Genomic DNA, 61,809 nt, shown 5'->3' on the forward strand with positions numbered 1-61,809 from the left:
GCGGTGCCGCGGGCCGCAGGTCATACCGAGGCGGGGCTCTGCCTCCCGGCCTGCGGCGTGTGCGGCCGTTACGTAAATGTCCGCGAGCTGTAAAATCTCGCATTTGCTGGAAAGTTGCAGAAAGAGTGGGAAGCCGAAGTGCGTTTTGGGTGTGTTTTCTGCAGCTGTTTGGTTCCACAAGATAATTGGTTTTTAACTGCGAGCGTTTTGCTGGTTTTAATCACCCGGTACAGGCATTAAAATATTCAAAGAAAAAAAAAGCTATGAAGCTCGCTGCCTAAGCACAGAGATGCAGCCTGTTTGTTACTCAGTGTATACATCAGGCTTTCAATCCTGCATTGTTCCCCTGTGCTTTAACAGACCGTACAGCCAGGGAGCTCCCAATTGCGTTCGTTGCTCTCTGCTGCAGTTATCCAGCTGTTGGACCTGAAAATAATGGGGTTTCAAGACAAAGAGGTTACAAGATACCTTTCTTAGACCTATACAGTCACTTGTTGGGGTTTGTACATGCTCCTCAGAAAATGGGTTTTCAAGGAGCTGATACCTTGTGTTCACCAGTACCTCTGTCAAGGAATGTAAAATCCTGTTTCGGGTTTGCTTTCTTGTCAGTGAGAAGAGTTTCTTGCCATTGTTCCTCTAAAGAGCTGGTTAGTTCCCTTAGTGCAAGGGCCGGAGGTGTGGGTGATATCCTGCTCATCGTGATGGAGCCTTCTGGAAAGATGTGGTTGGCACGGTTAGGGGCTGCAGGTGTGCTCCTGCCTGCTGAGCTCCTGGGTGCAGTGCTAGCTTCCCTGTGAACAGAAGAAGGTCAAGGGCAGGTGCTCTCCATCCTGCTGCCTAAAGGGATGCCTAAAGGGATGATGGTGGGAGACATCTTATGGTGGTTGGCCAGGTGAAGGAATAACACAGTGTTTGAACTGGCACTTTGTTTCTGTTGGCTGGTGAAAATTTCTGATACTGAACAGCAGTTCCTCCTGTTGCAGCGCAGCCCTTTCCACAAAGCATGCTGCACACTGGGGCTGTGCTGGGAGGACGGACCTGTGGAGGATCACTAGGTGGCACACTTGTCATTAGCCCACCAGTGTGCAAATGCCCCCTGTGCTTGATCAGGGCACTGTGCTTCTGGAAATGACATCTGATGTGATGTGAAACTCTAAACACATGTCATTAAGGATTTCATGCCTCTCTGACCAATTACAAGGAGCCTGCCTGGTGTCCTTCGCTTGACCAAATCGGGCTCTCTGAGTTGAAGGATGGTATATCTGATTCTTAATGGGCAGCTCGGAGGCAAAGTGGCTTTTGTGTCTTTAGAAATGGCTGCGTTGTGTAGGTGAGTGGGATCTTCTGGCAGCAGGGAAATTCCAGGGGTTGAAAATGACCTTAATGATGATAAGTTGCTGCTGAAATTAAAAGGAAGTGTCTTGGGGCTTGACAGAGCTAGAAGTGTTATTCTAAAATGTTCTATTCTTCATGTAGGCCGACCAGCTGACTGAAGAGCAGATTGCTGGTAAGTGTCTTGATAAATAATTTTCTTGGCTAATTCCTTGTGAATGAAAAATTCTCAAATACAGTGGACAAGTTGTCGTTGTATAGTTTCAAATCTGTGCTAGCACTTCTTAAGAGCACTCTGTTCTAAAAAATTCTGGAAGATTACTGGCAATTCCATCCTGGTGTGCGCTGCTTCATTGGACTAGAGATTTGAGCCAGGCCTACCTATGTTTTTTACAAACAAGTAATTTCTAGAATCTTGATTGCATGCTTGAAGTCAAGGCAGAACTAGGTATCTTTTTCATGTGACTATAAACTTGAAGTCAAATTGCAACAAATAAGCCTTAAACTGATTTTTTGATTTCTAAGAGTGTGTCTAGTACAGACTAATTGGGAGAAGAAGCAGTATTGGGCCTTCTGGAGACCGGTCTCACTCACCTGAGGTCACCAATTCTTACTCTGTTGCTTTAGTGTTGTCATTTTATTCATCATTCTTATTATTCCCATAAGCCATTTGATGCTGAAAGAGTAAACTATAGGGTTCCCTTCTCTTATCCTACACAACTATTTACGGTACAACAGTGGTTCAAGCAACAAGATGTTGAAATACATCAGCATTGTGATGTGATGCTAGTACATTGAAGCCTAGGTCACGTGGCTGTGCAAGCTATAGTTGGTACTGTAACTCTTTCTTAATACTTGAAAATGCAAATTCTGGTAATCCATAGGCAAGCTTGTTTCTTAAAATGTTACCAAGCATTATTACTGGAATGCATTTTTATATGGAGTTTTACCTTATGCTGGCACTGTTAATAAACAATGGGACTGTTTCTGCCTCTAGAATTCAAGGAAGCCTTTTCCCTATTTGACAAAGATGGTGATGGTACTATCACAACAAAAGAACTGGGAACTGTCATGAGGTCGCTGGGTCAAAATCCAACAGAAGCAGAATTGCAGGATATGATCAACGAGGTAGATGCTGATGGTAAGTGTTAGAAAGATGGTTCTCATGCTGGGTGTTCTAAATATGTCTTCCATGCTCAGACTGTGTAAGGAAGTTGCTGTGACACTGTTCTTTTGAAGCCAGATTTCAAAATACTGGCTAAAGTAAACTGAGAGGTGTCTGGTTATTCTTTGTTGTTCTCAGCACAGCGAAGATGCTAGCAGTCTTAAGTGAGGATCTGAATGAGGATAGGCAGAGACAAAGTTATGCTGTTAGTCTTTAATGTTTTATGGGTAGCAGGCTTCCTATTGCTGCCCAACTTACCCTGACCTGCATTTAACCTGTGCTCCCATGCAGCTTTTCTAGACATGTTTCATTGGCTCATGTTGTTCTGTGCTAACGTCTAGTTTTGTCTTAAGCCCAAAGATGTGATTAGAATGGTATAGTGATGGACTCACGAGTTGAAAATGCAACAGGGACTGCATAGTTTAATGAAGTGTTTTGGGCCCCTAATAGGGGGTGGGGCTGGAGGGTATCACTTGCAGAAGTAGGAAAACCTTATGTCAGTTTTGATCAGAATCACTTCATATGGGTGCCAGAAGAGAGAATGATAAGACTTTGTTTCTGAGAACTCAAGCAGACTGGCAGCTAGAAAAAAGGAGGAATGCCTCCTAATGCTCACTGGTGCCAAGGCTTTGATCTCATGTTGGCTGATTGACGCTGCAATATCTTGAAGAGTAGAAAGCGCATAGGCTAGAGCATGAATTACTTGATTGTCAGATTTATGTTAAAGTTGCTTTTAGAAAATGGCAGGTGACTGTAATTGCCAGCTGTCTTTGCAGATACTGAAACTTCCTTATACTTAGGATTTGCAGTGATATGTAGAAGATGTGTATAGTGGCTTATTCAGGTTCCATTTTGCAGTGTTGCACTGGTTGATTAAAATTGAAAAGAGACTCTGGATTTCAGATAAGTATGCCCTGCCCATATGTTTAAACTTGTTTTATGGCAAGATGCTTTGCTAATAGTCTACAGTTCATTGAGAGTTTCTAAAGCTTCTAAAGCGAGACTTGTATTCCAGTTGGTAAATGAAGCTTGCCATTATAAATAGCTGCACATTTCAGTCAGAAATCTGAAGTTCAGAATCCCTGAACAATGAAAGCTTTCTGAAACTGCCTTTACCTGGTTTGTTGTATTTACTGGATGAGTTTGTTTCGTTCAAGAAATGAGTAGATCTTCACTATACAGTGAGCTACTTAATGTTTTCCTTCAGCATGTAGGGTTGAATTGTGACTGCTAACCTGGTTTGTGCTCTTTTGGAGGAACTTTATTAACTGTTTTTCTTGGCTTTGAGCAGTCTCAAATTTGAATCCGTACTTTGAGGAATTTAAATACCAGATTTTCAGTTTTTACAGTGACATGTATCAGAATACTTGTTGAGCTTGTGAGAAATATCAAATAATGGCAGATTTTCTCGTAAGTTTGCATATGCCTCTTGCCCCTTAAAATTGTGCATTACTTTCGTGGTGCACGACATGGGTTAATGAAGTTAGTTTTAAACAAGGAACTTCAGAGTTTAGATGTCGTGGATTTGTATTGCTCTTCTAGAACATTACACAGCATTTGGGAAGAGGCTGAACAAATTAAATGATGAATTATGGGGAATGACATTAGGTGAGTCTACAAATTGGTTAACCTTAGAACATCAGACTGACATTTTGCTTGTGACTTGGGTGGTGAAAAGGTATGGCTTGTCCTGGAGAGGGCAGCTTTAGAACTGAAACACTGAGGTGGAAGTGACTGTTGCATATTGGAAAAAAAGCAGTGGTAACAATTTAGGAAAACATGAGGTGCTTGTAGAAGAATAATGTGGAGAACCTGTTATTCTCGTTCTTGTCCCTGGCTAAATTAAATGCCAGATTTTCTTGCATAAAAATAAGCATGAAAGTTTTAATTTTGGGGAATTTCTTTTTATTAAGGTAATGGCACTATTGACTTTCCTGAATTTTTAACCATGATGGCCAGAAAAATGAAGGACACAGACAGCGAGGAAGAAATCCGTGAGGCATTCCGAGTCTTTGACAAGGTATTCCTAAATCTTTGACTATCTTCAGAAGCAGCAATGGATGCCCATCTTTTCTTCGGTGCTTTCTCACCTGGAAGCAGAAAAGTTCTTCAGTATAAAAGTCCTATAGTATAAGTAGGGGAGTTGACAGCGGCAGTCTCTGCCCTGTTGCAGAGCAAAGAGGTTGTACCTACCTACAGAGCAGGGCTGAACTTAAGGTTCTTCTCGGAAGAAAACTCAATGGCCTTCCCTTAGGAGTAGAGATGAGCAGAACTTGATGCCTGGGGTGTGAAAGGGTGTCTTTTAATCTTCTGTACTTACTGACTTTGGGGAACTGGGGAGATATTTGTGTGAGATTTGTTTTTCATGAAATAATCTGAAGCAACATGTCACTAGTATTTACAGGGACATGAAATACTGCGTTTTCTACATTCAAGGTATGGACTTGGAAGTTGCTTTCAGTGGAACTCAAGCTCAAGTCCTACCTTCATTAAGGATACCTGGGTGTACATGACAAAAATTCTGACAAGCTATTGTTAGAGGAGGGGTTTCCCTCAGTTGTTACAAGAGAATTATTATGCAGTGGCTGATGCAACTGATAAGCTCGTGCCAAAGGTTTCACTACTTTTTATGGAAAAAGTGCAAGTCTGATTTTTCTGCTAGAAAACATGCGGAAAAGTTGGATTCTTCAGTTACCACTCACCAGTCACCTTTGCAAACTAAATTTAGGTGATGGCAGGTATGACCCATCAAAGGCCCTGCTGTAAGCTAGCGCGTTTTTCATGTAGGCAGAAGGGGACAATTCCTGAGATGTCTGGATATATGCTGTAGGCTTGGATGTTACTAATGGGAACACTGACTTAAAATCATCATTCTCTTTTTGCCATTGTGCTTTTCACAACTGCTTGTGAGTAGAATTAAAATGCTTTTTTCAGAGTGTGATTTGTTCTAAATCTTAAACAAGAAGCCTAACCTAGCTGCATGAGGTCTTTTCATAGAAGCAGTGCTACACAAAATAGAAAGCTGATTTTTATTGTTGCTGGTAGGGAAATTGATCTTTTTTTTTTCAACTTAGGCAGCAGAGATGAAATAAACATTCTTTTGAAAGATCTTAAGAAGCATTAAAATGCCTCACCACAGTAGTTAAAAAAAAAAATCCAGCATGTTGTTAAATATTGCAATTTATTCTTTTAAGTACTATAATTAGATAAGGATTTAGTGGGATGTAAGTTTCATGAAGTGATGGGACTGATGCATACTGGGGGGTTATAAAGTATACTGGATGTGTTTCACGTGCTGTAAGGCTAGTTTAAAAGCAGTCTCTAGAAACCTAAGTGTAGTTCCAGTGTTAATCGTTATCAGGGTTGTTGATGATAATCTTGTGAAACTTTCCCCACAGGATGGCAATGGCTATATCAGTGCAGCAGAGCTACGTCATGTTATGACAAACTTAGGAGAAAAGCTAACAGATGAAGAAGTAGATGAAATGATCAGAGAAGCAGACATTGATGGGGATGGGCAAGTCAACTATGAAGGTAATGGATACTTATATTGACGTAAACCACTGGTTGGATTAGTGAATGCATGCTGGATAGGATGTATTTCCTAGTATTTGAAGGCAACTGGTTTATTCAGGCGTCCGCTGATGCAGTGAAGTGTTTTATGCTAACGTTAAAATTTATGTAACATTTGAAGATACTTTAGAGACAATAAATTGGTGACCTTTTATCTTTTCAGAATTCGTACAGATGATGACCGCAAAGTGAAGAGACCTCCTTTACACCTTTTTTCCTCTAGAAGAATCAAATTGAATCTTTTACTTACCTCTTGCAAAAAAAGTTCATTTATTCATTCTGTTTCTGTATAGCAAAACTGAATGTCAAAATACCTTCTGTCCACAAACTGCATGTAATGGTTGGTGGTTCTGTCCCCAAAAGATCAAGTTAAACATCAGTTTTACAATATAATTAATTGTACTACCTTGAAAATAAATAAATTAAAAAAAAAAAAAGGAAGCACTTAGTGAACTCGAAAGTTCCATTTGCTAATGACTATTACACTGTTTGGGCTGGCCAGTTTTTCATGCATGCAGCTTGACAATTGAGCACAGTCAGACATTTGTATTAAAAAGAAGAAAAAAAAAACAAAACAGAACTCAAAGATCCACTTTTTTGTTCAACAGTGGATTCTAGATCAATTTGTAGTATAAATTGTCATAGCTGGTTTACTTTAAAATTGGTTTATACCTCAGGATGGTATACAGCAAAAATGGTTGAAGGATATGAAACTTAGAGAAAATGCCCAAAAGGTTGAATGGTTCTCCTGTACGTAGCAGTGTGCTCCAAAAATATGATGATCTTAACTATGGATGGCATGTCTGTGTTAAAAAAATATTGGTTTAACATTGTCTGCATTGCACTATAGTGAAACGGGTGTCGGGCTGTTACCGTTCACAAAATTTTTAAAAGAAACCTTCACCAAGGGAGCATCTTTGGACTCTCATATTTTTAAAACCTTCTGTACCATGACTTGGAGCTGGCGGAGTAGCCTGTGGACTTCAGCACAACTATCAACATTGCTGTTCAAGATATTACAATTTATGTCCATTCCAAGTTGTAAATGCTAGTCTTTTTTCCAATAAAAGACCATTAACTTAAAGGTGGTGTTAAATGCTTTGTAAAGCTAAAATATATATATATAATTGAGATAACAAACCAAAAAAAGCAGTAGGAGGGAAGCGTTTCTGTGAATGACTTGCTGCTAAATTATAATGCACATGTATGCAATAAGTTATCCCCTATCTCTTCAAGATGGCAAGAACTGACCTCCTGTAACCCAAGACCTTTGCTATAAATAAATGAACTTGTGCTTGCCTTTCATATTACGACAATGTTAATTTAGTTGGTCTTAAAGTCGTGTAATGCTGACTCGTCAACTATCAGCACAGAAGTAACACCTCATTTCACTAAAGTGGAGAGCTCTCAGCATGCATGTCAATACTGGGGGAAATATGGATAGGTTGCTATGGTTTTTTTTTTTGACAGGTTATAGAAACCAGTTGGAGCACTAGAACAGCATGGGCTTCATAGAGATCTATGATTATTAAACATGCCAAAAATGCGTTTCTCTACCCACAGAAAGAAAAGAAATGAACGTTTCTCTTACAATATGCTTAAAACAAATAAGCCTTTTTGGAAACTGGGGCTATTATGTCTTGACTATCTTCTCAAACACTTGCATGAATTTTATGGGGTGGAGAAGAGGACTAGGGTTAATCTTAAAAGTCTTGTTACTTCTGCTTTGCATGCACTAGCAATGCTTAGTCATTCCAGGTCTTTGAGTAAGTGTTCTCTGATCCTTCAGCTTCCCCATGAATGAGCGGCAAAGCAGCTGTGTCCACTCTTCTTTGTTTGAAAGAAGAATTTTTTTTTTAAAGTAGCAGAGCCTCCACGTGGAAGGCTGTTAATGCTTGGGAGGGAGGGACTACAGCTTCATTACTTGATTAAGTTTGTTTCTAAATGTAACTGGAGTTGCAAACCTAAATTGCTTAATTGCCTTTGGTTTTGGAGAGTGCTGATACTATCTCTTGAGAGAGATGTGAGTCTCCATTAGTCCTGTCTAACTGAGGTGCCTGTGTTAAGAACTTGGTTGGTTGGAAATGCAGCCTCGCTCAGTGGGGGTAAAGAGACACCTCCAGGAGGCAATTTAGACTGTCTGCCTTCAGCAATTCTTGTTTTTTTTGGGGAGTTGTTGTTAGGGGGTGGTTCTGGGTGACCAAGTACCTAGATAACTTAACCAAGTGCCTGAAAGTTAGATGGGTTGAATCTAGGCAATAGCGTAGATCTCTAGTTGTAAAGGCTATTGCTATGGCTGCGTATGCTGTCATAACAAACCAGCTGCTGTGATGAAAATGCCCGACTACCATTTGGGAAGTAAAGCCTTGCATGGCAGCTGCAAACTGCTACTTTAGGTAGTGCTTGAGAAGGACTGCGCTGATTCTGCAGACTGGCTTTTAAAGAGAATGGACTCAAGAGGCAGGCAAGGTAGGAGCAACGGTTGCTGCTCTGAGCTAATTACTTCTGCCTGAGTGTGCAGAGAGATCTTGTCTAGTAGGTAAATACTTCTTACCATCTATCTGTCATTCACTCATGGTTGGTAGGGTAGTTCATTTAAGAACAGCTGCTTTTAGCTTATTCAGTGTGCTCTGTGCTTGCTAGCAGAGACCTCATTCCTGCAAGAGGTTCTTGGCTTGATTAGAAATTGTCTGGCAGCGTGCAGTGTTGGTATGCCCTGTAACTGAATCTGCCTGGAGGTATCTAATTAACTGACTTCAGTACCACATCAACCTCGAGTAAATGTATCCTCTGTACAGGACTTTAGCTCTGTTCCTTTCTGCATAGTAAATATCTAGAGAAGTGTCATCAAGGACTTTTTTTGTGTGCGTGTGTGTGTGTGGCTTTGGCTTTTTCCAAATGTGAAAGTGTGGGCTGGATACACTTGGTGCATGGCTTAGAAACATGGGACTGGAAAGAACTTCCTGGGTCATCAGATCCAGTCCCCTGCTATTGCAGGCAACCGTGTCATATAATCCTTTTAATAAACTGATCAAGCTTAACCACCTGCTTGTAAGTGGCTTGTTTTCATGGAAGTTCTGTAACTCATGTTGATCTCAACTGATGCAAATAATATATGAAATATGAAGTTAATCAAAAGGTCCTCCAGCTTAGCTTCAGATCTGTCATTACACTTATTTAACTAACTTTCTCAAAATATGTTTTTCTTTGCACAACACTCAGGAAAGTGTTGAATCTTTACACCCCCTTGTTATGAATAAGAGTTGGTGTGCTTGCTTATTTTTTAATGGAAAAGATGGATGTCTGGCTTGTTGAAACTTGTTAGATGTGTTAATTGTCAAGGCAAGAAACAATTGAGTTGTATTTGATACATAAATTTAAGGCTAGAGTATACATAACCATTTTAAAATACATCAACTTGCAGTGTAGTTTTATATTTAATACTGAAATTGTACTGCTAAAGTTTAAACTGCTGTTAATCATATTCCTCTTCTGATCATAATGAAAAAATAAAGGGTAAGAAAATGCTTAACATAGATTATTCATTATCATGCTTATTTTATTAATCACTCAGGCACGCATATCCTAAAACGTCTCGAGGTATGGGGCATTTGCTTTGTGTTCTGGGATGGGGTGGGATGAAGGGGGAGGAGGGGGCTACCAGTCTCATAGAAAACTCACTGCAACAGTTCATCCCGCTTCTGCGGCTTCAGTAACACTGATGCTGTCGAGAATTGATCAAGATGTTAGCCTACATCTTATTGATTAATTAATTGCCTGTGGGTGCAGGTCTGATCCATGGGTTGTGTGCATGGTGCTGCAGCTGACATCTCTGTGCCCTGCACAGCTTGGCGGGAGGGGAAGGAGGCCGTGTCTTGGTCCCCGTGGTGCAGTTTGTGATAAGAGTGTAGATCCTTCCTCCCAGGTGACACCACGTTAAACTAAAATTCTTGGCGTTTAAGAATAATGAAGTTGAACAGAATGCATTTTCCTACTGTGAAAACCAACTGGAACACCTTCCTTACTAAAATCCAATTAGGGTCTGGGTTATTTATTTATTTTAAATTCAATGATTTAAGTAAAATCTGACTGAAGGTACTGTGACCACGGCGTATATATCTGGCTATTGACCCCTAGCAGTCAAGTGAAGATAGGCGATGAGGGCCAGTGCTATGTTTCCCTGACTGACGTTTAGGAAAGCAAATCTGAATCTACTCCTAAGTAGAACTGATGAACCCTTATAATCAGACAAATGCATATAATATTATTTGGGGGATTTTCACAGAAGAAGATTGCAATTCCAAAATATTAAATCTTGTGGATTTTTTGTTTGTTTGCTTTTAAATCCAAATACAGGATTTTGAAGTAATTAAGTAAATAATGCATATGGATTTGAAATTCTGAAGTATCCTAATTTTATTTGCCATAGCAAATTTGTATGAAGACCCCGACTACTTAAAAGATCAATACTAGATGCTTTTTAAGAACTCATATTCAGCAAGTATCTCAGGGAGGCATTCAGAGGATATTTGTAACAGTTTATAATTGGTTTTAAGCTTGATATTAATAAATTCAGTTCTAGATGAAGTGGCCAAATATCGTGCATAAATGACAGAGCTGTCAATTACATAGAGGCTGAATCACTTACAGTCCCCTGGATGATGAAGCACAGCTGGTATCTAGTAAGAAATGAGTGCCTACTTTGGTACCCTCCCTGCTGATAACAGCAGCCAGGAATTTTGCAGAGCAATGCTCCCCTCCCTGTGGCACCAACCAGAAGCCTCTTCTTGCTTTCCTGAGTACTTATTTGCTCTGCAGAGGCAAGAACACATTTCAGAAGCAAGAATGTACCTTCCTGACTGGAAACATTTGATTCAGAAAAGGAGCCTACTGGAGGAGTGGGTTAAATTTCTCCTAGATTCCTGTGTAGTTGGAGAAGCTGAGCAACACTGTCAGTGTTACAAGAAAAGCACTTAGAAACAAGTCTCCTAGCATCTCCACCAAAGGCTCTATTTAATAAAGAGGTTACAGGTTATTTTGTGCAGCATCACAGGTCCCACAGGTGTGGGACAAATCTGGCTGCCTCTGGCAATGAATACTGCAGCCTCATATACACTAACTTCTTGCTCTGGTCTTTCACACTTAATTGACAGGGAAATCTTGTTCAGATCTCAGACAAGTCACTTTCATATCAGTTCCCTTTGCCCTGGAAATGAATATGTGCAGAAATACTGGAAAAAAGTACTCATAACACAACCTTTTCCTGGCAGCAACATTTCTCAAGATAGCTAGTGATTCAAATACACTGTAAGAACTGGGATAATCACCTAAAAATGAATCATTCTGAAGAGTTTATTTCTACATCTCTAAATAGGAAATGCTTGGAAAAAATGGTTTTTGAACAAAAGCTGCTCTACCAGTCTCAGTGTTTAAAATGAACGCAGTATTTGAATAGGAACCAGTTGAATCAACTGAGCAAGTCATAAAAAGATTAAATTTATCATTCCCCATTTGCTAGTTCTGAATTTGATAGTTCTGAATTAACTGTCAGTGGACTAGCTGTAATTTCGGACTCAAACATTATTTTTTGCTAACTTCTTGCTTAACCAAAGTGCAGTGGAGAAAAGATAGGAGACATACAGAGGGAAGTTATTTGGGAAAAGCAGACTTAAGTACAGTAGAAACTAGAACAAGCAGAAAAGGATGGGGAAATGAAGAGCAGTATCACTCTTTCTGGTAACTTAAGAAACATGTAGATACAATGCTGAGAGATGTGGTTAATGGGCATCTTCGTGATGGGCTGATGGTTGAACTTGATGATGTTAGAGATCCAACCTTAATGTTTGGACTGTAGGATTCTATGATCAGAACAGTAATTATTCTGAAAATGAATATGGTGAAAAAAAGGGATAGGGTGTGAAGGAATGAGGAGCATACCTGAACATAGGTCTGCTTTGGTTTCTTGTCTCATGGAGTATTTGTTGCCCACAAATTTATAAATATTTGATAGCAAGCATTCTGGGCAGTAAGTTTTGCTAGTGGTGGTGCTATCCACTTTCCTTAACACCACTACTCTCTCTCAAAAACAAACAAAAAAAATCCACCAGAAAAAAAAAACCAAAAACCCAGACTACTACACAGTAGGTCTATATATACCTAGAAATATACAACACAGGAAAGTTAACTCTTCAGAACTTGCCAGATGTGCAAGTGTTCTTTGCTTTCTTTTCAAATACATTAAAATGTATATGAAATGTATCCTGGTAGGACATAAAATGTAACCAGGACTTCAAAAAGTTTTTTACTGAATCTCTCAATATTTCATGACAGAATACTTAGCTCCATAGGAATTTGTGTGCAACATCATCAAAATTAGTTTCTCAGGGATTTTGACATTTAATGGATATTTTCAAATGGCCTATTTCTTACTTTAGATATTAAGAATAAAAATTCCTACACACAGATGTTGAATGCCCTGACAATCAGACCCACTGTGAGCATAGAATCACAGAGTCATAGAATCATAGGATCATAGAATCATAGAATGACTTGGGTTGGAAAGGACCTCAAGGATCATCAGGCTCCAACCCCTCTGCCACAGGCAGGGCTGCCAACCTCCATATCTGTTACCAGACCAGGCTGCCCAGGGCCGCATCCAACCTGGCCTTGAACACCTCCAGGGAGGGGGCATCCACAACCTCTCTTGGCGGCCTGTTCCAACACCTCACCACTCTCTCTGTAAAGAACTCCCCCCTGATATCCAACCTAAATCTTCCCTCCTTCAACTTAAAACCATTTCCCCTTGTCCTGCCATTATCTACCCTTGTAAAGATTTGACTCCCCTCCTGTTTTTAGTCTCCTTATAGGTACTGGGAGGCAGCAATGAGGTCACCCCACAGCATTCTCTTCTCCAAGCTGAACAAGCACAGCTCTCTCAGCCTGTCTTCATAGGGGAGGTGCTGCAGCTCTCTGATCATCGTGGAAAGCATGGTGCTGTTGGCCCTACGCAATTGGACTGCAGACAAATTAATTCAATCAGTACATCCAGATAACAAGTAAACTGCCTTTTCACTGCCACTGAATCATAGAACAATATAATGGTTTGTGTTGGAAGGGACCTTAGAGATCATCCAATTCCGACAGGAATTGGACAATGGACAGGGCTGCCACCCACTAGATCAGGCTGGCCAGGAAGATACCATGTTCTACAGCACAGAGACCATAAGCATACTTAAATTGCAAAAAATGCATTTTTTATTTATTTTCTATCAAATTAACTTATAGAAGATGGTCTGCAACTTCTTTTATATATTACTCTTTTCTGTTTTTACACATTTGTACACAGAAAATATTATGACAAGTTAGTGGTCCCGAGAAGGCAAAACTAAGCACTCAAAAATTTAGAAAATACCCAACTAAATTCAACTGTGAAATGCCAATTTGGACTGTTGCAAATGTAATTGCAAAAGGTAATGACACTCTCTTGGCTCATAGAGGCACATATTACGCTGCCCACAGGACTTTTTGCATTGTTTGTTAAACACTTCATTTCAGCTTTCATTTTGAATGCATTATTCCATACTCAAGTTACTATACAGCTCTCATTCTGAAGTCAGAATTACTAATTTTTTCATTTTTCCTGTGGCATTGAGGTATCTGCAAATACTGCTTTGTTTTTTATGACGTACACCACCTCTCTTTCACACAGTGAAGTAAGGACATGTTTTACCCTCCTTTAAGAGAAGAACTGACATACAGTCACTGAAGTCCAGGACAGCATTATCAGAGAGATTGAGACCCTTAGATTTTCCAGATATAATCACGAGCTGTTCATGATACATAGAGATTCCATCAGCACCAGCAAGCTTCTTTCATGGCTGAGAATCCATCAAAGCCTCTGGATGAGGCAGTTGGTGACCAATTTTCGTAGAGGAAGTGCCCATCCGTACAGACCAGAAAACACAGAGAGACCAACTGCATGGCATTTCTGCCATGGCACCAGCACGATTCATGCTTGAAAAGCTCCTCTTTTGCCAGGAAACAGGAAAGAGCTGAAATAAATAGGATTGCATGCTAAAACCACATCATAAAGGGATTGGAAGGGAAGTAGGCAAAGAAAAGTGTTCAAGAAACTCAGTTCTGGCAGTTTCTGAGGCTTAAGTTTGTCCTTTCCCTGCTGTTTTGGTCCTGTGATTTACTACACAATTACAGCAGTGTGAAAGCAGAACTGTGCTCCCAGCACAGGAAGCTCCATTGCAAAGCATCCAAGTGACGCACCCTGAGCCACCATCAGGCCTCTGCCTCCAGGCCCAGTGCAGGCCGCACAAAGCAGCAAAGAGCTGTGACTGCACAACAAGGCACAGAGTCATGTCCCTGAGATTCAGGCTGGGGGTGGTCTGACGTAGCCAGGCTGTTAGTGTATGCAGTCAGCAGGTCTCTAAGGGTGTGCTGTGCTTCCTCACCACACCTGACATGCAGCCTTTGTTGCAATTTCTGCTTTTGGAAACGAAGTGCACTACTTTCTCTCATATATACACACATCTTCATATAATCAAAAGAAGATTAGCTGTCCATTTTTCCTGAGCAAAATCAGACTACATGTACATTTAAGAAGTCACTTCACCAGCCACTGACATCCATCCATTTTGAGCCTAAAGTGTGGTAGATTTGTAAGGGACCATCTTTGCACACAGGTTGTTCCCAGTGGAGGTCAATGCATCAAGTTTCAAAAGTGGGGCCATAACATTATGCAGGAGACAGCAGTCAGGATCAGCATGGAAAGCTAGACCAGCGATAGGTTGTTGCCAAACATTGAGATTCCCCCGGACCCTCTTTTCCCACCTATTTTCTCCTCTTTCTGCCTCCAAGTGTTTCCTTCTACCAACCACACAGCCTCCATCTCTCCTTCTCAGAGTTACAACTTTCCTCTTCTGTGAAGAGCACCTGTCTGAACTTAATCTCTAGATGAGGAGATCAGATACTATTTACAAAACTGCTGCAGGAGTACACCCATGCAAAAAATACAAGTTAGAAAGCTCTCAGCTGTAGAAGTAGGCCTGCAGGAAAATCACATAAAGTCTGATTGCACTGATACTAAATTATTATGGTAGTTTGAAGTTTTATGAAGCAGTAGTTCTAATAATGTCATTCTAGTACTCTGTACTTAGAGTATAGTTACCATCTGGGGAAAAATAACGTTCCTTCATCGATGTGGCAAAAAACTCTTTCATATCAAAGCTATTGCCTTTAGTGAATATGTATAAATGAAAAACTGAAACCTAATAATATATACAGCTAGGTAGATTACATTGCTTACCATGAAATAATGGAATGCGCTTTGGTGCTTCTGGTTTCAACAGAGAAGGGAAGAATTCAAATTCTTATTAATGATTAGTATTCTTCATGTGTAAATGACATCAAACTGCCAATCAAATCATGTTATCACTCTAAGGATGAAGTACTGAACTAAACAGTTTGCAGATTGTTTATTATCTGTCTCACAACTATCCTAAGCTCATATGTAGCTTTAGTTCCTACGATATTCCCCAAAGATTATAGAATCAACTTGAGTGGCAACTTGGGTACTTTTAGTGATTCACAGACTTATAGGACAGTCTAGACCAAATTCCAGACTAAATTAATTTTATCAGTTAAGAATAAGTGGGGCAAACATTAAGATACACAACATATTGGCTGAATTGCTGATAAAATGGAATCTTTTTTAGGGTTATTGCTTGACTGCATACTGTTGACTATTAGTTTTGGAATGTATTTCATCTTCTCAGTTATACTCTATTGTATTGGAAAGGTTTTTTGCTAGAACTAGAAACACAAAAATGTTTGGGTCCCACAGACCCCTAAACTCCTGCTCACCTGCTGAAGACTCCTGCTCACCTTAAAGACTACTGGCAGCTCTGTTTTTTACAGTAAAGTTTTCTATGTTCTTGGACATGCCTGCAAGTTGTCCAAGAAAAATATACAAATTTTCTAATGACTTGAGTACACTTTGTTTTGGGTGAATATGTTGTTGCTAAATATTTTAGTCTGGGATTTGACCTATTTTGTAGATTTGTCATCTTACGGCAAATTTTATCCCATTTTATGTTTCCAAATACAAAAAAATCCATATTGTTTTTTCACTGAGAACCAGCCAAAGCATCGCCTTACAATCATCTTCTGTTCCTGCATGCTCATGAGCTCTGCAATTAGACAGTATTAGCCAAACAGGGCAGAATCAACATTATCTCAGAATTTCTTTGATTCTGGAGATGTAGGTCAGACCAACTTTTATGAAATGAGGTTTAGTGGTTTCATTTAATTTTTCATTGTACTCTCTCCTTCTCTCTCTCTCTCTCTCAAAAAAAAAAAAAAAAAGTTTAAAAGGAAAAAGATGTTGCTGATACAGGCAAAAATAGGAAAGCTGGACTGATGGACTCAGGGAGGAATAAAAGATGAGTGTGTTTGGCAAAGCACTCATGTGGAAGAGCTCTGCTAGGGATGATGAGAGATTTCTGTGGAGCCAGCCCTGGAAGAATGAATCCGTGCAGAGAAGAGAGGCAAGCCAGGGAAGAAGTGTTTGAGGGAAGATCTAAAAAAGATGACATGTACTAATGGCTCTGTGGATGCAACCCACTGCAAACTGCAGTGGCCCTGCCACAGAAACATAAATTGCAGTGGCCCTGCCACAGAAACATTAACTGCCAATACATGTGTTAATCTTCCAGACGCCTTGTAGGGGTTTAGAGGGGAAAAAACTAATGCAGAGAAGCAGCTTCAGGTAGTGCTCAGTAGGGACCTGTTTAATGTGGATATTGGGAAAAAGCTATGAATAACTGACAGAATTGCTACTTGGAAAGATACATAAGCATTGCTCGGTGCAATGTCTATTTCTACTTGTCTGAAAGGTGTGTAGCTCAGGGCCATGCGGTCACTTCCACCAGACCATCGCCATATTCGGAGAATATGCCTTATGCCTTTTCAGTCTCCAAGATTCAGCTGCTTCACTCTGGGATGCAGAAAGGCACCTGCATTGTGGGAGAAATCGGCGCTCTGAGTCTGACTGCAGGCAGGGCCATGACTGTCAAGTGATCTTTTGTGATACAGGGGACAGGGGACAGTTTCTCCCCACCCTCACACAGCTTCCCAGCTTGCACATGGAAGTAAACACCACTTGGAGCGAAGCGAAATGCAAACACTTTCCTCCTTTTAAGTAGTTTAGCAAATGGTCTAGAGAAAGGAGCACAGTACAGAGTCATTCAACATTAGTTTGTTGATTCAGATGCGACCTGCAAGAAGTTGACAGAATTATTGCTGGCAAAAGCCCACTTGGCAGCCTACAGAGAAGCCTTGTTTATATTTCATTCTATGGAAGTGGCCATGGCTGCTGATCTCCATTCCCAGACCCTGCTGATGGTGGGGTTAACAGATGTCCTCACTTGCAGCAGGCTGAGGGCACACTGTTTTGAGGCTCCAGCACCTGCGTCTGCATGCAGAGGCTGAGGCTCAGTGTGTCTTGGTGTCACAGTGCTGACTGCCATGCATCTTCACTACAACCCAAAGGCCCTAGTGGGAACATAATTGGTGTTCATGTCCCTGCTTGGCTGTGAGGCCTTGGGTTGAGGCACACAGGCAGTCGCTGCCTTCTCTGGCAGGTTTGGCAGCCTGTGCTGCATGCTCTGCTGCCCCAGCCAGTGCTGGCTCTTGGTGGACCTGGCTTAAACTGGCTTGGAGAGGCCCACACCATACTTCAGCTGCTGGGGATTGCATCCTCTAAGCCTGTCTTCAGTCACAGCCAGACTGAAGGTAGGGAAAAGGTAGGGAAAAGGGATTTGTAGTTAATGTTGGTATAACTACAGAAGCAAAGAGGCCTGTGTGAGCTCCCATTTTGCTGTTTTTGCTGCCCTGCACAAGGAAGCATATGCTGCCCTGCACAAGGAAGCATATGCAGCCCTGCACAGGGCTGGTTCCTTCACTCCCAGCCCAACATTCCCATGCCTACATGGGCACAGCAGCTCTCAGGCTGGATCCTGCACCACCAGCCTGGAGCTGACCCCAGTACAGCACCTCGGGCTTGTTTTCATGGCCTAGGGAAACATGATGGGACATTTGCAGGCTGGAGAGAGCTGGGCCCTGCTTAGCAGCCCCTCCCACTACTGCTCTGCATACAACACATACCCATATATATGTTCATCTATCTCACGGATGGATGTGGGCCATACCCAGCAATCAGTATTCAGTTCTTAAATCCCAGCTACTTAAACCTCAGTGCTTTGGCAATTTGAAATTTAAACTCTGTAAGAGGTGCATCTCTTTTTAGAAAAGGAAATACCTCCCAGCATAGCATGTTTGATATTCAGATATAAATAGAAATTTCACACCTTCAAACCTTCTGTCCTGCAACTCTTTACAGCATGACATGTATGTTTTTCCCTTTTTTGCCTTTCTGGATCAGTATGAACATCTTAAATACTTATAAGACACTTAAATATAAGACTACACTCTACAAATATCATCTGGAAAAAATACCAGGGAAGAAGTTAAGCCAAAGACAATGCTAGTAAAACCAATGAGTAGGAAGGGGCCCAGAATAAAAGTACATTAGAAATTAAAGTTTTTCTGGTATCAGAGGACTGTAACTGTGGAGCCACTTTTCTGTAAGTAACCATCGGTTAAGTGTTGGCTAATTTTGCTCAGTCCTTATGGAAAGGAATAGATGATGTGATTGCCCAAGTCACACAACCCCAAGCCTATCTGCTGTGTTCATAATGGTGCAGCCAGGATTGTCTAGTATAGTGTTTTTCAGGAGTCTTACAGCAAAATGGATGGCTTCTCCCTGTCCAGTCTGTTTCTGTGACCTGTACAGCTCTTAACTGAAATTCTCCTTCATTTTTTTAATTTGTATTGTGCTGTAGATTTTTATTATTCTTGATCAATTTCAGATGCTGCTCGTTACACCCACAGCAAACTAAACAGAAGAGGAGCCTTCAATCAAAGTTGCTGGATTCTGGATAACTTGTGAAGATTCATTGTTTTTTATCCAGTTAAAAACCTCTGAGTGCTTTGCAGCAATGTTATTACTGGACTGCTTGCTTCCATATGAACATTACCAAATTATTGTCATATGTCCAAATGATTAACTCAGCTTCTGCCTGCCTTCTTTTTATTTTCTTTTAGGTTACTACCAAAATTTCTTAAATATGTACTCAAGTCAGTGAGCTTATGAGCTAATGCTCAAAGAGGGGACTTCTTGGGAAGTAAGGAGGGCTCAGTAAGATCTTTTTAGCCTCTTTTTGATTAGACACAAGCCTGATCTGAAACCATAGTGACAGGTAAGTCATTAAAACACACCAAACATTTAATTTTTTTACTGCAACAAATTTGATAGTGACTGTTGACTTCTTGGAGGGCATGTGGCCTCTTATGAATATTATCTTTGCTGTCAGCCTTGTAGAATGATGTCTTGAAGGACAAGCTGAGAACTAATTGGAAGATGGACACCGAAGGGTTCATGCATAGGGATGACCTCTGGGCTGTGGATATGTGCGGTAAGGAAATCTCATGTTACTACTTCCAAGCTATATCTGTTTCTGGGTAATTAGAAGATTTCAGTCTTCAGGGCTACACAAACTCTGTTATTCACCTATTCTATATGAGTTATATATACTCAATCAAAAATATATGAGAAAGAAATACAGGATGTATACACATAAATCACAGTGAGATCTTGCCAGTACCTGTTATGGTCAAGAATTAGAAACAGTTTCCATTATGATCTCTTTTTCTCATGCATTCCTAACTTGGAAAATAAAATAAAGTAAAATAAAAATAGAAACAACAGCTTTGAAGCAAATATATTTGATTTGGTTGCTCCCCAAGAATAATATTTTGTGGAAGTTTGAGTATCACCTTTTTTCACTCACAAGGTTATTTTTTTTCCTTTGAAATGAAAACAAACAAAGAAATTAAATGCAAGCTGTTCAAGTCAGCAAATGCCAGGATATGCTAAAGGGAAGTTTCTAATGGCCTCATTGTCTGACATTGCATTTTGTATTTCTCTGTTAGGTTTAATAGGCAGACAAATAATGTAATATCTGCAGTTTAACTCCTACCTTGCAGACTGTCTAGGAGGCCAAGTATTCTGAGTTACTATTAACAGTAACTCAGTTGAAGAGAGGACAGGAACTACAAGGATTTTATAGAAATCTGGCCTTTTGCTTAGTTAGTCATGGTTTACCTTGGTGAATAGAGGAGGTATCACTCTCTCAGCAATTTGCCCCTCAAAGTAAAGTTGCTAAGATGGCAATGCTGCTGCATCTCGAGCTTTAAAAATTTCGACAATGAAGCATTTCAAAGGTGTGTATGTTTTCTCAGTGTGATTATGTAATCTGAAGTGCTGTGCTGAAAAAAGGGGTTTGTACACTCAGAATAAAATGATCCATCAGAACAATACATGTACTGATGCAGAATTTCAATGAATATTTACTATTACAAGAATATCACTTTGAGTTATAGCTGACTTATACAAGTGATCCCATTGACTGTAATTGAGGGCAAAATTTCCTTTTTCTCTTTTCGTTAACAAATTGTTCATAAAATGGTTGTGAGTTCTCTGCTGAACCATGTGGCACTTGAAAAGACCAGCGTCTTCATTACTCATTTATGACTTTTGCTGAAAGCCTTTATTAGTGTTGTCATTTTGCCTTACATTACTAGTGAAATTACCCTCTTTTGGGCCACTTTCCACTTTGAAACAACAGTTTCCAAGTCTTGTTTTAATTTTATTTCCATCCCTTCAGGCAAGTTTTCTAATGTGTTTCTCTGTGTGAGGTGCAAGGATTTAGGTATCTGCATGCTGCAGGTGTTGCAGTGCTATTCTGTAAATCCAGTACTTAGACGGAGTAAGAGGATGCAAGGTCATAGACCAAATGAATTTTGCAAACTTATTAGTGTAGTAATCTTCTCATAGTGAAACACATACACCATCTTGTTGCTATTAAGAAATTGGTTGATTAAAATAAGGAAAACAATGAGAATTGGGTACAGGAAATGGGGTCATAACATCAAAGAAAGATCAGGCTCAGGGATTTGGTTCAAGTCCTAAAGCTAATCCACAAAGCTGTGTATGTAGTTTACCAAATTCCTACTCACCGGCAGCATTTGTAGGCAACAAGACAGGGAGCTTTAATGTCTGTATCTATTTTAGGATATGAAAATACTGAAAAGCCTGTGCACATGGCTTGATCATCATGTTGACAGTTGATATCACAATTGGTGATAGTCACATAGATGAGTTCACTGAGTGCAGTGTTTTTGAGCTGGTGAAATAGTAATGGTGTTTGTCACGTTAGACCAACTCTTACAAATACTGTATCCCCTTGACCATAATTTATGTTAACAGGTGTTGTGATCAGTGAGTACTTGGAACTGTGCTGATGAGGTTAGTGTTACCAGATGCTCAGTGAGCCTAGGAGATGCTCAGAGATTTCTAGTGAAGTCAGCGAGAGGCAGAGCGTCAGCCACCTCCTGGCCTGAGTCATTACAGAGCACAAATTAGGACTTGGCTGCTTCTCTATGCTTCCCCAAAAATGCTTGTTTTTTTGTGCTGGCTGGTTGTTGTCCTTTATTACTGCTTGTGACAAAGTGATACATTAATCAAAGACAATATTTTTATAACTATATTGGAGTAGTAATTTAGTGGAACTATATTTTTGGAGGTGGGCTTTAAGAACCTTTAGTCATCTGGAATGGAAACACATTAAATTGTGCAGTCTCGGTACACATTTAAAGGCTGTTAGAACAAATATGACACATAATATATAACAGTTGGACAGTTTATTTATTTGGAATAAACTACAGAATAATTGCTCCAATTAGAGTGATGTTTGTTCATTCTTGAAAAGAAAATACTGTTTTCCTTGCTGTACTTTTATGTTTTTTCTTCCTCTCCTCACATGTTCATGATCCACTCCTTCACTTTCTTTCATGGCTACTGCAAGCCATGCAATTTAGAAACGACCTACAAATTGGCCTGCTGTAAATGAAATAAAGTGACTGAAGATAAACAGAGCCTGCTGACTGCTGATCAGACTGCAAAGAGCTAAGACCTGTCTAGGCTGGGGGTAGGATTGAGAGGTTGCACATCTTTTCCCTCTATTCCTCAGTTACGTAGGGTTTAACACACAGGATTTGCTGGTTCTCACGAAAGTGATGGCAGAGATCAGATGTAATTTTGTTTCCTTCACATACAACTTCCTTAAATTTGAAACTTAGAGATAATTCTGTCTCTTTCTGCCATGCAGAACATAGGGTGAACATAACATAACATGCTTCCTAAAACACCAGATGAAATTCTGAAGTGTTGCAAAGACCCATGAGCTGTGCAAATAATAATTGTAAATCTCCTGAGATGTGGCAATATTTGAACAAATTGTCCTTCTTCACCTGAATAAAGAATAAAGCCTGTCTCACCCTGCGTCTGCACACAGAGCAGTTGTGATTAATCACGCTTTCCATCTTTTTCAGGTGCTGCCTTCAAAGCCATTTGGTCCTCATATGTTCTTTCATGGAACTGAACTGGGACTCCTCCAGAAGTACAGAGTAAAATGTTCACACCATAATCACAAGATGGAAGAAGATGGTATTTTTCAGGCACTTGGGCATATGCATTTGTTCCCTACAACACATTTTCCATACTCAAAAAAGGGTTAATGACTTCTCTTCAGTTGCTAGGTAATTCTGTCTTGTCACTGGGACAACTTACTAGTTAGTGACAGCTTTTCTGATGATGTAATGCTTAAATAGTAATTGTGGAGTGCATTAAATTACATTTTTATTTTTCTTGCTTTCTTTAGAAAGCTGGGAAATGAAACATAAAATTCTGCAGCATTGTGATATTGTGGCTGCATGGATAAATCAGCCAAATGCCAGAAAATACAGAAGCTGAACATTAGTCTAAAGAGACATCTTCAGCTCTGAGAGAGTGAGCTCTCTGGATAATGGACTTTATTACAGCCTTTGGTATGAAGTACTGTTGCTTCATAGTTCTTGGACCAATGTAGTTTGGAATGATTCGTTCAAGTAATGGGCCACTGTAATAATACATATGGAAAATTCAGATGGGCTTTGTAGCAGTTAAAAACTCCTTTGCTCATTCTCATTTTATTTTTCATATTTCAGTTTAATTCAGCAATTGGAGCCACTCTCATAAAACAACAAGCACTGTTTGGATTTAAATTACTTTTGGACTCAGACCAAATTGCTCAAAAACACATGCGGGCTGAGGTGCAGCCAAAACTCATGCATTCAGGTCAGCTCCAGAGGTGCATTCTTTGGAATATCAGATTTGGAATAATTGCTAATTTGTTCCCAGGTAACAGGAAAACACATTAAAGTGAGTAAAACTATTAAACAAACATTTCCTTCTCATTTCTGTTCATTTCATTCAGCCAAATGATCCAACCCAGATCACTCCTTTCCTAGCCTGGGAAGTAAGGAGGAGGGAACTGAGTCTCACTGAGGCTTTGCACCCTTAAAATCCAGAGGGCTGGAGAGATTGTCAGCCTCAGCTGTGGTGCACTCCACCAGTGCCTGATCCCTCACCTTCCTTGGGCCCTCTTTTTCTTTTTTTTTTGTCTTTATGGGATCATCCAGGAAACCTTTAGTGACCATGCAGAGCTATACTCTCACTAAAACTTATGCAAGTGTGCTGATCTCAGCAGATGTGCTTGAATGTTGCTGAGAGTAGCAGTCTCAGCCACCAACAGTGGCAATCCAGCATCTGTGTGTTTCCCATCTGTCAAAGTAAAATGTCCTGTTCTGGGCTCTTGCTACTGCAAACTGTCTCCTCAGTTGAAATGTGCAAGGAGACTATTAGCTCTCTGAGATGAGTGTAGGGTTCACTTCCAGGACAGCACAAGAAGTTGAAGGGCTTTAGCACCCAGCTTTTTTGTGCCACCAAGGAAACTAGCAAGAATACAGCATGCAGGCTGAAAGGATAAGGGAAATCACTGTATGCTTATGGGAGCCTGGTTGCATTTTGGGACATGCAGTCTTAATAACGATGGATGCTGTATTGAAAGTAATACATGAGGTGAGATTATTCTTGTATTCAGGTTCAGGTGAGATTATTCTTGTATTCAGGTTCAGCATAGATATTATTTACCAACACTGCAATGCACAGTAATTACTGGAAAGTTTTCCTACATCAGAGCATTCAAATAATTGTGGTATGCCATCTACTTATATGAAAAAGCAGTAGTAGGAAAATACCTGGTTACAGACTGTGAACCACCTTAGATAGATAGATTTTATTATACTACATTTTCAGCCTGTACATATGTAGTTATACTAGGACAAGGACTGATGGATCACTGTGGATGGTGTTACCAGGTACATTTGATTTCATTTGATGAGATAGGAGGTTTCATCCTATTCAATCACCTACCTCATCTCAAAAGACACAATCCCCTTACAGTGATGTGTAACATACAGAGCATCATCCAGGCCAAGGCAGAGTGCAGTGCTTCAGAGCCATCCCATTTTGCACCAGTGTTTTTCCCAACACAAAGCAGGTGGTAGGAACAAGCCTGTCACATCACTGTGCTGCATCCTGAGGTGTCACATCCATCCCTGAGAGCTACCAGAGATGTGTTCATGTGATGGAGCCTGATCTGTGGCTGTGCTTATTTCTTCACATCCAGATCCATCATTGACAGTGGTGCCTTGTCTGGGCATGCGAAACATTTGAGACAGTAATAGAAGCATTGAATGTAGTAAGGGAAGAAGATTTAGCCCCACAAATTGAGGCTTGCAGTGATCATCCTTGGACCTTTCAACAAATTCCCAACAAAGTCTAATATAGGACAAAAGAGACTGCATGACATTACTGCTGAAAATTAAACTATTACTTTGGTATTCTTTTAAAACACTTTATCTTCTATGGATCAGTGCTCTCCACAAAAATTAGTTACAGCAGCATACACTTATAAGCACGTTGACTGAGTTCCCTGCCTGCAATCCCAGCAATTTTTGTTACCCTTACCTTACAAAGAATGGGCATATCATGAAAACAGCCTGGCTGCCTGCCTGCCCTCATCCAAATATAAGACTTGGCACAAAGTGTGGCCGCAAATTATTAACCCCCTCTGTAATGCACTCTGAAATTAAATGTTAGTTCACATTTAAGCTTATGGTCAAACCATGAGTAAGTGGGTACCACCTACAATGCTTCTGGCAGTGCTTCTCACAGTGCCTTGTGTGCAGCTCCTGCATCTGGGCATCTCCTCTTCCGCTTCCACCATGACATCATGATGCCATGACACCATGAGGAGTGGTGTCCATCTGACATGGAAAACAACAGCAGCCAGGCTCTTCTGGATATTGCTTCACTTGAAATTGCTGGACATAGCCCATTTGCACCCTCCAGGTCTAATTCTAGAATAGGGACAAGTGTTTCTTCCTCCTTTCAGTTCATCAAGCTCCTCATGCAGTAGCTGTGTCTGAAGGCTCAGAACTGGGTTCATGACAGGTTGTTTCTATTCTGTACATGCGCTGGCACATTCTCATCCAGCGGCAGCAAAGGTTTGTTTCTGCATTTTCCCTCCTCAATAACTCTATAATTTGGGAAGCAGATTTCATTTTGCTTATTCTGTCCAACTGTTTATTATGCTGGATTTCTAAGGCACTTATGCTTGGCTCGGTGATTCCTCAGAAAGGGAATGGTGCCTATTATTATAGTTAACCCTGTAAATTGTCTAATGAATAATTAAATACCATGTTGTCTGTAATTCAGCTTTGTTGGTTTGGTCAGTCAATTGCTGGTTACTGCTCCTCTCAGACAAAAACCTTGCTGTGAAGCTTATTTAAAATTCAGCATTTGCTAATTAGCATTGTTCCAAATGTAATTCTAAGTGCCACTTCTTCAGGCAATTCAAGAGAGCAATGTAGAACTTCAGTGTCTCTATGGATACCATCTATAATTTAAAAGATAGAAACAACAATTTAATGCCTTGTAATACTTCAAAAATCACCAGTATCTCTTTCCAAAATACCCCCAAAATACAAATATAGAAGGGACTAAGGACTGTGCCCCATTAGTATATGAAGCCAATTTGTTGAAGATCACTGAATAGTGACAGAGATGATTCACTGAAACTAGTTGAGGGCTGAGTTAAAACACTAGGATTAGTCTCAGGGGTTTAAATTAAATACTGAATAAATATTTAAAATGCAAAAGATCAAATCGTTAGGCACATGTGCCAGCTGTAGGAAGGCAAAAGCATTTTGTTGGATTTATGCACAGCAAGACCAAGAAATGAATTCAACAGCCCTGCTAACCATCTGGCTCCCAGGATTGTAAGCCATGACTGATCATAATTTCCAGAGCAGACAGAAGAGGGTTTGATCACCTGCACTGGGCATTGTGCCTCCAGCAACACCTTGTGATGCTTCAGAGAAAAACACTGGGCATGACAGAAAGGCAAGGTCTCCTGTAAATAAACAACAACCACAAAGGCAAGATCTGATGAGCAATGCGAGATGCGAGATGTACGTATAAAGCTGGACCTCCTTCTGCACGTAAGTATTATGGCTGATCAAAAGCTCATCCAGGAGCTGGTTGGGAAGAGGAACAGAGGATAGAGACATATACAGCTCTTGCGTCTCTCAGGGCTTGAAGACATTAGGATGCCTCCCATAGATAGGGTAGACAAAAGGGCTGAGTTCAATGCAAGAAAAACATGCAGGAAGCAAAAGTCATGCAAAGCTTGGTATGTGTGCTGCAGGTCGTGGTGGCACCAACCCTGGGCATGGAGGATGGCTTCGCCCTGGGCCAGGTGAGATGGCAGGTAGCAGAGTGTTAAGTTTGACAAGAACACCAAAGAGTCAATTAAATCAGCTGGGAGAGAAAGGTAATGTGGGGAAGGAGGAAGAGATGGATGAGAGGCAGTGGCCATACGTTGCACCAGGGGAGGTTCAGGTTGGATGTGAGGAAAAATTTACTCTCAGAAAGAGTGGTGAGGTATTGGAATAGGCTGCCCAGGGCACCGTCCCTGGAGGTGTTCAAGAAGCATATAGATGTGGCACTGATGGACGTGGTTTAGTGGGCATAGTGGTGACAGGTTGACAATTGGACTAGATGATTTTAGTGTTCTTTTCCAAGCTTAGTGATTCTATGTTTCTATGGGGGAGAGGATGGGCTGGGCCAGGTGTGAGGATAGCTCATCTCAGAGATAGGCTGAAGTCAACAGGTATGAGGGGCTCAGACCAGACGGGGAAAATGTAGAACCTGAGAAGGCCCAGCACTGTGACAAGCAGGCTTTGGGGAAAGTGCTGTGTGCCCTGAATTTTGAAGGCAAAGGAGAACACAATGAGTACAGATCTCACTATGTAACCTGTGGGAAGAGGTTAAATAAAAGTAGGCTGCTCTGTCCAAAAAGTGTAAGCAAAAGCTAACAAAAACTTCTAAAAGTGATGTCTTCATTGTTCAAATTTCTCTATACTCTTTTCAGAGTTGCCTTGCAGCTGAGAGTTTCTATGGGAGTGGGCTATGTCCAGAAATAACATTATCTTCTGCAGTGGTGAATTATAATCAGAGTAGGAGGTTTTAAAAGCTAAGCATGTGGTTTAATTTATAGCTGATTTGACCAGAGATCAGTTTTCTTACATCCTTAAAGGTAATTTAATGTTGTAGGATTTCTTATTATACCTTATTAGATCATAGAAAATATTTACTACTCAAAATTCTTAAGGAACACATTTTACCTAATTCATTGCCATGTTTCCTTTAGCCCTTGGGCAATGAGACTCAATACCATCTGTAAAAATAGACATTTAATGAGATGTTTACTTCATTTAATTAAAGTCTAACATTTTCTGCCTGGACTACAATATCGACTCAGTGCCTTTATTCTTACATTAGATACATGTTAACTATATTACTGCATACTAACAGTGAGCAGTGATTCTGTTTTTTAATACCATTATCTCTCTTCTTTATTATTCACTCGCTGTTCCAGCTGATGTCAGTGGAAGGACATACATAGGAAAAGCATGATCAGGAATCTCAAGGCACTTCATATTTCATGTGCAGCAACATTTTTTTCTTGAGGAAACAAATGCTTTTCCCACACTAGTTTTGGTATTTAGGTAGCATATGTGATTTCTTGTCTTGCAGCATCTATTTGGAACACTATGGTATAACCTTCAACCCTGCCCATAGCAGGAAGTTGGAACTAGATGATCTTTAAAGTGCCTTACAACCTAAGCCATTCTATGATTCTATAAGCAGCCATGGGATGAAGAAATGCTTTGGAGAAGGAAGTTCCCAGAAGTTCTGCTTGGTTTATGATTATCTAGTACAAGCTTCAGCTGGAAAGGAGGGAGGAGAAGGAATTTCCCTTTCAAGCTTTGCTTTTGCAGCTGCACCTGCCAGAGGCATGTGGCTGTGCCAGCATGGGTAGAGCCAGCAGCACTGGGCAGGAGGCAGGGATTGCTGTTTTGCTCCCGGGCCCTGTGCTCACCTCATCTGCGCTTGTTCTCTTTTTCCCTTGGTTCCCTTGCTGCGTTGTTGTTCTGCATGCCCGTTACCAGACCTCTCCGCAAACCCTGAAGCATGGGATTCACAGGGGCCACCAGTGCATGCTGGGACCCACTCCTGCAGGCAACTGTTTGCCTGTCTCACCAATGAACTGGAGACAGGCAAAACCCACTGAGTGCCTGTATCCAGAGTGCAGTTCTACAGTCATATGCCCCTCTGTTCTAACAGAAATTCAGCCAATGGTCCATGACTGCGAAACCATAGCTCTGGCTCTTGCTTCACCGCTGTGAGCAAAGGAGCATGAGAACCTGGAAGCTCTCTACTCCTACCTCCCTACAAAGTGTATGGGGTGCTGACAGTCATACCAACCAAAATGGCACAATGGGTGGATCCAAACATCTGGGTTTTGGCAAGAAATTACCCATCAAAATGAATACTGACATCTCCAGCGAGGGTTTCTTGGGTCCACGCAGCTGGAATCAGCTGGAGCTGTAAGGCAAAGGCATCCATCCTGCCTGCATCTGTAAATGTTCTTTCTCTCTCATCAGTCTCCTGTACATTGTGAAAACAAAAAATTAGGTTCCCTCCTCATTTTTCTCATTTTTCTCATTTTTCTTTCCTTTCTGTCTGCTTGTATAAGTAGATAGAAGACGTCTTAAGAATCTGCATGATGCCTTCTGACCCACTGGATTGCACTTAAGATAACTCTCTTCCACTTCAGACTAAGTCAGCTATTCTTGTTTTATGAATATTAGAAGTGTTTTTAAAATGCAGTAAATTAAAACCTACCAATTTGTATGCGCCTTTTCTTCCTTTCCAATGACACTGGTTGGACAGTACATCATAAAAAAATGCCTTGCTACGTTAATGAATGGCACCAATCTATCATGAGAGTGCTATCTTTTCGGTAATATATTAGAACAATGCATCGTTAAAACATCATTGATGTAGATATACCTTACTCAGCTACCAGCTGCAAGCAACAATACATATATATATGTATATATATATGTATATATATATGTGGGGACTTAGGTTTAATGCATTAAATCAAAAGTGCATGGATTTGAATATAAAATAATGATAGCTCGATATTTTTAAGAATGATGTGAAGTCATATATTAATAGGTATAATGAGAGTATCTGCAAGACATTTCAATTAAAAAAATGCTGATTTAATGAAGTGGTGGAAGCTGCCCTTCTGCCACCCACATTATTTTCCTGTTCCAGAATGGGCCAGAAAGGACCAAAAAAGGGAGACTGGAAAGATACAGGGCAATAGTCCAACGGCATCACCGCCTCCTACGGCTTTGAAGGGAAATAGGAAAAATAATACAAGAAAGTGAAAATTTAAATGGGGACATGAAATACCATTCTTTTAGTATTTGCTAATGGCTTTTGGTCTTTTTAATATCCCTGACTTTGAAGTTAAAAGAGGGTCTCTGATCTTTAATAAAATGAAGTGAGGGAGACCAGAGGTGTGGGCACTAATAAAGAGAATGAAAGGGAAGCATGACTGTGTGTGATTCATTAGTTTCTAGCCAAATTATGTGCTTTTGTCCTGGAGCATTTGTTAAATTCCTTTTCTTTTCTGGAATGATTCAGTTTGCCCAAATGAAAATATGGGGTCACATCTGTTCAGGAAAAACCTTTAGAGAGCCCTTCACAGACCATTTGCACTTGTGCCAGAATGTAAGATGCACCTGCAGTTTCTGAACATTGTCACCTCTTCCTGACACCCATTATTTTGGAATATTGAGAAAATACTCAAGGAGCAGGGAGAGGCTGTAGAATTTGTTAAAATGGGTCCTTTTACTTCCAAGTGCAAGTTAAAGGCAGAAGTTGTGTTACAAACCCCTGTCTGCTGGGGTTCCTTGGGCTTATGTTCTTGCTTTTGTAAGGATTCTTAATGACTGACCTAAAAGCTGATTTTTTTTCTTGTTGTCTGCTCTTCATTTTAGATGGTAAGAACACTTTTAAAAACATGTATTTTTTTCATTTCATAGCCTATACATGAACTGTAGAAAGACAAATTTATTTTTCAGAAGTTTATTACAGCAAAGCATAGTAATTGTTTATCCAAGTCCATAGATCATACTGGTGTCAGATCAGGGATTACAATCAATAGGACATGTTCCTAGATTTTAAGCCATATTTACCTTTAAGAACATCCAGCCATCCTTCACATTCGGTTGCCACAGTTTATCTAGTTTATCTATCTGATTTCTCGTATTATCACTTCACTAGCTCAACCAAACCTTCAGACCTACCAGAGCAGATTCAGCTCAGCAATGCACAATGTAACTCATTCCCAATCTGTCTTTAATCCTAAAGAACAAAATGTGTGGTTATGCCACAAAGAGTCATTCTGTTGATGGGTTTTGGGAAGGATAAACCCTAGAGAAATTTCTAAGGTGCAGATGTACCCCAGTCTGTAAAATGAGAAAGCTACCTGCTAATATTAGTCTAAGCAGCATGGGGAAACTGGTCAGTAGCATATACAGTATAGCATAACAATGAGGGAGTGTTCCTGACACTTTACGAATGATTTTCAACGTGAAGGCTTTTTCCTGTGAATAGCCTTGAGTACATCCTCAACTCAGCCATGGCATTCAGCATTGCCAGGCACTGGTTCATTACATGCCCTGTAACTTCCAATAATTAATTTCCTTTCCACTGGAAGAGCATGCTACATCAATGAGCACCATTGACACAGTAAGGTGACAGTGAATGTCCTGGATCTGCTGTTAGTGGTGCAATACAGGGCACCCCTATGAGGAGAATGAGCTGCCTCATAGGTTAACATGACATGGAAGTAAAAATTCAGTATAGAACACTGCAAACTTTTTGCTGTTTAGACCATGTTTTTTCTCCTGGCTTTCAGCAAGGCCCTCAGGTTTTCTGAGCTTCAGATTTCCAGTCTGTAAAATCAGCCTCACAGGCTTTTGTCATGTCCTGCATAGGGGAGCATTAAAGATTGATTCATTTTTGTTTGAAAATTGCTGTGAAGGTGAAAATCACTGTATAAGTTCTGCCTATTGTTACAGTGGCCTCCTGATTTCAAAGGCTGCTGGGGTTAAAATGGTAGGAAACTGATTTAAGCGGAAATCAAGATGTACTGTGGTTGATGTGGGAGCCAGACAGAACATGATCACCAGCAGCGGCCTGGGGGAGAGCAGTGCTCTGAGAGATGATACGTAAAGCTCTTCAATGCCATTAAGACACACACAGAAAAATCTCATTACTGCCTCTTGCATTCCCTAGCCACAATTTCTACAACTCTATTGGGCTCTGGCAACAGCAAGAAACATGTTAATGAAACCAGGCTGTATCTGGACCATCTGGGAAGGATATTGTGTCAGATTGTATGATGAGATATGCAGACATCCTTTGGAGGTTACCAAGGGTGAGACAATAATGAGCATATTCACAATGAAACCCCTGCTTTTGCAAGCTGAGAGCAAAGCATCGGCAGGGCAGAGGTAGGGAGAGAAACTCAAACTGTCTGAAAGATCCTGAAGAACAAAGTAGATGTTTATGCTGCAAATAGGCTCTGTTGATAGGTTTCAGAAAGAATAACCTAAACGCTAGAGTAATTTTTGAGGTACAGATGTCTGTAAAATGCGAATGCAATCTGCTAATATTAGACTGTTGTCAGGATGTGCCCTGCAGCTTGCTGCTGTGAACAGGAAATTTGCTTAGGAGAGAGCTCAGAAGATTTCACTCGGATTTTCTCTTTAATAACCACAATGCTGAAGTTAAGACAGTTAATAGCCCTGAAAATGTATCATTAATTACAAAAGAGCACTGAATCTCTCAAGTTCAGGTACACTGGGCACTCAAAGTGAATGATGAGCCCTGGTCTCAGTCTGGGCACTTCCAGGAGGGAGGGCCCTGCAGGGGCAAGGTTGCAGCACCGTGCTCTCCTTCCTTGCATGTACAAGGGCAGGAAAGTCTTGCCAGGGCTGGGAGCTGAAATCCAGTGAAATACGGGGCAAGAATCGCAGACATGCTCTAACTCAGTTTTACAGTGTTACTATCATCCCTTCTCTGTGTCATGACTGTTTGCTGGGGAAACTATTGATTAAATCCAGGACCCTCTGCAAACAGTGTATGAGCATAGGAAAAAAAAGCCATCCGAAGGACAAGAAGCTGCAAACGATGCAGCGTGCTGTTCTATTTTGAGTCACATTTTGTGGTGAGTCCAGGCTGCCATGCCATGACACACGTGGGAGTAGCTTCTGTGATGGATGTGGCTCTTGTTACCTGTCAGGGTTTGACTCCATTCTCCACAGCCATCCTTCCCCATCACACAGAGAGCAGATCAACAGTAATTAATGAAAACATAGTGCTTGCCATTTATTCATTATGAGTATGAAAAACAAAGCCTCTCAACCCTGCTGCGAAGTAAGAGTGATGGTTTCCCCCATTTTATGGCTGGATAAGCAAAAGCTTGTGGAGATGAAAGGCCTCTGTGAGTGGGCCAGGGGAAAGGCAGGAGCAGGGAGACCAGTCTTCTTGCTGCTACTCATCTACGTGGCTTTTCCTGGCCCAGATGATCTCCCAGGAGTGAGCTGGCAGCTCTGGTCTATTTGCCTGCCATCAAACACAAGGGACTTCCCTGAGGGATGGAACTGTGTAGTCCACCACCAGCAGCAAAGAGACCTCTCACTCGGATAGAGATAGCACGGGTAGTTGAGAGGATGGTGATGAAGAAGAAGTTTTAAGCAGCATTTCCAAGTGCTCCTGCAAACACTTTGTTCAGGGTAGTCAGGGAACTGTTTCTGGTGTTCAGCTAGACCACACAGCTTGGGGACAGCTGCAGTGAGCAGTCCCTCAGTGAGCAGGCCAAACTTGGTACTGTCTGAAGGAAAGGGGGATGATCAGGGTCAAGATATTGGAGTGACTGCTCATAGCCAAGCTGTCCCATTAGCTCCAATTTTTTGTCCAGATGTTGTAGCATATAAAATCTGACAGAAATTTACCACAGAAAAGCTGCCTTCGGGTACTCCACCGTCCGTCATCAGTAGCGCACACAGTCATTTAATGTTCCCTCTGGGCTCCCAGGGTAAGCATGGCCTTTATGTAATGTACCTACGCAAATGCACATATGTGCAGGAGAGCTGGGGAACATTTCTGCTGAATGCAGTGTAGGAAATCAGCCTACCTGAACGCTGTTCTGGATTTCATTGCACTTGTGTTGCTGCACATCTGGCACAGCTGTGCCCTTCTTGGCAGACCAACTGAGCCTCTGCAGCCGTTCCACAGAAAAGGCCCTCCTACATTCTGTAGCCTTCTCCTCCCCTGAGAGGCTTTGGATGATACAATACTTACCACTGTTTCACTTGCTACTGCTTTCTCACTCATCCAACAAGATAAATGATCATGAAGTCTCACTTTGCTTTCCTCTGAGCACAGCCTCCTGCATGTATAGTGAAGATAAATATTCAGGCAAGGCACACATCTCAGAAAGACATCTAGGCAAGCATTCACACTTTTAAAAAAGCTCCCTGCTTGATGCTGTAATGACAATTGCCACAGAAAAGCCTATAAACAAAATAAACAAATGTAATACCACTGCGAATCAGGAAAAGAAAGCAATAGCAATGCTTGCTATTCTGCAACTGCTTCAAAATCCAAAACAAACCAACCAAAATTGTTTTCCTAGTTATCTTTTCATCCTTTTCCCTAGGCTTTTTCCATAAGGTACTTAGTGGAAATGAAAGCAATGGTCTTATATGGATAAATCCATAGAATTGAAAAGAGACTGATCTCTTTTCTCTAGGTGCTCAAACGCCACATCAGTCTCTATGCTGTTTGAAAACCATGTGGGGAGGAGATCATTCTCTCTCAAATTCAATAGGCTTTTAGAATCACATTTATTCACTTGCATAGACTTTTTCCATATGGGATTTCAGGGTCTTTTATTCAAGAAAGTGCCCCCTTTTCTCCTCTCTTTCCTTTGTGCTTGTTCTTTCACCAGCACAAAGCTGAAGCGAACAATGCTATATGCTCTGCTTTACATCCCGCAACGTCCAGCACACTGAAGAACAAAGAATAAATACATGTTGGAGGGGATAAAGATAGAAAGTTCAGTACAACGGTTAGCTGGGGCTCCACAGAAAGTTCTGGTGCCAGTGGAGCAAGGTTTATTTTGAGAGACAAAGAAAGTGCATCCCAAAAACCATTTTGATGTGGGCTGGCTATAAATCTGGGCTGAGTCACCCTACCTCTCTGAGCTGCATTTTCTACTGCTGTAAAATGGGGCTCTGGCCCAGAAGTCTGGGTTACGGTTTTATAAGGCATTATAAAGGACTTCAAAACATGGCCCCCAGCCATGCAGACCAAGTCATCCTCTGTCCCCGTCTCACCAAATCTTGGTGAAATCACATCCTTTCCTGCAGCTGTAATCACTGATTACATACTATTTGCCTGTTGTATTAAAGCTGTTTGCTTAATTAATATCATTTTAAAGGGCGGGCTTGGCACGAGGGAGACAAGCTGTTTTGAACTCCAGTAAACACATTCAGCATGTGATCATCATGAGCAGCTCCTGCAGCCTTTCCACAGCAAGCAGGCAGCAAGCAACGTGAGCTAATGAACTGTATTTTAACCACCTGATGCTGGTCACAGCTTTCATCTATCAGGCTTATAGGCTGCTTGGAGGAGGGGAGGCAGAGAGCTCTGGCACACCTCGGTGCTACTGGAGCTGTTCGTCAGTCTGCTCTGCAGTCTACTGCAGAGTTTGCTTTATTAAAGCTCCCTGCACACATTCACTGGCACAGGCATCGGGAGACAAGCAAACACTTAGCTGAGTGCAGAGTGCTCGCAGCTGCATTGCAGGGTTTGCTGGCAACAAAGCGATGGGGGTAGGTGAGCTCAGGTAGAGGTGCGGGTCCTCCTGCTGCTGCCTGCAGCTGCAAGCTCATCGTTTTTCTAATGCGGGTTTTGAAAAGAGCTAGGAGCAAAGCGTGCCTGCTTAGGGCTTTCTTTCTAGCTCCTGAATGTGTGAATATCTAGCGTTGCTTGTAAATAGCCTTGAGGGGTCTATGCTGCCTAGCGTGGCTTTTATTCAGTTATTCTCACAAACTAAAAATTGATTTCCTTTGAGGTTCTCAATGGGGTAAGCATAATTTCATTTATTGTTGTTATAAATCTACTTCACCTCTGTCAAGAGACCCTCTGTGAGGAGGATGGTGCTGTTGTGCTGTGGCAATATTCAGAGTAAATTCAGCCCCTTTGGAGCAGCCTGCAGCCTGAGTGTTAGAGGCTTCCTGCTTTCCTGTAGACGCCTCATACAGAAGCTTCAGGAGGATGAAGTCACTTTCTCACAGTGAATTTTAGGTGACAAATTGAGTTTGTTTTTTTTTATCCTCCCAATAATCCTATTTGTAGGGTTATACTTTTTTTTTTTGGAGGGGGGTGGGGGAAGGAGGGGCAGCACAGAAATATTTGATTATCCAAATCACTTATTGAGGCTCAGTACCAAATAGCTGCTCTGCACTGTCTGTAATGCTGGATTTGTTGTTTCCAACAGCCAGTTTTTCTGGAAGAAAACTCATATTTGCTTAAGAATTTTTAGGTGTCTTAGTCTACTGCTGTAAATAGACAATGAGGAAACTTAATTATAACAACTTTATTATTTGTGAGTGGCTGATTCAGAATTTCTTATATACCTAAGGAAGATAGAGAGAAATATTTCAGTTTACTTTTTTTTTTTTAATTGGCATACGAGCAGCTCAGATTTCTTCTCCTGCTTGTTTTCTAGCAATACAATACTGCAGTCTCTGCCTTACTCAGCTTATGTCTAATTGCAGGGTATTTAGCAAAAGAATTCATGTGCAAGTTTTAGATTTGAAGTTAACCACCCATTATACTCTGCTTTGTTAGCAGATGTCAGCTGAAAGGCAGTTAAAATCTAACCAGGAGAAATTCATGTTGAGGCCTAAATGAAGGTGGGTATGCATCAGTATGATTCAAGATCCTTGTAACTTGAGAGGGTTTCTTTCATCATAAGCCAGGATGTTTCAGTGCAGTGTCACATATGTGGATGCTGCTTCCTGACAGTCCTCTGGGACCAGTCAGCCACAGGGTTAGGTGTTATGGGAATTGAAAATCAGCATCTATATTGCAGCTTAATTGCTGAGTGCATACATCATCTGATGGAAAGACGTTACTTGCTTAAAAAGAATGACTGGAGCTTGATTATTATAGCTGCTGGAGATCCCCCAGCTCCAGCAGAGATCAATGGGAGCCTTGGTACCAGGTACTTCCAAAAAGAAATTCTCATTGTCAAAATGAATGTTGCAAAAGAAAGCAAAGATGATTTCATTTTTACTTCAACCTGCATCATCCCAATTTTCATAAGAATAAAATGAGAATTATATTTACTACATTTCAAGGATTTTTAGGGGTTAACTCAAGGTAATATAGTCTTAGAAGCCCCTCAAGGAAGATGTTGGGAAGTGGCACAGTTGTTACGCTGTTAAATTGCTCAGAAATGGCCACTTTCTCATCATTCAAATCCTACTTTAATTCCCTTCCTCCAGTGACCCTTTCAGTGTTAATCCACTGCACAGAAGTGTTGCAGTTTTAATTAAAAAGGAAATCTCTATCTCACTAAGCTTAGTCTGCCATCTGATCATGCAGCATCGTTTATGAATAGTATTATCTGTCTAATTTACATCATAAAACCATTACTTAAGCAAGGCAGAACATATTGGTAGTGCTCAGTAAACAATTCTGCTCTAACCAAAGACTTCAGTGTTTTAGGCAAAACTCAAGTGTATGAAGGGAGACGTGAGCACATCATATGCATTGCTGCACACAGGAATGCAGAGAGCTTGGTGGGCTACCTCATTAAAATGAATCAAAGTTGACTTTGGAGCAGCTTCTGAAAATATATGTTCCAGCTCAACCACAAGATATGGATTTGAGGCAGGATTTACTAGATTAAATTATTTGGCTTCTGGAATAATGAAGGCTAGTGCTCCTTACTGACCTTTAAAATCTATGGTCTTAGCTATTGGCAGGGACTATTGTCTCAGGTCATTGGAACTCTGTAAATCAAATAGTGTGGAGACCTGTGAAGCCACAAACCGTCCTGAGGGCCTGCATGGGGCAAATATTCCCACTGAATGGACTGATATCCCCAAAACCTGCCCCAGCAGTTAATGGGATCTGTACAAGCCTTGGACTGGGTCTCTGGTGCAAATTTCTTCTTAGTTGTTCTTATGTTCAAGTCAAGAAACTATCATAGCTGTCCCATGGCACTAACAGAGTGAAGAGATGGGGAAAATAAAAACTGCTGCTTAGATCCCAACAGCACTGGCACATCAAGGTAGCAAGTGTGATCAGGAAGTCGCTCAGTGAGAACAGAGCCCTAAGGGGAGCAAAACAACTTTTCTCACGTTACTGATTACTGTCAGGTTTTTAAAACATTGTGGGAGGAAAGTAGTGGGGGAAGGAAAAGGAGAGAGAAACTGGATCTTGCGTTTCTTGTTAGAAGAACAAGAAGACAGGCACAAGATCTGTGTTATACTGTAAGCTCTTTACCTCAGGGGAAGGTAAACCCCTCCTGGAAAAAATTAAATGTTAATGCATCAAATTATGTTCAAAAGCACATGAAGCTCAAGGGACATCTTATGATACCTTCTGAAAACAAGATCTAGTTTAATTCATTTGCATATCCTGATACCTGATCCTGCAGATTAGCATCAGTGGGTTAATGCACTGCTACCATTAAGCTCTCTTGAGGTTATCAGAAAACTGTATACAACAAACTGTAGGCACTGAATTAAAGCATCTGGTCAGGGAAAAACAGATCGAACTACATCGTCTTAATTGTGACCTAGTTTGAGGTGTAGCAGAGTGGCAGCAACCCTTTGTAGGAAGAAAGAGTAAATTGATTTTGGTGAGGACCTCATCAATCTTTGATCGCTGTGACCAAGAGATCATTAATCTCATTTAAAAGTTCATCCTCATGGTAGAAGTAATATCAGGCACGCTGAAAGTATGTAAATCAGATATTCTTCCACAAATGTGAATAGGTTTAGTTGGCATCCCTGAGAACTCCATTTCTAAACTGGGCAAACTCTTCACTGACTTGGGTTGAACTTCAGCCATTTACTCTGTGTTGGATCCTGTCTTTTAGGCTTGTGGAAACTCTCCAGAAGGTATCTGTCCTGTTCCTGAGCCATGTTTATGATACTCGAGTTAGGGAAAGAAGAGTTGAATCAATGGGCATGATAAATCACCACTTAATGTTGTGATCTTTTTGACAACAGACATCTATGCTGTCTGAGCAATTTAGGTGAGGTGCTGGCTAAAGAGGCTGAAAAACACAGCTGAAGTACGCAGCAAATCCCTGATTATCTGTGTTTCTGCGAGTCCTGAGGAATACAAGGAGAGTGTGTTTATTTGGAGGACAAAAAGCTAAGAAAATCAGTTATGTTCGTCTTTACACTCTGACAGAATCCATCTTATCACTGAGTTTAAGGTTTTGTTGTATTTTCCATAAGCTTTTGAATAAAAAGGATGAGTTGTGAGGGGTACTTTTTGTTAAATTTTTGATAGGAAGCTTGCTTAATGTCCTCCAAACTATTTCTTGACAGTATATGTGTTCAGTGCACGGCCAAATCACAGAAAGATGCAATTACAGAAATCTGTAATTAAAAAAAACATGAAAGTCTGTGAGGTGCAAGAAGGAATTCAGAACTGGGCTGAGGCCCAGGTCTGTGCTGCAGAGTGTTATAGGAGGCAGAGTTGAGGAGGTATGAGGCCAGCTTGATGTGCTGGGCTGGGCCTGCAGCAGTAATTTGACTTCAAATTAATCAAGACAAAGGCTGCACATGTAATGAGCTGTGATACGAACTGTTATGGGGTGCAGCTTGACATACACGCCTCTGTCATGTGCTATGCTAGTTTTGGATCTACATGCCGTAACAGTAAATTTTGTGCTGCATTGTCAGTTGAGACTGGAGCATCATGCTCAGTCTGTGAAGTCCAGGACCATAACAAGCTTTGAGACAGGTGAGATTCTCTAAGGCTACAAATGTATACATGAGCAATCTTTTCCACCAGTGACTTCCCATCTTTGTTTGCCTACAGCAATGCTTGGGCCCCAAGAGCACTTCCATGTAACAGCTTGTTATGTCACTGGTTGGCTGGCAGCTAAGGCTCAAGAACGTAATTGAGGCAATGGTACTGCACAACAAACACCATCTGACCAAAACTGGTTCTAATGGGCTACTATGTGTAGCCATCCATAGCCCTAGTTTGAGCTTGTTTTTCCTGCACCCCAGTGGATAAGTTTCTTTGTGGTGGGGCTCTGACAGCATTTGTTGAGGAAGCAATGGCAGCAGAAGCTGGTGGTGTATTTTTGCAACAAAGGCTTTTGTACACATTCACTGGTCTTGGTCACCTTTTGAAGAGGAGGCCAGCATGGTTCTCTGCAGTGCATGGGGCAAGTGCGTGCTGACCCCAGTGCTGTGGAGGTGCAGGGATGCCCAGCCCCAGCTGCAGACAGCAGTGGAGACTGGCAAGATACCAGCTTTAATCTCAGAGCACAGCTGTGTGGTCATGGTTCACATGCTCCCAAGAGACTCGAGCCAAATTGTCCAAATCAGCCAGGGCACTGGAGGCTGCTCTTTAAGAAGCTGCAAAGAGTGTAAACAGGTGTTTTGTATCCTCTCTGGCAAGTTCTCAGTATATGAGGGTATGTTCAAATACTGTACACAGATCCAAGGTTTAATAGTGGTAGCAGGGACGCATACCAGATCATTGCTTCCTAGGCTATTGAGTTAAATGTGCAATGCCTAATGTTAATATTAACCTATATACTGAATGATGTGGAAGGTACCTGTTTGTACTGAGTTCTCCCAACTGAAACACTTCAGCTGCATGGTCCTTGGCACAGAACTCATTATTCTGAAACTTGCTTTCCCAATTAGCTGGAAAGAGTCTGTTTGTTTTCATCCTTTGGATCACTTTTTAACTCCTGTAATAGCTTTACTTAGATAGATTGATGAATAGAGATTTCTTTTAACAATGCCATGATTATTGGCTGAATATACTTCCTGAACAAACAAAACCTTTCATGTAACTGGGCATAAATTTATGGAGAGCCTTTATACATCCTACAAGCAACTCAGCAGGATTGTCTGCCAACTGGCACGACTTGCATCTGTCACATGAGGCTACTTCAAGGAGCCATGTACCTTAATAAATGTAAATACATAAAAGTGATCTTAGACCACAATGAAAATCCAGAGAGTGCTTGCAGCATGGTCCCAAGGTCTCTGTTATACAGCTTCAGCTGCCCTTGGACTCAGCACAACTACCCAGTGGCAACCCTATATATCATAAGATACAGCTGCTTTTATCCCCTGAAAAAAGGGGAGATCCCAAGCTATTGCCAGCAATGTGGACAGAAATTGCATAGCTCACAGAGAATACTTCTCTTGCCTTCATAGGCAACCAGCGTGGAATTAAAGAGGTTCAGGTTTTGTTGTATAGCCTATAACAAAAGACTGAGAAGGTTTAGTCTGTTTCAATTAGAGAAAAGTTGGCTGAGAAAGAGAGGATAACATACAGAAGTTTGCTACAGAGAGGAAGGAATAATCTGTTATTTACCTGTGCACAATGAACAGGACAAGTTGCTGGAACTGCAGTAGGACAGGTCATGGGAAAAACCTTCTATCAGTAAGGAGGTGAAGGATGAAAACCAGGAGGGCATGGTGTTCGCACTAGTCCACCTGTTGGACATGTTGTAGGTAGGGGCAGGGTGCTGGTATAACATGAGCAGACATAGATGAACTCAGTCTGAAGGGAGAAAGTATCAGTGCCCCTGAGCAGCCCCAGATCACCACAAGCAACAGCTGAGAGACTCACATCACTTTGCCTCCTCCATTAACAGGGTTGCATAAATGTCTGACACAGGTAAATTCATGTAACTTTATTCTCTAACACAATCATAAAATTGCAGAGCTGAGGGAAGAACGTAGGTAATTTAATCCTTAGTTATCTCCTCTGCCCAGCAGACCACAAATACTGCTGTTCTCCTGACACATGAAATAAAGCCAGACTAATAATGACTTTTCAACACAGAGGTGTTAGCAGCATCTGCTCCAAGTCCTAAGGGACTGTGGGAAATCTTTATTAAGAGGTGTGGATTTTTCTGGGTGGCATTGATTTAGTGGGCTAGAAAAGTATTCTTAGTGTCCTCCATTGAATGCAACTTGTGAGCAATAAATGATCTTTGCACCATTATTTTTGCAACAGGTCACGTTTTCATGATGTCAACCAGGCTGCTGTCTTTTCTGTAATAAAGCTCACCTAATCAAAACAAGTCAGAGCTTATCTGAGCCCCTAGCCAGAGATATCTCTGTGGTGGCTACAGAGTTGGTTTCCTAGCAACCTAAAAGGCATTAGATGGGGCTTTGTCGGCATTTATCTGTTACACACAAAACCCCCCACTTGAATAATATTATGGGTGTGACATAAACTGACAAAAGCCAGGAAATTCAGAGCTGGGGCTGATTTTCTATCCTTACCGCTCATCACAGGCTAAAAACAAAGGGCGCAGTCATGTGAGTGATGAATAGACCAAACCAATATTTATACTTCTTGGCTTTTGTCCCAAACAAAATGCCATTTAAACGAGATGGTTGGTATTAATTTCCTAAGACAGGCTTCATGCTCACAGTTAGTAAAATGTTGACAGTACTGTCAGCTTTCCCATGATCTCTCTTCTTCCTCAGAGGGGGCAATATTTCAGGTCCATGCCTTCAAGGGCAGAGGTTGTGAGCAAGGCTACAATCACCTCCTTGGATGGTAAAGATGGACGCTCCATTACCATAAACTCAGGGTACAGTTGGTGAGGACACACAGGTTAAACATCATCTTGCTCTCCAAATAACTCTGTAAATCATAGAATCATAGAATCACTAAGGTTGAAAAGACAATAAAATCATCTAGTCCAACCATCAACCCATGCCTGTGTGTGACCAGTCTAGACCACGTCACTCAGTGTGACGTCTATCCTTTTCTTGAAAACCTTCGGGGATGGTGACTCCATCACCTCCCAGGGCAGCAATATGAAGATGCCTTTTATAGTTTTCAAGGAATTCTTGGTACAACAACTTGGAATTGATCTTGTTTTCAAGAATTATGAAAATAAATATAAGGAGAAAAAAAGAGTTAGTTGTATTTATTTTTTTCCCAGACCAAAAATTTTCTCAGGACTGATAAATGGTCTGTAGAGTGACAGATGTTTTAGCAATGTCTTTTATTTCTCCACCTGTAGCAAGAGGAGTGTTGAAAACCTCACTGCTTGTGAAGAACTTATGTAGAAGACTGACAGAGGAAGGGATGGAAGAACTGCTGTTTCCAATTGTCATTTTAAATTCTTGAGGAAGAAGTCCTCTGGAAGTGAATGCGTACCATTCACCTCTATCAGATTCTAAAGACAACCCATAGTACTTAACAAAAAATATATACATATTTTGCTGCAGATTGCTATAAACTGGCTCGAAAATGCTAGAAAATAGATGTTAATTTTCACAAGCCTGATTATCAGATGGGATAAATTAACTTAATCTTGCTGACTTGTAGCGCTCTTGGAGTGTGTACCAACTCAGACGCTAACTATATACCTTTTTGTATGTGTATTTGCAGGGCTTTATTGTTTCACCTCTAACTGTTTCACACAGAAACAAGGCCCCTTTTTTACATTTGCTTGGAGGCATGGTATGAAGGTTTTATCTCCATGTAGATTTTTTTTCGGCCTGGTTGTGAAATCTCTAAGGTGGTTTGCAGAAAAAACTAGTGAAACCTAGCTATAGCTGCTGTTGTAAGGGAAAATCCTCTGAATTGCTGTCAGTGGATAAGCCACCAGGCATTCATCCCATCCATTCTTCACTGTAATCTTCATTACCATAAGAGCTGGTGTTCTTTCTCCTCACTCATGGATGCCATACTGTCTCAACTCCAATGGGCTCTTGGAATAAAGGCACTTATGCAGGCCTCTCTGCTGATGACAGACGGGGTTTCTTTAGCAAGCATATCATGTATATATATGCTACATATATCATAATGGTGAGGAATTACTATGCACATACCTTTGAAAGAAACAGAATGAGGTTCTTGCACTTCCTACCAACATCATCTTTACTATCCATCCATTTGTTCCCCATTTAGCCTCCCTCCTGGCCCAGCTCCTATTATGTGCATGAGGACAAGACAATGGGAGCCTACTGCAAACCTGCAAATGTACACATTGTTCCATGGGCTCCCTATAGAAATCCCCATGTTCACACGACCCGTTTTCCAAAGTTTGTTTTTTGAAAGGGGAGGGTAAGGGGAGAAGTACCCTATCTTACAGCTGTACACAGAGGGGTATGTTCACACTCATAGGTCGAGGTAGATAAAATAGCCATATTTTTCCCCAGCATGCTTATTTGTAATGCATGCATGAATTAACTTAAGAAGCTTAAAATATTTAGCAATTGCTGAGATAAATAGGAGTGTATGGGCAGGAGAGAGAAAACTAGCAGAGATAATTGAATATACTTAGCCATCATAGCAGCTTTTCATAACTGTATCGTGCTCTCTACAGATAACACAACTGGGAAAATATGGTTAGAGCTCTCAAATATCTTGGAATTTCTGTTATAATGTAGTTATCAACTATTGTGAATGTTAAAATATGAGTTTTTAGCTCATTCAAAATACATTCCTCTTCTTTAACACACATGACAAAATGTAAAATAGTGAGCATTTGTAGTTTGCCTTTTTTTAGGACTCAGCAGGAGGGATCAAGGACCTTTCTGAGGGTTTCTTTTGGATCTGAAGTCTGCCTTGGGATAGCACAGGCTGCCAAAGGGACATGGATTAGTAGACAGAAGACACAGATGCCCCAGATTTGACAGCTGAAACAACTAAATGAGAACAAGGAGGTGAGTTGCTGTAGCACCTGTAAAACTGGTAAAGTCTTTCAGCACTGGAGAAAATCCTACTAGATCAAATAGTAAGATTCTAACCTAATTCAAACTGAACCTAAATCTGTTCCATTGTCTTTTTTCTGACTAGCATGAGGATCTCAAACTCAGTCTGCAGCAACTCATCCACACCTGCACATACCTAATTAACGATTTAATTAGAGCAGCAGTGGGGAAACTGCTGTTTGTTTTCCCTTTCTTTCAGGAGCTTCATGCTGCTCTTGGAAGGACCCTGGTTCAGCACAGAGTGCTCTGAGTGGTGGAGCCTCTGTGGTGATGCACAGCAGGTTGAAGGTGAAGGTCTTTGCTGGGGCTTTTCCTCTCCTCTGAGGTAAGTGACCTTGTCACCACTACCAAGCTCTGCCCCTGGTTGCACCACCTGTACCACAGCCAATTATCTGAGCTGAAGCTGGGGACTAATGCCTGGCTGTTTAATTTGGAAGAGCAGTAGGAAGGTTACTGGGAAAGGTAATGCAGTCCTGATGATTGAACATGTGGATAAGGGCACCACAAAAATATAATCTACTTTGCTGAGGATGTGATAAACCAGGTTTATGTATGTGGTTGGCAAGCAGTACTTCTGGGCCTTACTTCATCAGATAATCCAGACAGCAGAGCAACTGTGTATCTCTCTGGTCCCTTAATATGACATTAAATCTAAGGATTAGGTTATTTTCACATTTGTATGGTTTTCTAAAACAGAATTAGAAGTAACTCCTATGTATTTCCTAGCTGTCTTCCTCTTTTTGTGTGTGTGTGAGGGGAGTTGTTTCTATGAAATAATACTTATTTTTGCAATCAGGCAAAGATAATCTAAGGGAAAGATTTCTCATATTCCAAAAGGCAAAACCTTAGCAAAAAAATCTGAATGAAGACATTTAACTGCAGGGCCATCCATGTTTCCTCTGACATGCTCTTTTACCATTCAGAATAAGAAGCCCAGAAATCCCAGATGGCGGTGGTGTTTGCAGACAGTCGAAGAGCAGCATCACTGCATGTATGCATGTAGCTGAGGTGTCCCCTAGGCAAGGCTCACTGCACGCATGAGGCCTGGGTGGGCTGTGGGTGTGCAGTGACTCTGCCACTTGAGCCTGCCCAGCACAGCCACCACATCGCGCATCAGGAAGTCTGCACCTCTTTGCAGGAGTCCTGCGCAATGCTGGCGAGCACTTTTCTGACAGAGATACAGTCCCAGGCCAGGCAATTTGTGAGGCAGAAGGAAGGAAGTGGTTGTGTTTTCCATGTGTGATCGACATGATCCAGAGGAAACTTCTGCACATGGAGGCTGCATATTCATTGTGCTGCCAGTCTGTGGCCTCAGGCAGGCCCTATCACACAGCTCCTGGGATTAGGGTCCTGCGTCAAAGCTGCCACGCGGTTTGTACAGTTTAGCTGCTAGGCAGAGGGACGTTCTTTGGCTGAAGAACATCCTGTCTGGATGTATTTTTGTCATCAGGTGTGAAGTGATTCAGTGCTGAATTCTCAGAGGTACTCCGGGAATTCTACATCCTTCTTGAAAACAAAGGACCCATGGAGAAATATCACTTGTGCTGCATGACCATGGGCAAGAGCAGCTAACCTGTCAGATGTTAAAATTTAAAATCATTTAAAGAATGCCTCATCTAAGGTTTTCTCCCTATATTTCTTCCTATTACTCTTCTGAGGTCTATTCCATTTGTTTACCTCTTGCGTTTTACAAAATATGATCTGGAGGGACTTGTAGACTCTGTGTCAACAACAACACGCATAAACATATGCCTGAGTGCACACGTAAGTGGTTAGGCATTTCTTGTGCTTCCGTCTGATGTAAGAAAGCCACTCGCTCAGGCACTGCCATTGCCTGGTCCATCAGTGTAGTCTCCGCTTCTCTACCTGCTACTGTGATGCTCAAACCACTAACCAGGGAAAGTTTTTAATTAAGTAAGCACTTCTCTGGGGAAGGTAAAGGTCCCAAGAGCACATGTGGGGAGGGTTCAGCTGCGTGAGGCTCTAGGACTGTCAGAAACGTTTGGACTCTGGTTTCATCCCAGATGACAGTTGTGCCCTCTTTTTCTGCCTTCCCCATTTGATCTCTCATATCTCTTCATTGTCTTTCTCAATGGAATCTGAGGACAAGTCAGGTTAAGTTTTTTCTAACCCAGAAAGGGAAAGCACGAATGCCTGGGAGATCAACTCCAGAACAGCGTGTGCAGGTCAGTTCACACCATGCTCCAGCAGGAAGAAATGCAGAGGCCATCTGGGGAGAGCAGAGAAAATACCTGACAAGAAGAAATTGGAAGTATGACTTCTTATCCACATTGTGAAAGCATAAGAATCAATTCTTGTTTCTTTTTAGATATGGATCCACAATTGATTTGCACTGGTCAGTGTCTAAGGTGTCAGCACTGTTTTTTTTTCACCTTTCTCTTCCCTTGTTGCATATTCCTGACACCTACCTTGTCCCAGTGGTTGAATAACTGTGGGATCTTTTCTGGGCTGATTTTCAGCTGGTTGAGTTTTCTCAATTGGCTGGTCATCAGCTATAGCATGAGCATTAGTGATAGCGCTTGTCATCACAGCCCTGGTGCCAGTACATAGGAGGCAGCCCCATTGACATTGGTAGAGAGGCAGGGATGTGTCCATGCTACCATGTGCAGGGAGGTGAGGGAATACCTGCTTGATAGCAGCTCATACACAGAACCAGCTAAGATGAGCATGAAACCAGAACTGAGAGGTTAACATCATTGAGGGAGAAAAAGTATTTAAGCTACAGTACAAAGCTGGCACAAGAACAGATGGACATATGGCTGTGAATAAAATTAGGCTGGAAATTAAAAGGCTTCTAGCCACAAGAAGAGTGGGATTTCAAAATAATTTCCAATGGGAGTAGGGGGGTTCAGAAAAAGTTAAAAAAACAAACAAACAAACAAACAAAAAACGTGAGATTGAACTTAGGAGATTTACATGAGACAGTTGCTGTGATAGTGAGAAACCTGGGGTGAAGACCTAGGAAACGTATTTCCACTCTACCCCCAGTATTTGCTTTCATTTTGATCTTCCCTTTCGTGATTCTTTCCTTTTCTCTATTTTTTTTTTTCCCCTGTTCCTTTTTGTTACAAATGCCATGGCTTTTCCCCTCATTGTCTTGCCACTGACATACTTGTGCCCTAGCTAACTCTTCACTGCAACATACCTGACTTCTGCTCAGGGAAACCAATGCAATAACTGAGAAGAGTGTTGTGAAGTTAAATTCATTGAGATAAGGAGGTGCCGTGGGATGTCCAAATGCCTGTGTAATGCCCTGGTATTACTGCCAGCTGGGAGAACTCACCAGCTCTGGAGTCTGGTCTTCCAGTGCTCAGCAGGACTGAGCTGAGGTGGTGTAGCACAGTGGAAGGCTTCCTCTGCAGTTCCTGTAGCGCTCTCAGTGTTCAACTCAAACATGAACATGAAATTCAGCTTGCAGAGAACAGATTATTTTAAGAAATTGCTAATACAAAGAGAGGCTATTTGTCAAGAGGTGTAATTTTTTCTGCATTAGCTGCTTCATTTGCACTGGTGCCCACTTGCAGTGATTATATATTGTTGCCTGCAAAAGAGTTGCTTCAGATTCTCAATAAGATGCTCTATAAAAAGAAAGTGTATCTTGCAAGAAGTTCATCAGTTAACAAGAAAACAAGTAATTTAGATGCTAGACAGCCCAAGTAATTTTTTTCTTCTATTGCAGTGTAGCAGCAGATGTTTAGGTCACTGGCATATACCAGAAATGTTGCCACATCTCCATTAATTGGCATTAGTGCCTTCATTTCACAAAAGCAAAACTATTGCTTTTCACAGTTTGGCCTATACTACCACAACAGCCTCAGCCATATAACAGCTAGTCGCCATGATTGTGCTCTCCCTCCCCCCTGCTGTTGCACCCTGCCTCCTCCCTCAAGTCATTTCAGTGCTGTCAGCCCTGGTGCTCTGCTATTTCAGCATGCTGAGCTGGCACAAAACTAGTCACATTTTATTCTGCCAGGCCAAAGGGGGGCATGTCCAAAGTCACAGGAGCTGGACAGAGAGCTGCCAAGATGGAGGAACCAGCTGTTAGCTGGGTTCAGGCTGCTGAGGAGAGAAAGCATCCATGTGCTGCTCACAGGTTGTGTGGAAGAGATTTATGGAGTCCTGTGGCTTATATCAGCTTCGGGGTGATTCTTCTGCAGCTTTCCTTAATTGCTACAGTGATAAATTTTAACTCTTTTTGGTGAAACCTGGCCATCAGACATGATGTCAAACTCAACAAGATCTTGCACTTTGGTCACAACAACCCCAGGGAATGCTACAGGCTGGGGGCAGAGTGGCTGGATGGCTGGAAGACTGTGTGGAAGAAATGGACCTGGGGGTGTTGGTTGATACATGGCTAAATGTGAGCCAGCAGTGTTCCCAGATGACCAAGAAGGCTTGTATAAGAAGTAGGGTTACCAACAGGAGCAGGGAGGTGATCCTCCCTCTGTACTCAGCTCTGGTGAGGCTGCACCTTGTGTACTGTCTTCAGTTTTGGGCCCCTCACTAGAAGAAAGACATTGAGGCCCTGGAGTGTATCCAGAGAAGGACTGAAAAGCTAGTGAGGGGTCTGGAGCATGGGTCTTATGGGGAGTTCAGAGAGAACTGAACTGTTTAGTTTGGAGAAAAGGAGGCTCAAGAGAGACCTTATAGCTCTTTACAACTGCCTGAAAGGAGGTTGTGGTGAGATGGGTATTGTCCTCTTCTTCCAGGTAACTAGTGATGGGACTAGAGGGAACAGCCTGAAATTGCCTCAGGAGAAGTTCAGGTTGGATGTTAGAAAAACTTTATTCTCCAAAAGAGCAGTGAGGTATTGAAATGGGCTGCCCAGGGAGGTGGTTGAGTCACCATCCCTGGAAGCGTTCAAGAAATGTTAAGATGTACTAAGGAACATGGTTTAGTGGGAAAATATCGGTGGTAGGTGAATGATTGGACTAGATGATCTTGGAGGTCTTTTCTAACCTTGGTGATTCTATGATTCTGCAAATTAAAATATCTATCTCATCTACAGGAAACCCAGGGTCTTTCTTTCTTTCCCTGTAGTTTTCAGATTCAGCAGTCAGCACTGCACCATGAGATGTATGCTGCTGTCCTGCTCATCCCAGTGCAGCACACTCCCTGCAGAATGTAACAATGTGGGATCCCTATATGGGTAGCCCCTCACCATCAGGAGCCAGGTGAAAGGCCTGGTGAAGGGCCTGGAGCATCTCCTCTATGAAGAAAGGAAGAAAGGCTAAGTGAAAGGGCTGCCAGTAAGAAGTGCAATGCAAGCAGGGCGATATGACAAGATGCTCTTTGGGCACCGTGGTTCTTCTGCTCTGAATGGCTAGTGAGTATTCAGAGCCCTTACAGGTTGCTTTTCCTTTTATTTTCCCCTTTGGAATGTTTTGGAATAGGTTTATTCTAAGCAAGATCATATTATTTACAGCAAATCCACACACAATCTTGTTTGTCCAATTATTATAGAAACAGACAACATCTAGGCCATTTTCACATCCCATATCTGCCTTATTCTGTGCTCATAGAGATTCTTCCTCTGTAGGGCTACTCCTACAACATTGCCCATTGCTGTTAGGGCAGGTTTTGCTATCCTCTCTCCACTAGCAACATTCAGTCTGTGCTGGTTTGGGCCATGGGATCCCTATGCTCATCCTCATGCCTCATTTTGTTGAATGGCTGTTACCACTGTTGTCAGGTATTTTGCTCTACAAAGCGTCTCAACTGAGCCTGAAGGAAATGTTCTTAGTGCTTTAATCAAATCTGTGATTTTGGGGAAGATACATTAATGCCTTTTGCTATTAGTTCTTTTGTAGCAGTGGTAAATTATGTGTACTAGATCTTAGAGAAATGCCTATTGATCTCAACTTTTATATATTTCTTATAAAAACCTGAGCCTATAAGTAATGCAGTTCTTTCCTTTCTGGGATCTCCTTCATTATAATAATCCAGAGGAGTCGTTACAACCTGCAGTACGTATCCATACACAATTTAAAAAAAAAGTAGCCAAAATTTCCTCTATAGTAGAAAGATCATGTAATATAAGAGGAAGAAATTGTCCATCATGGTGGAAATCATCTGCTTAAAATGAATCATGATTGAACAAACTGCCTGAGGAGTAGAAGGAGCTCAAAAATTCAGCACAGCCCTCGTTCTGGGTGATATTGTCTACTGATCTGCTCAGAAATGTGCACATTTATATTGCTTACATGTAGAAGGGCATGTCAGCTGAAGAGAAAAATTAGCTGGTACTCTATCGGGTTAGATTTGATGAAGGTTAGCCCAGAAGCTAACCTAATATCTGTGTGCTAGACACCCTGATGTGATGCCCAGGCCACGGAACAGTCTGTAATAGTTTGAGTTTTTTGTTAAAGGCTGCACTTACTGAGGTGGATTAAATAATATGAGACAGAAGAGTGTGGGGAACAATTCAGCAAATGTTCACAACTCAGCGAGCTGATCTGGGTGCAGCTATAGGTGTGCTTGTCTGCAGTTCTCACTGCTGCTGTGTCCTGCCATGACACTGACAACCATTCTGACTCTACTGGCTTCTGTTCTTCTGCTGGGGTCTTTGCTTCAGCCAGTGCTGCCTCTGACTGCCCCACTACTATGTTGTTTGCACAGCATCATGGCAAAACACCTTTCTGGACATCAGCTTTGAGCTTCTTGTAGGAAGCTGCTGCTTCAGTTTGAATCAGGTGGGGTCCAAAGGAGCTGCGGATCAATAGATGGCTTCCTGTGTTCTCCTGCCAACTCCTCATTGGGTTGTTTCACAAATACATTTTCATTAGAAAGACCTGTGTTGGAGATTGCCCTCCCACTCTTTCCTGTTTGCACGATGCTGTTTGGGTGTGCAGGAGAGAATAGTTTTTTCCTTCTCTGCATTCTCAGTATCAGATGTTTATAGATGCAGAGGGGCTAACTCAGTCTAATTTTGCAGCGTCTTCGAAGGTAGGTTTAAAACAGTTTATTAGGGCTCAAAAACACTGGCATTGGTTCCTTGCTTAATACAAATAAGTTGAATAATTCAGTTCTTTTCTGTTTATGTCAAGTGTCTCTTTCAAATGGGAATAGTGGCATTTTAGTGCAAAGTATCATGGCAGGTCTGGGCTGACTGCTGTAGCAGTGGCATCATCAATGGCTTTGAGCTAACTAGCAAGGCAGAAGATTTGCAGAGATGCAGCAGTGGTATGGGCTCCTTTGCATGCCTTGCCAGTGGGGTTGTGGGCATCCTGGAGAGCAACATAGCCATGAGCCTCCTGCTCAGAGGCATGAACCCATAAAGCAGTCTGAGTAGTCTGTGTAGTCTGAGTTATTCTTACACAGGAGAGGAGTGCATTGAGGAGGTAGGAAGGAGCTGCTGTAGTAAACTGGTGACCAAAACCCAGTCTGCCCAGTGCTTTGCCTGGGCAGGACCCCACCAGGTATTTAAGAAGGATGAAGCAAGAAGCAGCAGCATAGAAGGTAAATGGTGGTGATCTGCCACTAAGGAAAGCTCCTTCCTAATGCTCCATGGTGAATATTATGTGCACCATAATTTATGTTCACTTGAAAATTGTTTTATTTTGTGCTTATTTTGCATTTCTAATACATTAAAATACCTCGTCTCCTTTTGAATCTTCTACTCTTCACTTGGCTAACAGGCTATGACAATGACTTTCACTGTCTAATTTGCTCACTGGGTGAAAAAATATTGTTGTATTGTAAAGCTTTGAATTATCAAACTTTCCATTTAGTGAATATCTTCTGAAACTCTGATAAGAATACCTTACGTTTTCTATGTCTCTTTCAAAATTTTATATCAGTTCCTGAGGACTCTGGAATAATATCTGCATGTTGTAGGAATTTCCCAGCATTATATTTTCTTCTGGAGCCTCGTTGAAATGGAATGGTAAAATTAAAAAACAAAATAAAATTTGTATTGTTTCCTCCCAAGCAAGCTAATGCTTGCTCAAAATAGAAGAAAAAGAAAACCTTTTTCACTTTAAATTTAAACTTCTCCTGTGGTGTAGATTTTTTCCTCCTTTCCCAGCCAACCAGGTTTTAGGCATATACAAACACACAAAAAAATTTCTCTTTGTTTTTGATGAGGATGATGCTGTATTTTGGCAACTGAAGATTCAAGTGGTGAAAACAACTAATTTTGACTGATTAACGTAGTTCTAAAATCCTGGATTATGAAATATTTCAGAGAAGGAAAGTTTTTTAACAGTTTTTTAACAGAAAGTTACCAGATTGATCTTCCATCTTGCCCTAACTGCTGACTTTTTAGTGCTATACTTAGTCTCCAGATCAACTATATGCCTACATACTAGATAGCATTGAATCAGTTCTTTAAAGAGAAGACACATTTTCAGAGTTGGACCCAAGTCAATGTGACTACTAGTGTGTGAATACACACAGCATTAGAATTTCATCTGGATTTACTTTTTACACACTTTTCTCCCTTTGAGGTTTGTAGCCTGTTCACTCACATAGATTGGATATTTTTAGTCACTGCTTGGAAAACAGCTACTGACTGCAGATGGGCTATGGCAGATCCAAGGTTTGGATTCAAGGACCTCAATATGTTTGCCTACTGAAGACAAAAGAGCAGGAATGTCTTTGTTCAACATTTGCTATAAATACATTTTATTCTCTGCCCATAGTCACCAAGTTCCTTCAGAAGCCACAGAACCAGGAATTTCTGATGTGGAAAGCTTTGGTCTTTTCTGTGACAATAGTGGGAAGAAATAGGAAGATTTGACAATTGCAGGGGAGTTTCAGGTACTGGCTATCACATCGCTTCAAACTTACACAAGTTTTTTTGTGGGTTTTTTTTTTTCCCCTGCAGCAGAGGCTGACTTTCAATGTCCTTGAAGTCTGGTATTATGCATTCTGGCAAGCAAGTAGAGAAATGAGCCAGATGCATCAATTTGGTCATATAGGGAGGTTTCTAGTAAACTTCTGCACAACAGGGTGGTGTCAATGTACTTAGTAAAGCCACATGCTTTTTAAAAATAGTGCTATTGATTTTGTTTGTGTGTGTATCAAATGTTAGCACATTCATTAAAACAGCAGCCTTCCAAATACTGCTGCAGAACAACCAGCAGGCCCAGAGTCGATATCCATCTGAATATTGGCTTGCTTTCAAAGGGCAACTTAAAATTAGGGCATTGACTTTTCACGCTGTAGAGGAAAGATCTTAGAGGGAGCATTTATCAAATAGAATTTAGGCAATTTTTATCAAATACAGCTAAGCTGAGATCGTATTTGGCGAGGCAAAAATGTGTGTGTACAGCCCATGTACGACAATAGCAAAACAACACAATGTGAGTTTATTCGTATACATTAATGCCTCACTTAAGAGTCTAGTATAGACACATGAGAATAAAGAGGAAGACATTTACCTAAGGAAACTTTCTACCTTAAACTCTTGTATGGGCACTCCTCATTAGGAAAATAATGTATTAAAGTGATCAAATTAATTCTGTGTCTTTGTCCTTATAATGTCATTTTTGTATAGTGCTGTGAGGGAAGCAACACAGTGGGACAAAGGTAATCACTGATGGCTGTAGGTTTATGGCAACAAAGTATGTTCTGTTGTGTCTGTTGAAAAAGATCTAAAGTCACATATTAAAAATGTTTTTTTTCCTCTTTCCTTCTAAGAATGATAGATGAGGAAAGAAGAGTGGAGGTCATTCTATTTCTCATAAATATACTGTGATTTTGTGACTTACTTGCTTTTTCTTTTTCTCTCTGGAGTCAGCTCATGCTGCCCTTCAGACTTCCCCAGCCCTGAGAAATCTGTCAGCGTTCTCCAGAATGGTTCAATTCACCTCTCTATTCTTAAGAGAAACTCATGAGGATGATTTATTTCTCCAGAGAAAAAAGTGATCCCATTGCCAGGGCACTGCTTGTTCCCTCCACTATGCTGATTAGGTTTATCCAATATCTGCAGATTTTGTTTGGTAGTTTGGTTGGTTTTGTTTCAGAAGAGCTGCTACTAACGTAGATAGTGACCCCAATCCATTTCACCATATTGCTCTCCATGTAATGGTATGGGATGGGGGAAAAAGGATGTGGTTTCTGATTATACTGCAGTTGCTGCCATGAAAAATGGCCATGGGGACAAAGCAAACAACACCTCTTGATGCACAGTTTTTCTGTCTTACTTACAGAAGGACCAAGAACTTCAAAGCTCCTAACCTGAGCACTTTAAGTGAAGGGCACTGTTGAGGTACCTGGGGTACCATCATGCCCACAGTTGCTCCCAGCTGGCCTGGAGGTCTTGTATCCAGCTGGGACTGCCACTACAGATATTGAATGTGGTGAAATCTTCATGAACTCCAGCGTTCATCTGATCCTGCTACCAAGCTGCATGCTGAAGGCATTGAACTGCATTCTCCCTCCTTTTTGTACCTTGTTTATTTTCTCTTTTGTAATGCAGAGAAGCACTCTGAGATGATGTTGTAGTTGTTTGCAGCTCCTGTTTATTTCTAACCTGCTTGCCAGTGACTTGTTTGGTGAGATTTGGATTTTGCAAAGTCATCTTTATTGTCAACTGAAAAGAGCTTTTGTGAAGTTGTTGTGTTAATACTGGAAAAGTGCAAAAGATGGATAGCAAGCAGTTAGAGAAAACAGATGTATCAAGGAAATAGTATGTTTCCACTGAAAACAAAAGGTGGAAAAGACCTGTCCCAGTGTATTTAACTGCCCTCACAGTTGGTACTGGAAGCATTTTTCTTCCGTACATCTTATTTTGTATCAAGTTGAAGTGTTCCTAATGATGAGACTTTGCTTATTTTACTTTGATTTTCTCTCATGCTGAGTGCATTATTACTGTAAATGGATATTACTCTTTGTCTGAAGATGCATATCCCAAAGATCTTCACTTTATTTCCTCCTCCAAAAAAGAGAAAGTATGGTTTGGGGCAGTTAGCCTGTGCAAAGCGTAGTTTTAGCAGGTTTATTGTTTCTCACAGATTATGATCTGTCTGAAACCTCTCCAAATTCCTGAACAACCTCCTGCTGTTAACACCACTACCAAAGTTGGGCCCTAGAGTCTACTGGGTCACCCAGGTATCCTTACTGCTATGATATATTGTATTTATCTTGTCTGCTTTGATGGATACTGAGCAATAATAGTAAATCTTTTTCTCCTTACATGCAGAATTGGTTTTCAACTGGAGTTGAGTGCCTCCAGAGTAAATCCAAGGTAAACTGATCAGCTGAATGAGGAGACAGAGTACAGAGGAACAAATTTGGGGCTTTTGAGTCTTCTTTGCTATTGTACCACCAGAAAGCACTATTTTAACTAGTAAAATGAATTCTTGACATCTTTTCCATTCAAACCACTAGTTCAGAGGGTAGTTTGAACAGATTTCTTGGGGCAGTAATTTAAAGGAGGCAGCAGATTCAGGGTGACTTTAAAGCATCAGTTTGAGGAACTTGACCTTTGTTGCAGAAAAGTTAAGTTTTTGAAATGTGAAGTGTCCAAAATATGGATGTATCTTAGTCTGATTTTATGAAATTAAACCAACATTCTTTTCCATGTTTATAAAATACTCTGGGCCAAGGCTGTCAGAGATGTTCCAAGTACTAAATTAGACTTGTTTTTAGGTAACTCCTTCTCCTTCCTGTTTTGAGCACCATGTAGCTATCAGTGACCCAGCTGGAGTCTACTCTGTGGATTGCATCATGGGATTTAACAAAGATAGAGTGTAGGCACTACTCAGAAATAAGCCAGTTTTCCAAGCTCAGATGACTTATAAAAAGTTAGGGTTTTTTTTGTACTTTTATTTGTTCTTCCTTTCCAAACAGTCTGATGCTTTTGGAACCTGAAAAACAAAAACTACAGCACTCGGTAATCCCATGGAAATTTCCTTCCTTTTGACAGGGCCTTTCTCTAAGTGATACACAATCTCCAAAAGCTTCTTCCCTGTCTAGAAGGAAAATGTTCTTAGATGACCATATAGATAACAAGATTTTTTTTTTTTTTTCAGAAACATTTACAGGCAAAAAACCTTGGAGGATCACATTGCTGCTCCAGTTGCTGGACACTTTCAAGTGGAAGGAGTGCAAAATCCAATTTTCCCATCCTAATCTCAACCACGCTCAACTTAAGCCCACAGAAGAAACTGAGCATGTTTTTGGGGTGGGTATAACATGCCCCCGGCTGGCACAGCTGTAGTGGGGCTGCCATTACTTCTCTGCCTTCTGCATTGATGGACACATCAAGGGCACTGTGAGCTATGTTCAGTCCAGAATTGGAGTGGATGTGAAGCTGAGGTGAAAAGAATAATAGAAAACTGCTCAGAAATCAAGAGAAATTTTGTATTGTGTGAGCCTGGTTTGCTAAAAATGCCCCCAGATTTTATTCTTCGTTCAAAAACAAGCTCTTTTCTGAATAGAAATCTATTTATTTGAAGTCTAAGTGACTTTCAGATTAAACAACAAATTAGGTTTCTGGATTTTCAAATTCTATTTTAATTGAATGTTCTAACCATGCAGAATGTAAAGAAACTGAAAATGTCTGATGCCAAATGGCACACTTATTAATTGAAATTAGATGACAAATTTGTCCTTAATTTTATCCAATTATATTAAGAGGTCTTTCTGTTACAAAACATTACAAACCAGTACTGAGGCCAGAGAGGTGCTAAAGAAGTCTTTTTTTCTGTCATGTGGAGCACTGTACAGAATTGCGTGGGTTTAAACAAAATGTATCTTGATGTTTTACCTTAAAACTCTCTGTCCTTTTCCTCAGTTCAGCTGAATCCTATGAAATAGATACGCAGCTTGGAGAAGTTCTTCACGCCCCCACAAATGCTAAAAATGGCCCTGATACAACATGTATTTATGTAACAAAATCATCTGCATTAATATCTTCCTTTCCTTTCGGTGAGAAGCACAGGGGGGACTCAGGCTGACACATTTCAATGCAGCCCCTTCCGTTCTTCTCCTTGCATTTGGGGCAGCAGGGACAAGCACTGCTCTCTCACTTCAAAACCAGGGCTGTGAATGAACAGGAACATGACGTGACTATCAATAGTGAGTTTGAGGGAAGGTTGTGGTCCGAGCTTTCAGATTCTCTTCCCCTGAATATTCAGTTTTCTGTTACAGATCAAAATCACTGGCAACAAGGTTTCTGGCCACTCTTGTGCTGATGTTCCAAAATAAAGAGGGCATTTAAAAAATAAAATTTTCTCTACTCCTGTGAAAAGCTGAGAGACTAGTTGGCTCATGGGGTCAAGCATGATGTATAGAGCCTTTCACATCTTGTTTGCATCTGGCGGGATGCAGTGAGAAATGTTCCTGCTTGGCAGCTGGTTGGTGTCCTGTTTGTCACCATCATGTTCAGGTGGATTCTTGCTCTTTGGGTCACAGCCCATTCCCAGCAGTGGGCAGCTCTGCAGACAGGGACACTGAGCACGGGGTGGGGCTTATCTTGGCCCCTGGGGCTGTACCCCTGGCCAGGATGGAGTCCTGCTATCAGAAGGAGAGTGAACAGTAGCTGCTGCTGCTGGTAAGGCTGGAGGAAGCCTTGGTAACCTTGCTGTGTTTATTATTACTAGAAGATCTGGGGAAATAAACAGCCTGTTTTTCAGATGCGGGCTTATATACTGACTGCTCTCCCCATATGGATGCTGGCAGCTGTGGGCGCAGGCCAGGATGCCTTCCTGTGGCCTGTCACAGGCCGTGTTATCCCAAAGAATGACCTCCTGAGCCCATCCAGCCAATGCTCAACTCCCTGACCTGCTGCCTGTTGCCTGCTGTGGAAACGAGTCCTAACCAGCAGCGAGGATCAAACCAATGTTCTTAGCAGCAGCTGTAAACTCGATAAGCTGCCTGTCCTCCTTTCTCTCCCCCCGCCCCGTCCCTCCCTTTGCTGTCGAAATGAAGGCAGAGACTTGCTGAGAGAAGCAGTGCAGCATTCTGTTTGCAGGATAATATGCCGACCACATGTACGTATTAAAGGCTGTATGGAGTTATAATGAGCCAGGAGCATTTAAATGCAAGCCAAGGGGAATTTGCTATTCTGTGTGGGCAGATTTCAATTGTAAGGTTGGCAGCTCTGGTATCCTGTTCTCTAATGCCATGGGATGAGAAAAAATAGGCTTTTCTTTCAGAGCAGTTGATTATTGAATCCGCACCAGCTGTTCACCCTAATCCAAGCTTTCTGTACTCGCTCCTTGTAATAGAGGCATCCCTCATCCATCCATCCATCCATCCGTCCATCCCCCCATTCTCATTTTCATGGCTCTTTTGTAATCTTTCAGAAAGGTGGTGAGCAGATATCAGCCATCTAAAGCAACGTAAGCGTCAGCACCAGGCAAGGGTTGTAACTAATTAACAAGAGAAGCACCCTCAGCCACATATTGAAACTCAAATTATATTTCTTATCCGCCGCAAGACAGGAAAAAAAGCTGGCGTGAATTAGAAGGCAGAGGACTGTTTTTTAGCAGCGACACCTGACTCTACAGCCAGCAAGCTGTGAGATCAGAGCTGGAGCGAGTGCTGTGCTGGTGCAGAGCTGCAGCCACCCCTCCTGCCCCACCGAGAGTCTGGGCACACACACCAGGCATGCGGCAGTAGGAAAGGAAAATAATCTTTTTATTTTTTTTAATAATAAAGGGGGAGGAAAGGGTGAGATAAGGAATGAATTCCTTCTGAGTGCTTCTCACTCAGCCTGCAACGTTATGTAAGGCTGGCACAGCTCATGCTTGCTTTGCTTCGCCATCAGCCTGGCTGTTTCATCCCCGCTACACAATTATTTCATCAGTCTCTCCTACTAGACATCACAGCACTGCTACAATTAGTCATATTTATTAGGATATTGGCTAAAATAAAATTAGCAAGCAGGGGGGCCATGTTGCACAGGGACTGGGAGAACACAGCTCCAGGCGGTCCCTCCCCCAGAAGCATTCAAACACTCTGGAGGAGGAGGACACAGGGCAAGGGGGTGACACACAGGAGCCAGGAGAATGCTGTGAAAGCAGCAGCAAAAATGTTGTTTCCAGGAAGAGCTTTGGCAGAGGAGAGCGAACTTAATTGGGAATGAGTGGAAATAACTGCAGTAGAGGATAAAAGCAGTAGTAGAAGGGACTAGGGGAGAGTAGGGTAGAGGAGAAGGTATGACAGTCAGTGACAAGCTGAAGAACAGAGGCTGATGAAGGTAAAAAAAAAAAGGAGAGTTTGCACAAAAAAACTACAGCACAGCAGCTCCTTTGCTTGCACGTCTCCTGCCTTTTTCATCATCTGGTGAGGCTGCTGCACAATTTGGCCCTCTGTCCCACTACCCTGCTGAGTCTCTGTATGAAAGGTGCCTCCTTCCCTGCTCATCATGTCATCCTGTGCTCTGCGAAGGGGCAACCCGTGGCCTCTTCTCTGAGGCAAAACTTGTTTGAGATGCTGACTCTCAGTTCAACGCCAGAATCATGCAATTTGAGAAGTTGCATTGTCACTGAGCTCTTTTTGGGTTTGGTTTGGAAAACACAGACATAGAATCCCCTGGGTCGTGGTGGGTATGGTGAACTGTATGAGCTGAGAAGGGACAGGTTGAGAGGCAGGTACAGTTGCATTCTTGTATGTTATAGACATATAGATGGAAAAATGCATCCTTAAAGTGACTACTTGACTTTCAGTGTTTGGAGTTGTCAAAATGTGTGTGTGAATTAGCAAACATTTTAAATCAATATACGTAGACAAATCACAAATAAAAATCCATAAATAATTGGGTGGACAGCTCAATGGCTGACACACGTTAATTTAAAAAGAGGGCTAAATGTGATTCTTGGATGAGTACAAAAGGGAATAATAATTTTTTTGTAGTAAAGTGATTTTTCCTTTTTGCAAATGGCATTGGCAACAGCTCTAGTGGGCTACAGGAAAATGCCCTAGTGTCCACATTTTCAGTAGGATGTTGAAGAAATGATGAGATTGCAAGAAAGAGTTCCAAAAATGCATTGAGAAAATTAGAATTACAATTTGAGGTATTACTTCCCAGTAAGAGACTCAGAATGTTTAACTTGTTAAGATTATCAAAAAGAAGATTGAGAAGTGGCTTGATTAGAGTGTGAGTATCTTCAAGATGAGAAAATGCCAGGTATTAAAGAACACTTTAATTTAGTGGAGAAAAGTATAATAAGATACAGTAGTTGCAAACTGAAGCTGACCAGACAAATTTAAATGAAAAATCAGACATAAATTTTATTTTAACAGTAGGAATGATTTCTGACTGGAACAGACTTTAAGTGCCAAATCCTCCATCTTTGGAAGTGCAGATCAGGGCTAAACTCCTTTCCAAGAGGTTCAGTTAAATATACACTTTATTGAGATTCAGAACAGTTGATATTGGGTGGAAGCTAGTGGGCTGTGATATAATATGGTAGTCTTTTTGTGCCTAGAATTCCTTGAAAAGCTTATATGTCCACAATAGCTCAATGTGGTTACAATACCCGTTTTATGTGATGACTTGTTCTTTACCAGCTTCTGTTTTGCAGAGCAGTTAGCACACAGAGCCCAAATCCTGAAGATCCTCCAATACATATGTTGAATAACTATAATTAAAAGTCAAAATGCTTACAGCTTCAGTTTTAATAGAGACTGACTTCCAAGACGTGATTCTTGGGCTGACAGCACAGGAAGGCAGATAGGAAGGTTATATGATTTTGGTAAAAGTTGGACAGTTGTGTTCATTTGACAAAATGGAAAGTTGCTTAAAATATGGCAGGTACATAAAATGGTTAAAGTTGAGACACAGTTCCGTGCAAATACTGTCAGAGAGTGGCTGAAAGGGCACTGGGAACTGCTCAGAGTAGAGAAGATAACATCTGGACTCTTCTGGATTAAACAAGTATTACATGAATTCTGCAACCATGACTGAATTTAGTAATTCAGTTGCTTCTTGTCATAAGGTCCTAAAATATACTGGTGTGTACCAGCAGGAACTCTGCTCCCATTGCTGCAAACACTGTTGTTTTGACCAGTATGTTTCCCAGTCCTGTAGGCACTCTCTGAGTCGTATAATGAGAAAGGTGCTGGGCACAAACATTGGTGTCAACAAAAAAATAAGGGCAAATATGTCCCAAATTTAGAGTCAGAGTGTGCTTAACAGTCACTGTGCTCTGTAGGACTGCTGAAAATGAGCCACAGCTGCTAAGCTGTCTGTCTTAGTAACTTCTACAATTCCATGAATCCTGGAA

General features: G+C 41.4%; 1 protein-coding gene and 2 long non-coding RNA genes across 3 annotated transcripts; all 3 read left to right on the top strand.

The window, feature by feature from the left end:
* Positions 1-1,470: 1,470 nt before the first annotated feature.
* CALM1 (calmodulin 1) lies at positions 1,471-6,640 on the top strand. The gene is given in 5 exon segments (XM_019615830.2): positions 1,471-1,507; positions 2,330-2,473; positions 4,411-4,517; positions 5,896-6,031; positions 6,234-6,640. Coding segments are annotated over 5 exon segments (453 nt in total). The 3' UTR covers positions 6,263-6,640.
* A 6,232-nt stretch (positions 6,641-12,872) lies between these two features.
* On the top strand, positions 12,873-27,081 carry LOC104911217. The gene is made up of 3 exons (XR_793738.3): positions 12,873-19,398; positions 19,513-19,614; positions 22,592-27,081. It is a non-coding gene; the product is annotated as an uncharacterized LOC104911217 (long non-coding RNA).
* A 17,327-nt stretch (positions 27,082-44,408) lies between these two features.
* LOC104911218 lies at positions 44,409-58,220 on the top strand. The gene is made up of 3 exons (XR_004159962.1): positions 44,409-44,560; positions 44,808-44,933; positions 56,608-58,220. It is a non-coding gene; the product is annotated as an uncharacterized LOC104911218 (long non-coding RNA).
* Positions 58,221-61,809: the final 3,589 nt, after the last annotated feature.

Source organism: Meleagris gallopavo, chromosome 5, assembly GCF_000146605.3.
Source record: "Meleagris gallopavo isolate NT-WF06-2002-E0010 breed Aviagen turkey brand Nicholas breeding stock chromosome 5, Turkey_5.1, whole genome shotgun sequence".
In the NCBI taxonomy this organism is placed as follows: Eukaryota; Metazoa; Chordata; class Aves; order Galliformes; family Phasianidae; genus Meleagris; species Meleagris gallopavo.